General features: G+C 48.8%; 8 protein-coding genes across 9 annotated transcripts in view; 3 read left to right on the top strand and 5 right to left on the bottom strand.

Moving 5' to 3' along the window:
* The window catches only part of LOC112884121 (probable serine/threonine-protein kinase PBL28), a 2665-nt gene extending 1326 nt beyond the window's left edge, over positions 1-1339 (bottom strand). Inside the window, exons 1-5 of the mRNA XM_025949454.1 lie at positions 1258-1339; positions 874-897; positions 649-780; positions 188-529; positions 1-91 (exon numbers count right to left, since the gene is read on the bottom strand). The exon at positions 1-91 is cut by the window's left edge and continues 25 nt beyond it. Of these exons, the coding sequence (XP_025805239.1) occupies positions 1-91; positions 188-529; positions 649-780; positions 874-897; positions 1258-1339 (671 nt within the window). The remainder of the gene's footprint in view (positions 92-187; positions 530-648; positions 781-873; positions 898-1257) is intronic.
* Positions 1340-11015: 9676 nt separating this feature from the next.
* On the top strand, positions 11016-17318 carry LOC112885742 (plasma membrane ATPase 1). The gene is made up of 21 exons (XM_025951377.1): positions 11016-11411; positions 11891-12010; positions 12125-12223; positions 12341-12478; positions 12580-12714; positions 12807-12986; positions 13077-13283; positions 13410-13529; positions 13607-13726; positions 13814-13936; positions 14066-14170; positions 14296-14440; positions 14660-14824; positions 14908-15146; positions 15229-15261; positions 15506-15587; positions 15678-15838; positions 15979-16164; positions 16246-16428; positions 16519-16697; positions 16947-17318. The coding sequence occupies exons 1-21, from the start codon at positions 11358-11360 to the stop codon at positions 17041-17043; spliced, it is 2871 nt and encodes a 956-aa protein (XP_025807162.1). The 5' UTR covers positions 11016-11357; the 3' UTR covers positions 17044-17318.
* A 597-nt stretch (positions 17319-17915) lies between these two features.
* LOC112885744 (uncharacterized protein YtfP) lies at positions 17916-23462 on the top strand. The gene is made up of 15 exons (XM_025951380.1): positions 17916-18168; positions 18246-18437; positions 18535-18648; positions 18772-18859; positions 18953-19098; positions 19190-19291; positions 19603-19674; positions 19764-19863; positions 21264-21346; positions 22262-22339; positions 22417-22515; positions 22620-22670; positions 22742-22798; positions 22877-22918; positions 23063-23462. The coding sequence occupies exons 1-15, from the start codon at positions 17935-17937 to the stop codon at positions 23189-23191; spliced, it is 1587 nt and encodes a 528-aa protein (XP_025807165.1). The 5' UTR covers positions 17916-17934; the 3' UTR covers positions 23192-23462.
* A 99-nt stretch (positions 23463-23561) lies between these two features.
* On the bottom strand, positions 23562-29008 carry LOC112885743 (pentatricopeptide repeat-containing protein At1g18900-like). Of its 2 annotated transcripts, none has more exons than XM_025951379.1 (3): positions 28519-29008; positions 27377-27473; positions 23562-26404 (listed from the first exon to the last, which is right to left on the bottom strand). In XM_025951379.1, the coding sequence occupies exon 3, from the start codon at positions 26399-26401 to the stop codon at positions 23822-23824; it is 2580 nt and encodes an 859-aa protein (XP_025807164.1). In that variant the 5' UTR covers positions 26402-26404; positions 27377-27473; positions 28519-29008; the 3' UTR covers positions 23562-23821. The 2 variants fall into 2 exon arrangements, with proteins under 2 accessions (XP_025807164.1, XP_025807163.1); XM_025951378.1 differs by having other exon boundaries at positions 28514-29007.
* Positions 29009-29809: 801 nt separating this feature from the next.
* LOC112886480 (1,4-dihydroxy-2-naphthoyl-CoA thioesterase 1-like) lies at positions 29810-31269 on the bottom strand. Its single transcript, XM_025952388.1, has 2 exons — positions 30669-31269; positions 29810-30188 (listed from the first exon to the last, which is right to left on the bottom strand). Exons 1-2 carry the CDS (start codon positions 31011-31013, stop codon positions 30024-30026), a joined length of 510 nt encoding a protein of 169 aa, XP_025808173.1. The 5' UTR covers positions 31014-31269; the 3' UTR covers positions 29810-30023.
* A 2626-nt stretch (positions 31270-33895) lies between these two features.
* On the top strand, positions 33896-36528 carry LOC112884998 (protein NUCLEAR FUSION DEFECTIVE 4). The gene is made up of 2 exons (XM_025950660.1): positions 33896-34421; positions 35245-36528. The coding sequence occupies exons 1-2, from the start codon at positions 33969-33971 to the stop codon at positions 36394-36396; spliced, it is 1605 nt and encodes a 534-aa protein (XP_025806445.1). The 5' UTR covers positions 33896-33968; the 3' UTR covers positions 36397-36528.
* Positions 36529-36728: 200 nt separating this feature from the next.
* LOC112884999 (AAA-ATPase ASD, mitochondrial-like) lies at positions 36729-38834 on the bottom strand. Its single transcript, XM_025950662.1, has one exon. The coding sequence runs from the start codon at positions 38577-38579 to the stop codon at positions 36987-36989; it is 1593 nt and encodes a 530-aa protein (XP_025806447.1). The 5' UTR covers positions 38580-38834; the 3' UTR covers positions 36729-36986.
* A 2104-nt stretch (positions 38835-40938) lies between these two features.
* On the bottom strand, positions 40939-42730 carry LOC112884117 (AAA-ATPase ASD, mitochondrial-like). The gene has a single exon (XM_025949448.1). It carries the CDS (start codon positions 42717-42719, stop codon positions 41127-41129), a length of 1593 nt encoding a protein of 530 aa, XP_025805233.1. The 5' UTR covers positions 42720-42730; the 3' UTR covers positions 40939-41126.
* Positions 42731-68753: the final 26023 nt, after the last annotated feature.

Genomic DNA, 68753 nt, shown 5'->3' on the forward strand with positions numbered 1-68753 from the left:
CCATCAGGGTGTGTGTGAAGGAACCTCAGGACGGATGCACAATCCCTAAGGATCTTCACCCTTGCTTCCCATGGTAGAACAGAGTCACTTCCTGCCAATCAAGAAAAGAACGTTAGTAGTTGTAGTAAGCTCAGAATTAATAAACCGAGCTACTAGATAATCTCAAAGCTGAATCTATCGCTCTTACTCAGTAGGTTCTGGGCCAAGTTCCCATTGGCACAGTACTCATACACCAGGTACTGATCTCCCTCCTGATCACAGTACCCAAAGAGGCACACCAGGTTGGGATGCCTCACCTTGGACAGCTGCTCCACCTCCCTCACGAAGGATCCCGACATCGCGGTCTTGTGGATGTGCTTGATCGCGACAAGCTGACCGCTTGGTAACACGCCCTGGTACACCTGGCCTGCGCTACCAGAGCCAAGGTAGATCCTGCTGTTCGCATAATTGATCGCTCTCTCAATCTCCTCCTTGGTGAACCTGTACAAGCCCGACCACCTACTGGTCACCTCCACATGCACCCTGTTGCCTTGTGGTAGGGTTGATCAATCAAACAAACCATGAATAATCATTAAATGCAGTAAGTTTTTCGTTCAGGTGATGGAATTAGATATATATGTTCACATGTGGAGGATTATATCTATCTACCTTGAGATGATGATTTCAGTGACTCTGCAGTAGCCTCATTGGCTTTGGTCTTGTTCCTTAGGTATTTGGTGATCGCAATGGCGAAGCCAACCACCAGTAATGCGAAAACTATCAGGACAGCAAATGTGCTACCTGAAATTTGCAAAAAAACACACTACAGTTAAAGACTTTATTAAGCATGAGTTGAGGTGCGCTTTGTGGACTCGACAGAAGGCTTGGGCTTACGTTTTACCATGATGTACTCGCCGTCTGCAATTGTCAAAAGATACCTCATTAATTAGATATACCATTAATTGTTGTACTTTCATTCATACATGCAATCAACAGTTAATTTATTTGTGGCCTAATTATCCGTTCCAGTTCAGTTGGATGAAATGGCCTGGCCATTATAACTCAAAATAAATTTTAAGTTTTGCGAGTGCAACTATCCAAGTCAAATCACAGACACACACTCACATACAAACAGTTATAGCTCAATATATATCAGAATGGTATGTCTATTTCAGACCTGAAAACTGACAGGGACGAAACAGCCTACGATAAAACTAGGCATGCAGTCTTGTTAATATCCAAATCCAAATATATATTTTTTGACTGAACCGCGCAAACCTGACACAAAATCATGATCCGCCTTGCAGCCTGCAGGGACAGCCACCAGAACCAGAATCAGACGAGATAATGCTTTCCCCATGCTTCACTATTATTGTCTTTTCAGTGCCAAATTGCACTGATAAACAGAGGGGATCCAACCTTAGCTTATATTGTCTCTCCTCCTTAGTAAACGTCGCGGATATTCGTCACTGCCATTTGGAACACCAGTATATATTTAAATGTGTTCCCGAATTCTTATGCGACCGTATTGGCATATGCGGATTATTGAATGTTGGTTGGTTGTGGAGGAGGGGAATTATTCTAGTATAACCACTCTATGTCTCTTTCTCGATCTGACATTGTTTGCATCATTTCTTTCATTTGTTATGAGAGCTTAAGAGATTGTAGCTTTTGTGTTCTTTTAACTGATCGAGGTAACTTTTATGATCGAGAGCTGGATGTGCAAGAAGTTATGATTGAGTTCTGTTAAGCTAGCTATAAACTTAGGTGAAAGCATTTCAGCGTAGTGCCATATGTTGCTGTCCTCTGCAGTAATGATATGGAAGAAACAGTTTATTGTACAGACTGCATCCCCCAGTTCCCACACCGAACATCTATGATCTCTGGAGCTTGTCGTCATTGCGAGTTGTCCTCCTTCAGCACACGAGTTGATTCGGTCGATGAGGGAGAGCTGGATCTCACTGCCTTTTCCGAAAGATTGATTTCACTGTCAGAATCAGGTATAGGGGAAAGATCCACAAAGACAGTTGGGTATGGCGATGCAGGCTCCATGGGTATTCCAGCAAAGAATTTCTCTGTGGTGATGTCCATGCTGACGTGGTGCAGTAGTTTCCTTTTCCTTCAAAAAAACATGTAGTAGTTTTTTTTTCCCGAAAATGTGCAGTAGTTTTTGATGATATTTTTGCGGGAAAATGTTAACATACCTTCCAAAGTTTATTATTGTGCTTAGATGATTTCAGTGACCTGTGGTCAGGAGAGTTTGATGAATTCAATGCTACTCGCGACAATGAGGACGATGGCTAGGCAGGCTAGCTACTGAACAAACCAAACAAGGATATTATTTTATTTACCTATTAAAAACAGCAAGCCTAGAAGATGCTATTGTGTAACATATTAACTCAATATTTATTCTAGTGCTTAGATGATTTCAATGATCTGTGATCAGGAGCGTTTGATGATTCCAATGCTACTTAAATAATGAAGACGATGACGAAGACGATGGCTAGCTAATGAACAGACCAAACAAGTGTCTTATTTCATTTACCTATTAAAAAAGCATACAAATTAGATGCTCTTTTGTAGTAATACATGTTTACTCATTCTTTACATACTAATAGTAAAGTGCACGTGCCCCAGGCACTTTTTTTTAAAAAAAATCTTGTAAATAAGAACTTCATATTCATAGAAAATCTAATAGACAAGAATTTTATATTTGTAGCAAAAATGAGTCCATCAAATGAGCATAACACAAATTAAAGTTATTGAAATAAGAATTGCATTGTTGGATCTTGTTTCGAGGAGAGAAAAACACTCCCCCGAGGAGCTTTCTAGGAGCTACGGGTCGTATGTGGTACTGAGTTGCGTAGGCGTGCTAGTGCCAATATATATATTTGTATACAAAAGTAAAGTAAATGTGCAAGTACGGGAAATATCTTTTTATTCATTTACTATAGATTTATAGATTTACAGAGTACAATTTTTCATAAGAAGCAATGAATTGCGTCGAATAGCATCAGAGGATTGTACGGCTTCTGGATCCTGTGGCCTCTAAAGGCCTTTGGTTAATTACACCTCCGATCAAGCTATGTCCAATCCAAGTGAAGTAAGAGTCATCACCAAATATGCATAAGCACAAAGAATAAAAATGTAATGAAGTGCTAGAGCCTTGTCTCCTCGTCGGTCTCTAGCAAAAGGTATTCAGCCTCGTCGTGCGGATCCCATAATGAAGTTCTGAAAATGTTTGGCCTCGTCGGTCACAACAAAGTAATTCGGCCTCGTCGGTCATGGAAACAGAATCCTAGCTTCGTCAGTTAGGGAGGAAATAAGATTTCAAATGGTTCACCGGCCTTGACGGTGCAGAAAGGTGGGTATTGCTGGTAGTATATTTGTGCTCATGTTGTACTTAGGAGATTTCTCCTTAATGTAAACTTCTAAGATCATCGGCTGGACGTATAGTATGCGTGTAAGTTTTCTTCCTTAGTGATATGCTTGTACGCATTTGCACTTTAGCTTTGCCGTAACTGCAGTACTTAGCCTATTTCAGAGGGGATTATTAGGGGCAACACGCGTGACCGCGATGTGATTCATCGCAGAAGCATGCCTGCCCTCATCTTCTTCCTCCCGGCCCCCCTGCCTCTCCTCATCTTCTTCTTTCCGCCTCCCCAATCCCCTCATACACAGCCCCCGGCCGGCGGCTACCGCCACCACCGCCGCTCACCACCCACCAGCCTTCTTCTTTACCCCCGCCACTGGCCCCCGCCCACCGGGGGTTAAGCCTCGGCCGGCCGGCGGCGCTCCCGCGCCATCTCGCCTCCGCCGCCGGTTGAACCGCCACCACCGCCAGACCGCCCCCACCCCCAATCTTCCCCCTCTATAGCCGCCGGCCATGGAAGCCCCTCACCCCGGAAATCCGGAACCCTAACCCTAACCGCCGCCTCGACCACCACCCCAGCCGGTGGCGACCTCGTCGCCGGCTGCTCCCCCACCTCCCACCCCTCGCCGACGACCGCTCCCCCCAGAACCCTAATCCTGGCAGCCCAGACGGTGCGACGAGCGGCAGCGGTGGGCCGTAGCTAGGCCTTTTGCGACGGGTCACATTGCACCCGCGCGCGTGACCCATAACATTAGCGATTTCTGATGGTAAGGAACTGGTTAAACAGAATATAATATGGGCCGTTGAAAGGAATCGGTGCTCGTAGCCTAAGAGGGGAGGGGTGAATTAGGCAATTCTAAAATCTTAACCTATGGCTCAAACTAGTTTGCACAAAATATAATCTAGAACATGCTATCTAGATGTGTAACTATGGTTCATCTAGTATAAAAACCTCATTCAAACAAGTTTTGCAACCTATAACTAATTCTAACAAGATACTATACTAAGAAGGTAAATGCACGCAAGTTGCAAGTATGAAATGTGAAAACATAAAGAAAGGGATGAGAGGAAGCAAACTCTTGACGCGATGATTTATCTCGTAGTATCGTTAGGCAGTAAGACACCCCTAATCCACGTTGTTGAAACACTCACTAAGAGTATTCCTCCCCGGTGCCACCTCTAATCCATGTTGTCGAAACACTCTATAAGAGTATTGCTTGCCGGTCACCAAGTCTTTTCCGGGACTCTTCTTGACTTGCCATAAAGGTTTGGCCACTAAGTCTCACGCCAAGTCCTTTGGTCACCTTGATGCTGCCTTCACTATAAAGGTTCCTACGAAGGAGGAGTCTCCTCATCCCCCGCATAAAACCGTCATCGCCGCTCCACACCAAGCCGGAGCGTCGAAGACTTGACAACGAGCCATAAAGACTCCAAGGGACCGGCACACCGAGGTACAAGCTTGAGGTTCACTCAAGAACCATCACAAGATCACAACACCTTGCTCTCACACTCTTTCTGGAGCTAGCCTAGCACTACACCTCACAAAGCTTGTGCTAAACCTAAGGATTTGATCAATGAGCTCTTTGTTTGGCTTGGAGAACTCAGCAGAGTCTCTATAGCTTCTTATGAACTCCAACAACTTTAAATGACCCGAGGTGAGGTCTTATATAGGCTAGAGATCCACTCATAGCCGTTACAATGCTTTTTCATGTAACCTGAAAAGCTTAAAGCATCGATTAAACCGGTCGTCATTATCGGTTTAACTGGTCACTCACAGCCTGCCTGCTAGCCGTTGAACTCCAACTACCATCTTCTGCAGATGTTATTGCACCAATGCCTTGCACCGATAGGTGTTGGTTCTACCGATGCTAAAGACCTTCAGGCTTCTCCAACTCCAAACGCTTCTGTATTGGTAAACTACCAATGCATCGACGTCTTCTTTTGCACTGTCGGTTTAACCGGTGCCTCTATCATTTCTTCACTTGATTGCCATGTCATCTCCTCATTGCACCGACGCCTTCCTTCTTATAGCGTTGGTTCAACCGGTGCTACTGACTTGCCCACAGTAGCAATTCTCCAATGCACCGCTCAGCTCATTCTTGATGCAGTCGGTTCAACCGACACATGTATTCATGCTGAGCATTTTCACTACAATTTGGACATCTTGACAGTGATTTGGACACCTTCTATGGATTGAACTTCATCCATGGGACCTAGAAATCCTGCAAATCTTGAGCTCACAAGCTTGTTAGTCCCATTAATTATGTTGTTACACAATCATCAAAATTACAATTATAGCTTAATAGGACCATGTTTCTTGCAGCCGTAGTGAACTGATGAAGGCCACATAATAACTTTTCTATCACTCTTTACACATTGCATGGGCCTGTAGCATGAATATTAATAATTAACTTGCATTTCTTCTCTCCAGCATGTTGCTCACCTACGTGACAGGCTCATTTCACTCTCATGCTGGTAAGCAAACAAAGGGCCCGTGCCATCACTGGTGGTGGTGGATCTCTGGCCACCGGCCGCCGCGCGCAAAGAACAACACACTCGTTGTGGGCTGCCGTACGCGTTGTCGCCGTCGCGCTCGCTGGGATGCGCCCGATCGACTGCCATCAGCATGCATGCTTCGTTGTCAATGAGATTGCTTGCCATTGAACATGCATCAGCGGAGTGACAATCGTCGGGCCGCTGGCTGCCGGCCTTGCCATGTACCGCCGTGCATATTTTCAAGGCATTCGATCTTGCTGCCTGCTGGGCCACCGTTCTCGACTGTCAGAGATCTCACCGCACTGCTGCTGCGTACTGGGCATGCATCCGCCGCCATGCATGCCGCTACTAGACCTTACTGCCAACCAGCCCCGGCGAGGAAGACGCGCTTGCCGTAATGCTGGATCAGCGAGATGGAAATAAAGGACGGGTTGCCACCGGAGCTAGCTATCGCCGTGTGTACCGCCGATCGAGTTCAATTCATCCATCGCCTGGCAACTGCGCAGCTGAACCATGTGCTGGCCAAAGGCACGAGCACCATCTCCACATGCATGCATCTGTATGCCACACTGCCACAGCCATGCAAAAGAGTAAGCCTGAATAATCAATAAGACACGTAAAGACGAACGAAACTCACCATGCATGAGAGGAAGCAGTAGTCATCATGATGTGTTGATGGCGTTGAGATCTGGCCTCGACGACGGCGGCGTGCATGTGCAACGGCGCGCTGCTGTAGGGATGCATGCCTGCCTGCCGCCAATGGATCACCTGCTCCATCACTCGCCGAGTCGCGTGCTCCGACGAGCTGATGCGCCGTGCGCTCGTGGTGGAGTGAGCGGAGGTATGTGAATGGCAGCAGGGTCCGGCGGCGTGGTGAAGAAGTGATGTGTCCGTTGTGATTGGGGGTGAGCTAGGCCGGCGGTGGGAAAGAGGGGCGCTGATGGATGCCCAGCGCCACCGCCGGTCAGTTGGCGATCAAGTACTTAACACAAGCGACGCTTCCGACTTTCCGTTCCTCGCTGTGCGGCCGCCGCACCGTGTACAAATTTGAAACTTGATCTTATCGGTAATTAAGCATTAAATATAGATATATATATGCATCCCCTTGTCGTCATCTGGGCTCCGATCCGTAATTGTTTCCTTTGGCCCATGGACTCATCCTGATTATGATATGGTACGTGTACAAAACACAGTCAAACAGCTAATACTGTGCCATGGCACGTCAAGTTCTCGTCATACAGATCTAAAATATATGCAATTTCCAACACGACAACATGAAGGTAATAATAATTAGACGGATTATTTTAGCAGCCTCTGGCACCTTTTTGGACCTGCAGATCTGATTCCATTTCTTGTGTCATTTCTACAAATGTTCCATCTGTGAGGTGCATTCTCAGTGTCCATCATGTTCATTAACCAGGAAATCAGATGCTGCCTACTGTTGTGTAAGTTGATTTAAAATACCTAAGTCCACCTAAACCTATTCTTTCCACCGGTTTAAGTTAATTTTCACCAAATGTTGACATTACATCCTATCCTGAACAGCACCTGAAGAGAAGCAACCATGAAACTTTTCAGGACAAAAATCATCTAACCTGTCAGTTCTATTTCTTCCTCCATTCACCTGCAACCTCTGCCTTGTCTTGTTGAGTATTCCGTGGCCGTAATCTGCTGTAAAGACGTTCCCTTGCTCCTCCTCCTCTCGCTCGAATCTTGGCAGCACTTCTGTCACTGCGCAGCGACGAATGTCTCCTTCCGCTTCTGTGTAGCTGCATTGCCCGCCGGCCATGGAATAACTACACTAAACCCTACGTTTCTTCAAACCGCTGCTGCAAGCATCATCTTCTTCATCTGCGCCGCTCCTCTCACGAGCGAGCCACCTTTGCACACGAGGCTTCACCGTCGTCTTCCACTTCAAAAGCACCTGCCTGCTTGGGGTCGCTGATATTGTCGGTGTCTTCGGATCCCTCAACTACATCAACAATATTAGCAGGACCATCTTCTTGGAACAACACGAAATAAAATCTCTGTTTCATTATTTCGCAAAATCTTAGGAAGTAGACTAAGTGTGATCAGCACCTACATGTTCGTGCAGCAACTTTTCGATGGCGATAATTTCTTTAGCGAAGGTGATCTGCCCGTTAACAGATTATGGATTCAGATAGTTGCTCGAAAGAAAAAAAGATTGATCGATGCGGTAAGAAAAAGGAAGGATACATGCATGGAAGGTTGAGTTGAGCGCGAGATTAGGAACATGAAAATGATATATGTATTATATATATATATATAAGTTGGCTCTAAATGAGAGGAAAAAGAAAAGTATGAGATGAAGTAGGCCTTCTTGTGAGTAAAACAACATGCATAAAGCGATGAGCAGGCCAAGATAGATTGGTGCTGCCTAAAGTGCGTGACTGTGATTGCAGCACCTAAAGCAAGGCTTTCTCTGAAAATTATATAACCATGTTGCTTTGGCTTTCTGAAAAGAAGAAGAGGGAAAGGTTGAAAGGTTTTCTTTTTCTTAAACAAAAAGCCAGGCCTGAACTGGACCAAGTTTACTTTGTTCTCTTCTCTATCTTCTCCCCGTTATTTATTTATTTGGAGACCATGGATGCAGTTTAATGATGTGCGCCTATATGTGCTGAATGCTGTGCTGTGACCAGCAACTCAGCTCATTTTATATTATTTCTTTTAAGCAAAACCATCATAGTTTATGAATTGTTTTACTTGTCTGGTTGCAAATGATTAATAATGGACCCATTCTAGTTTTTCTGTATGTTTGTGGTGAACAACTTTGGATTGGAATATCCCTTTTAATCCATCCATCCATCTATCTATCGATCTATCTCTATATAAAGTACAATACCGGTCTCGCTCTCCAAATTAAGGGCTGAAAAGAATGTCAAAATTGACAACTTGTTACTACATACTCGTCATCATAACCGGGTTCATTATATTTCTTAAGCGGCAGAATAATTAAGATCCAAATGACGCCGTCAGTATAATGCATATGATTTTCAACTCGATTACTTACATCATTATTTGTTGGCAAATAAATCAATGACACACCGAATCAGTATGCAGTTGTTTTCAGCTAGCTAGCTGTCAATAGATCTCCCCTAATAGCTTGCTTGCGTCGGCGGCCAATCAATCAGATCTCCACTCATATCTTAATTGTTTGTGGCCTACATGTTCTACTGCATACCGAATCTTCTTCGTTAATTTCTTTCCTTGTGCACTTAGCTTATATAGTCTACAACAACTTATTACTCACACCATATTGACCGGCTACATAACCAATAATGATAGACTCATCACGTACGTAGATGTCATCTGTCACCTACCACCTGTCCACCTCTACTGTACATCTATACAGCATGAAAGGGCAGTCTTCCAGGGGCCGGGCCAAATAAAAGCAGCTGTCGATTTTTATCCGACCACTAACACTTTGACCTAGCTAATCTTTTTTTCATATACACTTAAATAAAATAAACCACATGCCCTTGCCTCTCTAGCTCGATGCCCTTGCTTGTCAAGCCAGCTTCACAAGAAACACTCATCTTCTCATCATCAGATCTAAAGATGCCATGCGTTTTGCACCATCCTCCTTCGGCAGCTAGCTACTGCCCTTTCATTCCCCTTAGCTTTTTAAAAGGAAAATGGCCACAATGCAATGCATTCTGGCTTGCATTGGCCTCTGAGATTATTTGGCAATAGCACCTTCATTGTAATGCCTTCTCTTTAATTTGTTTCTGACAGGCACAGGTCACAAGGGCAAGGAAATCTTAAAAAGAACAAGAATAACGGCTCATCATCGACCGTTGACGAGCTGGCTGCTCAGTCGTCAAATCGGTTTGTTGCCCGCACAAGTCTTCTCCGATCCGGTACAAGAAATCTCACATCATCAGAAATTAAAATAAAAAAAAGTCCATTATAAATTGGTGAATAAGTAGGTGGGTGACATTGATCGATCGATTGCATGCGTTGTTAGAAAGATTATTGATCGATTCAGAAATAACTAAAGTTGTTCGAAAGAAAAAAAGATTGATCGATGCTTGCTGTAAGAAAAAAAGGAAGGATACACACCTCAAAAAAAAAACAAAAAAAAGAGGCAGGAGCCACCAGCATCAGCAGGCAGCAGCCGTCCAACAGAGTACGGTCCGTAAGCCATGCATGCTCGCCTGTTTTGTGTTTGCTGACAAGGGTCAAATCTTGCTTGCAGACGACCGCCACCACCCTACCCGTTTTACTACTACTCATCATCTCTACCTAACTTCCCCCTTTAAAATTGTTGATTTGGTACACAAATAAACTAGATCATGTATGTGCAGGTGCTCAGACGTCTTAAGTAAAGCTGTGCCGGGTTTTAGTTTAATGTTAGCTCATTATGCACATGGTGTGTGGTTGTTTGATTGATAGATAGCTGTATTATGTAACAAGCAACCTAACACGTACGTCAGAGGTTAATTGCAACAGTGCAATGCAAGCTTTCATATGCACAAACGCATAAAAGCACAAGACGAGTGACATCCAAGAGATGAAAGTGACATACGGTCTAGTAGAACAAAATACCTGTTTCCGTTCAAACCAAACCAAATTAAATCAAAGGGTGTTTTCACGGCCATTGGAAAGGTAGAACACATTTTTATTTGAAAGACCAAAAGGTAGAACACATGATTGCAAACGGTGGCAATGCTGTCGTCATTTTACACGCAACTGCATGCCAAGCAGGATGTTTGATCCGAGTGACTAAATTTTACTCCCGTCACATCGCATGTTTAAACACGGAAACTAAATATGAGCTAACTATAAACTAATTGAATAAATGAAGACTAATTCATATGTTTACTGTAGCACAATATTACCATGATGGATTCGTCTCGCGAATTAGCCTCCAATTATGCCATTAGTTTTGTAATTAATTTTTATTTAATACTTATAATTGGTGTCGAGATTGGACTAAAATTTAATCCTCTGATTCCAAACAAGCTTTCCCTGTCACCAAACCACAAGTTTCGCAAGACCCCACACGACACATCTGTATATCAGTTCAAAAGAAGAAGTCGCATGATGAAGAGTGTCCACCATCCAGAGCCCAAGCAAGCATAAAATAGAAATTTCATTTCTGTGTTTGTTTCCATGCTTTCCTTTTATCCGTTTGTTTTTGTGTTGCTCCGCAGAACAGAAGATCTTGTCTCCTCTCCTCTGCTCTTGGGGGCGTGCGTGTCCCATCCATCCCATGTGTGTTGTTGTGGACTCCCACTCCTCTCCTTGCTGTCACCCTTGCCTGACCCTTCTTCTTCTTCGCCAGTTCTTCACCGCCCCCACCGGTACCACCTCATCCCATCCCGCCCACGCAGTTTCACCCACCCCAATCCATCCATCTAGGCAGAGGTGAAAAGCCACATTCATCTATCCAGCAAGCTTTCCTGTTTCCTGCATATAAATCTGGAGGGGAACAGCACGAACAGGAGAGAAGGGAAGGAGATCCGTGAGGAGGGAAGCCGCCTCCATGGCTGAGAAGGAGGGCAACCTCGAGGCCGTCCTCAAGGAGGCTGTCGACCTGGTATGGCTCTCCTCTCTCCCCTTTTTGGAGAAAATTTCTCTCTGGCTTGTTGCACGGGCGACGTCTTGGGAAATTAAAGCCTGCGCCTTTCTGTTCTTTCTCGGCTCCTTTTCCTAGATTGCTGTTCATGGTCTACGAAAATCGCATCTTTTAGCAAAGGCCTTGATAACCTGTATGCTGCCTTGGGGGTCCTTGTTCTGTGGATTCCCGAATTATAGGTGACATTTTGGCATAGGGATTTTTCTATTTCTCTGCCTATTTCTCAAATCTATTCGGAATTTCACTTCTTCTTTTGGGTCCAAGGATTACGTCGTAGAGACATTGACATACTTCTGCTCCTGTCTGATTCTGGGCACACCTGTAACTTGTTACATGTAGTAGTAGGTCTCATGGCGACAATTCAGTGAGGGTGCTGCTCAGCTGAGTTGTCGAGGTAAGGAATTGCGTCACTCAACTGGTGCTGCTTATCCTTTCTGCAGGAGAACTGCCCCCTCGAGGAGGTGTTCGAGAATCTGAGATGCAGCCGCGAGGGTCTCTCCACCCAGCAGGCGCAGCAGCGCCTTGAAATCTTTGGCCCCAACAAGCTCGAGGAGAAGGAGGTCTGATTTCATTCACGTCACTCCTTACCCTTTTTTCTCGACACGCGGGTTGCGTCGAATTGTCAGCCTCACACATGTAACGATTGCTTAAAGCTGGGATTTTGATGGTCGCAGGAGAGCAAAGTTCTCAAGTTTTTGGGATTCATGTGGAATCCACTCTCCTGGGTCATGGAGGCTGCAGCAATCATGGCCATTGCTCTTGCCAACGGAGGGGTAAGACAGTGAAACCTGTGAACAGACTTCAAATTCCATTTTCAAGTTCTTTCCCTCCTGTTTTCTTTTAGTTGGTGTATCTTACTAATTTTAGTTTTCTTGTGATTATGTCATCAGGGGAAACCACCGGATTGGCAGGACTTTGTTGGTATCATAACTCTGCTTGTCATCAACTCAACAATTAGTTTCATCGAGGAAAACAATGCTGGTAATGCTGCGGCTGCCCTCATGGCTCGTCTTGCACCTAAAGCCAAGGTCCGTTACCACCCATTCTATGCTGTTTCCGTCTATGTTTTGCATGAAGATTGTGTCTACCGAGCCCTTCCAAAGGTCTGAACCGACTTATTTTTCATCAGGTTCTTCGTGATGGCCGATGGACTGAGGAAGAGGCAGCCATTCTTGTACCAGGAGACATTGTCAGTATTAAACTAGGAGACATTATACCTGCAGATGCACGCCTCCTTGAGGGGGATCCTTTGAAGATCGATCAGGTTCTTCGCATTGCCACCACTTTCTTAAACCACCTAGCCTTTGATGATCCATAGTGATCTTTTTCCTCATAACTTCTCTTGCGTGAAATTAGTCTGCCCTTACTGGAGAATCACTCCCGGTCACCAAAGGTCCTGGTGACGGCGTCTATTCTGGTTCGACGGTCAAGCAAGGTGAAATTGAAGCTGTTGTGATTGCCACTGGTGTTCACACTTTCTTCGGAAAGGCTGCACACCTTGTTGACTCCACGAACCAAGTTGGCCATTTCCAGAAGGCAAGATAGACAGCTCTGTCTCATATGCATGTATTCTGGACCGAATTGTCAATGTATGCCATTGCTTATATTGTTACTTGATTGGTGCAGGTCTTGACGTCTATTGGGAACTTCTGTATATGCTCAATTGCTGTGGGAATGTTTGTTGAGATCATTGTCATGTATCCTATCCAGCACAGGGCGTACCGCCCTGGGATCGACAATCTCCTTGTCCTTCTCATTGGAGGCATCCCCATAGCCATGCCAACAGTCTTATCTGTAACTATGGCTATTGGGTCGCACCGTTTGTCTCAACAGGTTTGTTAATGGATCATCACATCTGTTGTAGATCTATTTTTCTATGGATGATCATATCATCACATTTCTCCTTTTTCTTTATCTCTGTTGGTATAATATTTAATTAGTTTAATAATGTTTATCCAGGGAGCTATCACAAAGAGAATGACTGCAATCGAGGAGATGGCTGGCATGGATGTTCTTTGCAGTGATAAAACTGGAACATTGACCCTGAACAAGCTTACTGTGGACAAGAACCTTGTTGAGGTGAGACAAGAACAACCATTTAGCATTCTCTTAGCTATCTCATGTATGGTTTAAATAACTTTAAGTTTGTAATCCAGGTTTTTGAAAGAGGCATTACTCAGGATCAAGTGATTCTCATGGCTGCTAGAGCATCTCGTACAGAAAACCAAGATGCTATTGATACTGCTATAGTTGGGATGCTAGCTGATCCGAAAGAGGTATGCTGCATTGTTAAAGGCTTTAAGCAGAGACTGATGATTACATTCCTTATATGATGAGCTGACTCTGTCTATGTTTTCGTGAAGGCACGTGCTGGCATCCAAGAAGTTCACTTCCTGCCATTCAATCCTACTGACAAAAGAACAGCATTGACATACATCGACAGTGATGGCAAAATGTTCCGTGTTAGTAAGGGTGCACCTGAGCAGGTACCACATGAATCGAGCATTAACTAATTATGCCATGATATCTCAGCATTTCCTTATGAAAGCATTTCATTCAGATCTGTATATCATTGCATATAACATCATGCCATATACTCAATGAATGAACTGCAGATTCTCCATCTGGCTCACAACAAGTCAGAGATAGAGAGGAGGGTTCATGCTGTGATTGATAAATTTGCAGAGCGTGGACTTAGATCACTTGCTGTCGCATATCAGGTGAGAAGACAATGCAGCTTATATCTTGGCTTGCTATCCACTTTGTATTTCTTGGATGTAACTTAAAGATTTACCAGTTTTATGCATATGTTGTCTTAGTGGTGAGCTGTTCTGTTCTTACGTAGGAAGTACCTGAGGGGAGGAAAGAAAGTCCTGGTGGCCCATGGCACTTTGTTGGTCTCATGCCACTTTTTGACCCTCCAAGACATGACAGCGCTGAAACAATTCGAAGGGCACTCAACCTTGGAGTTAATGTCAAGATGATCACAGGTATACAACCAGCTGAACAGTATAAAAAAAAAATGGTTCACTTTCTATTTATACAACTTCATATTTCTGAGTGAATGTGCTTTTGATGTAATCCTACTCGTCAACAGAACATATTTTGATAGAAGTACATTATGGCCTGGTGGGGGCTTCATCACACTGACATGACTGTTCTCGGTTTCTCTTGATCCCCAGTGTTTTGATTTGTTTTCTGATTTTCAGGTGATCAGCTGGCAATTGGAAAGGAAACAGGCCGTCGCCTTGGAATGGGTACAAATATGTATCCTTCTTCTGCTTTGTTAGGACAGAACAAGGATGAGTCTATTGCTGCTTTACCAGTTGATGATCTCATCGAGAAAGCTGATGGTTTTGCTGGTGTATTCCCTGGTATGGCTTTTAAGGAATAAATATTGTTGGGAGGAGGCATACATGTTTGATTCTGGATTAATTGAATAACTGTTTATCTCCAGAACACAAGTATGAAATTGTGAAACGTCTGCAAGCACGGAAGCATATCTGTGGAATGACTGGTGATGGAGTAAATGATGCTCCAGCCTTAAAGAAAGCTGATATTGGTATTGCTGTTGCTGACGCAACTGATGCAGCCAGGAGTGCTTCAGATATTGTCCTCACAGAACCTGGACTTAGTGTTATCATTAGTGCTGTGCTCACCAGTCGCGCAATTTTCCAGCGTATGAAGAATTACACGGTATGCTAGAAGTGGAAGTACGCTCTCAATTATGCTATGTTTTTCCTTGTGCTATTTGACTAATGCATTTTTATTATGGCAGATCTATGCTGTGTCGATAACCATCCGTATCGTGGTAAGTTTTCCTTGTCTGTCAGTAGTCAGTACTTCCGAGCTGAAACTTTTAGATCATTGCATGCTGATTCAGGGATTCTGTTTGGAATTAAATTTCTACTGAATTCAACAGAATCAGAACTGTTTGTGATATTCCCATGCATTCCTTGTATAATATATTCATCTAGCATTGAAATCATATGCATGGATCCTGCAATATTGCTTGAAGGTTTAACTACCATTTTCCTTTTTCTTACACTTGACAGCTTGGATTTATGCTCCTTGCCCTCATTTGGAAATTTGATTTCCCACCATTCATGGTCCTAATCATAGCAATTCTAAATGATGGTACTTTCCTCCCTCTCTGTCTTTGAAAGAAGTTGAAGTAGAAACCAGGAAAGGTTCTAATGCTGTTTGACCATTCGGCGTGATGAATAGGTACCATAATGACTATATCAAAGGATCGTGTAAAACCATCCCCACTACCTGACAGCTGGAAGCTGGCTGAAATTTTCACAACTGGAGTTGTCCTTGGTGGATATCAGGCAATGATGACTGTTATCTTCTTTTGGGCTGCATACAAGACAGACTTTTTCCCAGTAAGGATTTTGGTCATGAGTTAACTGCATTTGGATTTCAGTGAATCTATGTTTTTTTTAAACACTAGGATTGGCTAGAGAACTTCTATACTTTGCAGGGCCTTTACTTATTTTTGCTTACTGCTATTAAAATATTTCAGAGAATATTTCATGTTGAAAGCCTTGAGAAGACTGCTCAAGATGATTTCCAGAAGCTTGCCTCTGCTGTTTACCTGCAAGTCAGCACCATCAGCCAAGCTCTCATCTTCGTGACAAGGTCCCGGAGCTGGTCATTTATTGAGCGACCAGGGTTTCTACTGGTCTTTGCATTCTTGGTTGCGCAGCTGGTGAGCTCTTACTCCCTTTCCTTTTGAACTACGTCGGGAGTTGTAACTTGCATCAAGCTAAAATCTCACGTTTGATTGCAGATTGCTACGCTGATTGCTGTGTACGCTGACTGGGCATTCACTTCAATCAAAGGCATTGGGTGGGGCTGGGCTGGTATTGTGTGGCTTTACAACATCATCTTCTACTTCCCGCTCGATATCATCAAGTTCCTAATCCGATATGCTCTTAGTGGGAAAGCATGGGATCTGGTCATTGAGCAAAGGGTAATCAACTAATAATATGCATTGCGCCAGGTGTGTATTGGAGTGTTGGGTATCGTGAGTGTGTGGTTAACGTGCATCATCTTCCTGTAGATTGCGTTCACAAGGAAGAAGGACTTTGGCAAGGAGGAGAGGGAGCTGAAGTGGGCACATGCACAGAGGACCCTCCATGGGCTGCAGGCACCGGATGCCAAGATGTTCCCAGAGAAGGCTGGTTACAATGAGCTGAACCAGATGGCTGAAGAGGCGAAGAGGAGGGCTGAGATTGCAAGGTAGGACCACAAATGACTTTGTTGCTCAATACCAGCAATAGTTAGTGTTTTCTTATGTATACTAATCTTTAGGCCCACCCGTGTCCTTTTTTCCCCATGAATGCATTATTATTACTACTGATAGATCCATTTGTGGGGATGAAAAGTGCCTTTTGTGGTACACTAGTGGTAGGCAATAGTTAGAGGAACCTAAAGGTTGCTTGATCATTATGTGAAGTTGATTGATGGGGTTGTGGATGATTGCTGCAGACTGCGGGAGCTTCACACACTCAAGGGACATGTGGAGTCTGTTGTGAAGCTGAAGGGGCTCGACATTGAGACCATCCAGCAGTCCTACACGGTTTGATATTGCCTGTCCAGAAGAAGGGATTTTTTTTATCTTTCTTTTTCTTTTTGGCCACCGAAGTGTGAATTTGACGGTGGCTGGCCTCTCTTCGTTTTATTTAACTGAACTGGAGTCACATCACCCGACAAGTACTTGAAATGAGACGGAATCACTTGACCTCTGTAATCTGTCGTCATTTCGCATGGTTTACTAGTAACTTTTTGTCGCCTATCCTATCCTATCCTACATAAATGCTTGAAGGGAAATCAGGAAATGGGATGCATGTGTTAGTATTTGGAAAGAGAGATTCTGTGTACTCCTATATATCTTCTTCTTTGTCTCTTGCATGGGATGATAGATGGATGATTGGGTGTGAGGGCAAGGTCTCATCGATCAGATCACTAACTCCTACGATTGGCTAGCTTAGCTGTGTGTGGCATGTGATGTGTGGGCTTCAGCTTCAATGAATGAACGAAATGCATGCATGGAGCTGGAACTACTTGGGGGGGGGGTCAGCATTGAGATGCTTCCTTGCTGGAACATTGTGGTTCCAGATCTGCCGATCTGTGCTCTATCTGTGGTTAGGTTCATATGTTGCCTGCTGCCAAAGATGCCAGATGGTTGGAGCTGCTGCAAAGATTTGCTGTGTGACGGCTAATAATCCTTCCTTTCTTTGCTGTGTGACGGCTGGAAGCACACATCAAAGACTAGAGCATCTGGATAGTTTTGAAGGAGTATAAAGATGATACAATTCCATTTTATATAGGAGCATTACCCAGATATTGTCCTATTTTTTTTTTGAGTCGCAGATATTGTCTAGTAGGTATGTAAATCGTGAAGCAGCTCCGGCCCAACTCGGCCCAGGGAGAGAAAGCGGTCAGATCGGCCCATAACACTGAACCGGCCTAGTTCATGAGGCCGAGCTCCGACCTCCTCCAGCCAGCTTCCAGCGGAGGGGCAGATAGCAAGCTGTTCGGCGAAATGCCGCCGTGGCCGCCGCCGTGTCTCCAGCCCACCCTCGCCACCGCTCGCCGCACCACCGCCTTCTCCTTCTCCCTGAGCAGGAGGAGCAACATCTCCTCCTCCTCCTCTTCAACCCCCGCCTTCGTCTGCGCAACCCCGGGCGACCACGCCCACGAGCAGCAGGTAAATCAATCTTGCAGCTGCCTGTCGGCTGCCGCCCACCCCCCACGCCTCACGCCATGCGATGCCGATGTGTCTAGGGGGACAACGAGGAGCAGTCGTTGGTCGTGGTGGGCGGCGGCGCCGCGGGGGTCTATGCCTCCATAAGGGCCAAGACCCTGGCGCCCCGCCTCAACGTCGTCGTCATCGAGAAAGGGAGGTTCTTGTCCAAGGTCAAGGTCTCCGGCGGTGGCCGCTGCAACGTGACCAATGGCCATCATCTTGAGCCCATGGTATATGCAATCCAGCCTCGTGCTTAGTATCGCTCTATCGGTCTGTCCTTATTCATTTATAAGCTTGCTTGCCTGCTTGGCAAATGACAATGTTCAGGGACTGGCCAGAAATTATCCTAGGGGGAACAAGGAGCTCAGAGGATCGTTCTTTGCCGCTCATGGCCCGCAGGATACCATGCGTTGGTTCACAGACCATGGTGTGGAGCTTAAGGTAGCTAGCAAGCTTTGTTGACATCACATCTGCCTCACCATCTGTTTCTGTGTGTATGTATGTGCATTCCTCTGAAGCAAGCTATTAATGCTGCTCCCTTCCCCTTGCTAATTTCCATGTCAGACGGAAGATGATGGAAGAGTCTTTCCTCTCACTGACAATTCAGCTTCAGTAGTAGACTGCCTGCTGAACGAAGCTAGGAGACTTGGAGGTACCTTTTGCTAATTGGCTTTGATGTTAACTTTGCTGTTAATTTTCCCACATGACAGTCACTCCCTGACCAATTCAAAACCAAATGGTTAAGTTTCTCTGCAGGCTGGCAAAGCTGTGTCTAGTGCATCTGTCACTCAGCATGGGAAGTTTGTCCTCAAGGTTGAGAAGCGTACTGCTGATCTTGTTGATTACATCAATGCTAACTATGTCTTGGTTGCTACAGGTAGCAGCCAGCAGGTCTGGGAGTTCCTGTTTACACCCATCTTTGCATCTTGTCAAAATATCATAGGGCACAAAGTTGCATCCTTACCCATTTTATCACCTGTAGGGCTATTCAATTGCTGCACAACTCGGCCACTCCATTATTTCACCAGTGCCCAGCTTATTCACATTTAAGGTTGCAGACAAGAGATTGGCTGATCTTGCTGGGGTATGCATCCACAAATGCTATTTCCATTTCCATTTCCATTTCCATTTCCATTTCCATGCTAAGAATTACTCTCCAGTAATAAAAGAGCGGTGTTTCTCGAATGAAAGGGTGATATTTCAGAATTCGTGCAGGCAAAATTGCATAAGTTTCCTCTGTGTATTTACCTTTTTTTTCATACTTTATTCTACCAAGGAACATGATTAAGCATCAAGACTTGTGCCTTATAACAGGAAACCTGATTACACAGTTGCTTTTTGTTTCTCGAGTTAACAGCAGTACTGAACTGCAATATCTTTTCTTCTGCTATGTAGGTTACATTTCCAGTAGTCAAAGCAAAATTGAAGCTAGATGGCCTGCAAAAAAATGTTCCGGAATTAAGTCAGGTGAACATGCCATTTCTTTTCAGCTATGGGTTGATGAGATAGGCAGTCAACTTGTCATGTGCATTTGCTTACACTAGGTGCCTTGACAGACTGGGCCTATGTTAGTTACGCATTGGGGGCTTAGTGGTCCGGTTGTTCTGCGTTTGTCTGCATGGGGAGCACGTGAACTGCATCAGTGCAACTACCAAGGTATGATGCAATGAAAGTTCGCAGAAAACGCAGTAGATTGACAACTGGGTGATGGTACTGTCGTGATATTTCTAATTTTAATCCCTGATCATTGTTGTATTGTAAATCGATGGTCAGGGATTAGTTTACTCAGTACATCCAGAAGATGCAGATCACTTCCTTGTACTCTTCCCTTATTACATTTACTACATTAATGAAATGGTTGACTTTTTAGATTATCATTTAGGGAATAATGCATGTTAGCATATTTCTTAATGGCAAAATAGGCACTTTGGTCCCTCAACTTTGATCTGAGGGTCAACTTCGTCCCTCAACTTTTAAATTGGCCAATATAGTCCCTTAACTTTCATTTTGGGGTCAAACTCGTCCTTGTGCAAATATTATATCCATAATAACATGAGATAAATACAAAAAGTCTATTTTACCCTTGGCTCATTCTCCCCCTCCTCATTTTCCAATATTTGTATCATGTTCGCTCAACTTTCCACAATATTTTATATGATGGTACAATTATGCAACAAGTAGGTCTAATTTTACTCTCTATGCGTCCGCAATACATTGCGATGCATGGGTAAATATTTTATATGATGGTATAAGTAGGTCTAATTTTACTCTCTATGCGTCGGCAATAAAATGCGATGCATGGGTAAGTAAACTTCTATGTTCCAAATTAAACACTTGTGATGTTCAGCTTGTAAATGCATAGATGCCACCACACTGTGTGACTTGCATTGGTTAAATATTTTTTTAGTAAAAAATAAACTGTTGCAGAATTTAAAGGGGAAGGAGCCAAGGGTAAAGAGGACTTTTTGCATAAATATCATATTATTATGGAGTATAATTATGTTATTATAGAGTACAATATCAACATAAGGACGAGTTTGACCTAAAAACGAAAGTTGAGGGACTATATTGGCCAATTTGAAAGTTGAGGGATGAAGTTGATCCTCAGATCAAAGTTGAGGGACCAATACGCCTATTTTGCCTTTCTTAATTATGCAACTATATTTGAATTTCATATTAGAAATTTTATAAGGTGTTAAGAATTCGGACATCGATAGACTATAGTACTGTGTAATATCAAATTTATTATTGTTTAGAATGTTTGTTCTTTTCCTAATAAGTTCAGATGGCTAGCACTTAATGGCACCCTGTCGAGTAAACAACATATGTTGCATATCCCGTTTTCCTTGTTGTTCTGTTATCCAAGCTTTACTGCTTTTTTGAAATGATCCAAGCTTTACTGCTTTGCCTCTTCAACTAATGCTCATTTTTAGTTTTTTTTCCTGTCTATCTTCAAACACATGAAAATTGAGGACAGGAAAGCTTATGGTTGACTTTCTGTACAGTCAATAGCATCCATTTTCCTTGTTGAATTCTATACATTTCTTTCAACACAGGAAAGCTTATGGTTGACTTTGTACCTGACATCCATATTGAGGACGTGAAGGGCATCCTGTTCCGCTACAAAGATCAGCATGCGGTCCATTTCTTCCCTTACATTATTGCATTTACGTATGATTAAGTTAGTGCCTTAGATCTTCATATCAGGACCAGCATTTGTTACTGGCGCACTACTATTGATTTTGTCTTTGCTGTAATAAGTTGAAAAAAAGTTATCTTTCGCAAATTCCTGCAATAGTTTGAATCTTACAAATTCTTTATATTTCAACTCTTCTTTGGCTTGCTTTGGCATTATTACCAATACTGATAATAATTGTAGCTTCCTGGTCACTGTCACATTGGAGTATTTTGATTAAAAGTTGATCTTCTAATTCATTAGAGAAACATTCCTCCCATGAACATTCTGACAGTTCTAATTTTTATTTCGACAAAGGGATCATCCCGGATTTCATTACTTGAGAATGAAATCACAAAAGTCTGTTGCGAACCGAGCATTCACTCCTAACCCGTCCACCACCTGGGGATACCCCCCCCCCCCCCCCAACCACCACCACCACCACCCGGTCATCAACTGCAAAGGGTTGACTCTCCAGGGGGGCAAAAGAACAAACTGTTTTCCAAACAATACAAGAAACAGACAGTAGGAGCTACAAAAATTATGCAGAATAACAAGCTTTGACACAGCATGATACACGACTGATCTCCCGTGGTCTTTGACTCCACATGATTCCTCTAACTGTAGAAGAACCACTCCTGTGTCTTCTGGGGCTTCACGCGGGTGGAACTGCTTGCCGTCGTCTTGAGGGCCTTCGCTCCCGCTTGCAACTGCACCCTGTCATCCTCGTTTTGTAATTCTGCCCCGAAAGATAAAAATGAGCATGCTAGGCACACAATCTCTGCAGGAGATAAAATGACCAGTTCTATTAAGAATTAACAATAAAGTTGAACTAAAAAGTGTTTTTTTATACTAACTAAGAAGTGTTGGTCCCTGCAGAAGCACAAAGTAAATAACACCTTTCCCATGGAGTTTGGGCTAGTGAAGAGATTTTGGAGATTCCTGCTAGAACAGGAGGTCATAATATTACTGAAATAACCCTTTACTCATCCCTTTAATCAGATATTTCATCAGGTAAAGTCTTTTCTTTGCAGAGTTTAAATGGTGATATGCACTGGGCCTCGATGCCAAATAATCATCTAAATGCAATAGCTGTTCGGTTAAAACAATGGATGTTTGAGGTTGTTGGGAAGGTGTGCAATATCCTTATATGCCAACTGAAATTTCCCAGTCTAAAATACGACAGCAACAATGTTTTTGCCAAGACTAACTGCCAATTATCTGTCATCACACGTAGGGCCAATTTAAAGATGAATTTGTGACTGCCGGAGGTGTTCCAATTTCAGAGGTTCAGTCTTAACTGCAGTTTTCTTGAACATGAATCACACATAGACCTGACTTGTTTCCCTTTTGTTATAGATATCACTTGGCACAATGGAAAGCAAGAAACAACCAAATCTGTTCTTTGCTGGAGAGGTAAATATCGATCATGAACTCACAATATTCAGGACTAGCAATAATACAATTTACCTTATGAAGGTGATTTTGCTGCAGGTACTTAATGTCGACGGGGTCACTGGCGGTTTCAATTTTCAGGTAAGCTGTACAAATTTCCTGAAGAGTTGTTTACCTCTGTTGAGAGAGCAAAAAGGTTCACAGTCTGGAGACTAACTTGAATGGAAACTTGAAATTTTTGGGTGAGAAGAAAAGTTTTGTAATGCATTAGTTTGTTTTCCACAGAATGCATGGACTGGTGGGTACATAGCTGGGACAAGCATAGCCACATTGGCATTGACAAGCAATCTCCAAGAGCCACAGTCGTTCTTCCAACTAGAAGGATCACAGAAGAAAATGTGGATTGAGCGATGAAAGAATCTTCTTAGATCATCTGCGGCTGTGGCGATGATTCAGGGATATCATTAATTTTGAGGATATCCAAGATAACCAAGATTAGTGAGTTACATTTGATAGCAGATGGTAACATTAGCCTAACATGGGGTCAATGTAGAGTCAATCTAGGCATACAGTGTGCAGTCTGGAAAGATAGTAGTTACAATCTAGTTGAACAAGCTGTGAATTATACTTGACTGACCAGAATGCACATCGAGCAACGTTCTTCTATCTCAACTGTCAACATTCAGTACTTAAGTTTTCGACCAAGATTCCTGTCAGCGGTGGCTGTCAACCTGTCAGGCTGTCACTTTAAGTTAAAAGAAAATTTGGAACATGGAACACCTGATGGAACAATTCTCACCGGCTAATCCAGACCAATTTAATTTCATGCTAAACGAACAATAACATATCTAAATGTTACCACAATCACAATAAATAGTTTCCAAGCATAGACTATTTGACTACAAGGCTACACCTGACCTGACTAACACATCCTATGGACCAAAACAAGCAGGTGCGCGAATCTTTATCCAGTCCAAGCTGATATTTCCAAAAAACCGCACCTGCTTAAATAGGTCCTTTATTTCTGGCTCAGCAATAACCTCACTACAACAAATGCATGCGCTCAACATAAGGATTGTGCAACCATTTGTTGAGCGGCTCTCCACAGCCAACGAAGCAGCCAGTGTTTCCGCGAGTGGTGAAGAATGGGAATTCGAAGAGGTTCAGAAGCTTCTGAACGGACTGTCTAACCAGCGAGGACCCAGTCACCCTGCTCCTCCTGCCCCAGCCGGTGACAATGTCAATCCTTTCAGGGGCAGTGCCCATTGTCAGAATCTGCCTGTGGAACCAGGCAAGCGTCCTGGACAGGGCAGTCACTGCGGTGCCCTCAGACATCAGGTGAAGGTTGATAAGCCAATAAGACGAGCTCTTCTCCCTCACAGAATCCGGGTACACGTTCTTCTGTGCAGCAACTTCCCATATAAGGCCTGCTTCCTCCTTGAGGCCGGACTTGTGCAAAAAGTCTATGACAGCATCCATTAGACCCCTTTTACTCTCTCTGTCCTCACTGTGCATCATGTCCAAGAAATAACCAGTGTGATCCCTGACGTTCTGGCCACCAGGTTCTGCATCAGGTAAATACAGCAAGAACATGTGAGCCGGGTGTCCAGTGATCGACATGAGCTGGCAGCATAAACCCATCTGTGCCTGAGCCTCAGTGCAGCAGCTGAGCAGCAAGGTGTAAGTCTGCAGAGATGGAACAAGTCCTTGGGCAAGCATGTTCTGAAGCACGATATAGGCATCTTGAAATCTGTTTATCTTCAGAAAAGCACTCAAGAGCGAATTGCAGGTTGGCACGTTAGGCTGCAAACCATCCTGAAGCATTGCTTGGTACCATCCTAGTGCTTTGTCGACGTTGCCAGCTTTGCCCCAGAGGTCAACCAAAAGACCATATACTGGCTCATCAGGAGCCCAATCACGCCTCATCTCAATGAACACAGCCTCAGCCTCATCCAGATGGCCACAATGGCCGAGAACTTCCATAACAATGCTGTATGTTATTTTGTCAGGACGAAACCCAGCAACTTGCATATCCTTGTACAGCTTAACAACATTTTCATAATTTCTTGCTTTGGCCTGGAGCGCAATCATGATGTTGTAAGTAACAAGGTTCGGTGTGCAGCCATTTTCGATCATCTCACAAAAAAGTTTATAAGCAGCTGCCAATTGACCACCTTTTCCCAGGCAATTAACCATGGCACTGTAGGTGAATGTATCTGGTGAGAGGCCTACCTCTTGCATCCTGCCATATAAATCCATTGCAACATCCAGGTATCCAGCCTTAGCATGGATATCAATCAATGTACAATATGTAACCCGATCAGGCTCATAACCAGCCTCTTGCATTTCCTCAAATACTTTAACAGCCTCCCTTAGATAATTAGCACGACCATATGCGTGTATTATTCTGTTGTATGTTACCACAGTCGGTTTGCAGTGAGCTCTGCTCATCTCCTCAAGAAGCTTCCTCATTATACCAAATTGCCTGGCTTGTCCAAGGATGCCTATCATAGTTGTGTAGGTATGGCCATCATGCTTGAACCCTGGTTGCCGCTTTAACCATTGAAAGAAACCCAGAGCAATAGTGTGGTCATGCAGAAGCTTGAGTACTTGATTAGCCTGGAATGCATCTATCTTGCAATGAAGACTATCCAGGACATGTTCTGTCATTGGACCCCATTTCATCTGCTGCAGTGTGTGGTAGTACTGTTCAACTGCCCTCAGTGATTTCAATGATCTTAAGTTAGATTGGGGTCCTCCGCCATGAGCTTTTATTGTTCCAGTAGGACTCTGAAATTTATTGCCAGAACCACTAAAGCCATTCAGACCTGATGGGTTCCGAGTTTGAACTTCATCCCGCCTGGCTTCTGAATTGAAATTATTAGAGTGATAATTTGCATACTGCTGACCAGGACGTCCTTGATCCCTTATTTGCGACGGTGAACCAGAAGCAACAACAGAGGGCCCAGAAAAACTTTGCTTTGGCCTTGCACAGCCAGCTCTTGGGGCTCCCTTCTCAAAATCATTACCCATGGAAGGGTTATAAGGCAGCTTTGCCTCAGGAAAGCTATGCTGATTATGTGCTCTGTTATTAGAAGAATGGTTATCAGATAAAGTCTGATAAGAATAATTAGCACCCATATCTGGAGCCTGATCAGTGCTTCCATTAATAGATGCGGGCCTGAAATTAACCAGCTCAGAATATACACCAGCTCCTGCAATTCCAGACTGAGAAATGCTTCGGGCTGTCTGCTTAGATGGTTGTACATAATCACTTCCTAGAATCTTATGATGATTACGAGGACCATTGCTTCTGTCACTAGATGCAGGCTCCTTTCCTGGAGGTGAGGTGGAGGGAATGGCATGAACAGCCGGAGTTGGGTGGCCAGTAGACTGACCAATTGATCCAACAACATGTTGTACAGGAGGCTGAGTCTTCACAGAAGCTCTGTGCGTTGAACGAGACTTCTGCTTGATACTGCTTGCAGCCTGCCTCTTTGGAGCATAATCCTCATCCTCAGGGCAAGAGCATGAAGCTCCATCTGTGCTACCGCACCTTGATCCATTAAGGTAGAAGGATCTCGCACACTGAGTTAGGGTGCCGAGTTGCTTTGTCCTCAACATGAACTGCAAATTTAGTTCACAATATGTAAGAACTCTTAAAGCTATGAACAGGTACGAGGTTGCACTTCTGAATTAAAAAATTGATAAGAAAATCATATAAAATGATTCAAAATAATACTCCTTTGAGTTATGGTTAACTATTTGTATTTTGACATAACCTAAAGCGCAATGACTCATCAACCAGGTCAAAAGAACAGAGCTATTGGCAATAGAGAAGATAAATATCTGAGCAAAAGTAAACCAAAACCAAAATCAAATAGCATATCGCAAGCTGCGGAGCAAGGATTTCTATTTACAAATATCCCAGAATCAGACTGTGCAAGATGAATGAAAATAAGGAGTACCATGTGTGTCTCCATCCCGATATATCAAATCTATCTAAAATTGTGACTAACAATATTAGGTTCGAGATTTGTATGCCAGCAATGTTAAGATAATTTTAAAACATGGAAATTGCAAGTTTCTTTTTTGCAGTTGGACAAGGATAAAAGTACAGAAAATATAAAATGGCCATGGTAATTCATTATTCTTCCATTTTGAAGATTAAGAACCTAGTAACATTTAGAAATGCAAGTGGGTGACAATCTAACTGCCTAAAGTAATATGAGTATTCATAATATTGATACCGAAGTTTATTTTGTTGAATCTTAGCAAGCATAACATATAACTGGTAAATAAAGCATTGCTAAGCACAACAAAAGGAATGGTACATACAAGGCCTATAATGCTAGCTACTTCTTGTACTCATTTTTTGCAACCATTTGTCTTTGATTTGAACAAATAGAGAGAGAAAAAATTTGTGAAGGATATAAAGCAAGTGGATATGGTGACAACTCATATAAGGCAACAAATGGTGACTCCAATGCGGCAGAACGTTTTTTTTTTTTGGTGTCACCGTCTATGTTCAGAATTAGTAGCAAAAGAAGAAATGGCGAGAAACAGGGGGAGGGGTTGGGCATGAAGAGAGGGGCATACTGGTTAATAAATGAAACCACAAATTCCAGCAACGTCAATGTAGAGTCGTAGGCTTCTAACTGCCACTTAAATTCATGTGCCCCCCTCAACGGTAGACCTGCAAGAAAAAGGCAATGCAAATCAAGATACAAGGTTTAGGAAGTACTGCTAGCAGTATATCAAACCAGTAGCACAAAGTCAGATAGCCTACTATGCTCTAAAATTCTAGCCTAGATTCTGAAAGCAAGTCCTAAGGTGGTACAGTTAAGGACAGCACCACAGTTTAAAAAGGTTCTCTCTATAAGCCAGAATCCATTTGCAAAACTCAGCACATAAAGGTCATGCTGAACAAGGCTCAAATAAGCAGATAATAAATAATTCGAAGACAAGTTGAATGTTAGCTCAAGCAAGGACATAAATTTGTTCAGCAAGAAAATGGGGGCTCCAGTCTATAAGCCTCAGCAGTACATATTTGCCAGATATAACACAACCAATAGGCCAGTTATTAGTTCTACAAAGACCGTACAGTATGCAGGTTTCTGGTTGGAGGGGCTAAGAATAAGTCCAAAATGGGAAGTTCTATTTTTGGCCTTAATTTCAGCTTTTATGCCCAATAGTGACACTGAAGTGGCATGCAGGCAAAAGCAAGTCCTCAATGTATGGAAGTGCCCTTGATGCGAAGCAGGAGCATACAACAAAAGTAGTTTTTTGTTGCATGTATAAGAGGTGAAGGTTGTCGCTCTACCAGCGCCAAGCCTTGACATGATACATAAAGGTCTTATATGTTTGAGTGAATTTTGGTTCGTTGATGATGCAAAGTGTCAAGATTAAGTCAGAAAACAAGGTTGTATCATGTAATGTATTGCAGGTGGAATGGAAAGCAGGAGCGGGCCTCACGTGGGGCGTGCGGGTCGAGCCCCAAAAATCTTGGAAAAACAAGCGTACTGGATGGAATTCGCATCCCAGCACTGTGGCGGAGCGAACGGACTCGCAAGAAACGGACCCTTCCTTTCCCCCCTTGGGTCCTGACTTGTGAGAGGGGAAAGAAAGATTTGATTTTTCGAGTGTTGACCTCGGTAGCAGTCGCAGTCGCAGCCGCAGCAGGATCCTAGCGAACTAAGCCCTAATAAGGGAGGAAGAAAGAGAGAATTCCTTTACCTTACCGAGGGATGGTGCCTCTCGGAGAATGAGCCGCCCTTGGAGAGGAGAGGAGCTGGATCTCCACGCCACCGCTGCGCCTGGCTAGCAGAAGGGAGGTGGAGAAAGGGTGGAGGAGGAGAGGAAGCCCATGGAGGCGGGCGTGTTTTCTTGCAGCGGTGAACTTCTTGGGCCGCCGGCGGCGCAGAGGGAGGAAGAAGGGAGGACCAGATCACCAACAGAGCAGGAGGAGGAGGAGGAGGATTCCTTTCCTTGTTGTGTTTGTTTGGCTTGTTATAGAGAGGTCCCTCCCGGGATGCGATGCGCCCTTTTGGATCCCTCCCTGTTTCCTTGCCTTTGCCAGTGCTGTGTAGTGCTGGTTGTGGATCCCTATTTTGGCACAAGGCGAGGGTGTTTCTGCATGCTCCTTCCTTCAACTTCCTACCCAAGTCAACTTAGCAGCAGCCCAAGGATGGACGGATGGATGGCAAGTCAGACCTGTTCCAAGGAAGGAAAGGATCACATCTGCTGCGTCAGTTGACAGGAGGGAGGATCTGCAATTCAGCATGATGCCTGCTGGGCTCTGGCCGGCCGAGCAAGTACTGCATATTCATCGATTGGTTGGTTCCTTCCTTCCTTATAAACTTTGTATTTTGCCCAACGAAATTGGCCATTTAGGGATCAAATCAAATCAAATGAAAATGAAACAAAGTGTGTGTTGTGTTGTTTAGGTCGTGGCCATCACGGGAAACATGTACTGCTACCATGTAGTATATACGCTGGCGACGTGGTTCCCGTGGCTTGTTTAATTTCGATCCCGATCGGCTCGGGTCTGGTGAGAGCAACTCCATCAGACTCTCTAAACAGCTCAGAGAGAGAAAAAAGATGCACTCCAACGGACCACCCACCCTCTAATTCAAGTGAGGCATCCCAATCCCCTCCTCCACCCTCCATTTCTAGAGGATCTCTAGAAAACCTTCCATTTCTAGAGGAGGATCTCTAGGAAATTCTCTATTATAGATTAGAATTGAAAGATTATTGCTGGAGTTAAAACAAATTTGGAAACCCATATAAAATATAAAATAGAGGTAGCCTCCATTTATTTAGCAATTTAGAGGGTCCGATTTAGGATTTATTGCTGGAGTTAGTTCCGAAGCAAATTGATCGAGCAAGTAGCTTGTGCTGCTGCACCTGCACTTGAGTTTCACATGCACATGGCTGCCATGCCACCCACGCGCAGGAATTCACAAGAACAGTTAGCTGCACCTGGACAGTAGTAGAATTATTATTGGAGCAGGTCGATCGAGAAGGAAGGCATTATAAAGTATTTTTTTATAAGAGATTATAAAGTTAGTTAATGCAGGCAGAGCAAAGCAAACATATGTAAGCTTATTATTAGCTACGTACTCCACTTAGCAATATAGCATCCATGCATCTACTATATATCTATCGTCCAGCGGCAGATCGATAGATGCATGATGGATATCATCATCTATCATAGCGATCGTAGAAACGCATGCACATGATCGATCTACAATCTGCTGGTGGCGGCGTACTTCTTGAGCGCGTCGCCGGCGTTCTTGAGTCTCTCCGGCACGGGCAGGTTGCAGAGCAGCGTCACCCTCGACTCCGAGATCTGAGGACCCTTCTTCCCCGGCGCCGACGGGTCCTCCTTCCACAGCTTCACCTCCCACACCTGCAGTCGTGTATTCTTCTTCATTATTATATTTTGATTTAACAATTCTATCTTGTCGGCAGATCGAATCACCAAGTAAATCCAGACGGCAAAACCAAAATATGGGACCTTTTTGAACTAGTACATTATATTTTTTGACGAGTTAAATGCATGACTAATACATAAATACTTGGCACTAATTGTTTATTTGGGTATAGTATCGTATCGTTCTTGCACCCAAACTGTCAAATTCGTGTACCAACCGTCGTGCATGTAACTCTTTTTTTACTAGGGGATTCTTTTTTTTATGGCAGCTTATTTACCAGCTGCTTATTATTAATAATAGGATTGATATAATTAAGGTTGTGGTTGCTTGCTGTCTGTACGTGCTCCATCTACCACTACTAATACTGATCGTAGATTAATAGGATTCTTAATAATAGGATTGATTAAGGTTGTGGATGAGGAGGAGTGATAATGAGATAAGGCCTGCCACCTAACCTGTGTTGAGCGTCCGACGTAGACTGGTGCGGCGCGGGCCAGTACGACGTCCCCCACGGCGGCGCTGCGGAAGTGGTTGATGCTGAGGCTGACTCCGGCGACGCGGCGGTAGTCCGATGCCATGTGTGCGCCCATGCTTGCCAGGCCCTCGGCGACGAGGGCGGAGACGCCGCCGTGGAGCACCTTGAAGGGCTGGCAGCACCTGGCGGTGACGGGGAGGCGGCCCGTCAGCTGCGACGGCGACACCTCCTCGATCTCGAAGCCGATCGAGTGGAGCACAGGGTCGAGCTCAGCCGTCTTAGTGCTGCTGCTGCTGGTGCTCTGCCGCCGGCGAGTATTATCCATATATGGAATGGATCGAGTGATGACTGATGGGGCGGGCAGCAGCAGCAGAGGAGGCGGAGCGATGGGATTGCGTGAGGACGGAGATCGAGCAGGAGGGGGGAGGAGGGAGCAAAATACTCGACTCTTTTCTATCTATCTATCTATCTATCTATCTATCGATCCGTAAGAATAATAAAGCTTCAGCAAGCAGCAGCAGCTAATAAATTAATAGCCAGTATCCAATAGGAACAGGTGGTGTGGTGTGGTGTTATTGGACGGACAGGGCAGGGCAGGGCAGGACAATGGTGGTCGCATCGTGTCTCCAAATTCTCCATTTTTATATATACATATGATATACCATACGCCACACGAAGCATCACCAGCACCAGTAGGATGAAAACGGGACCATTTCCGTTTTCGTATTTTACTACCCCGAACGGGAGCGGAAGTGGAAGAGCTGGAAACGGAAAACTTAGCGAAATACATTATTCTTTAATTATTGTTCACCTCGCATGAATACACTCTTTTACGCCGCAAGCTATTTTTTAAGAAAATATTATTAGAGTTTCATGTTAATCGTATGTATTGATGTTAAGGAACAAGAGAGGATATATGATATGCATATTAAATTTTCTTCAGATTTTATAAATACGAAATTAATACAGAATCCCGCAAACACGGATGGGATGCAACTCTTCCTATATTTTCTGCTTGGCAGCTGGCAGCGATAGTGGGGGCGGCCAAGTCCACCCACCTCATCATTCCATTAATCACAGCCGCAGTATCATCCTAGCATTTATATTTATTTATATATCCAACCACCTCTTCAGTCCTTCCTTGTTGCCTTTGAATTGCTGGATATTTATAGGAAGGACTGGCTATGTATCCAGCATCAATTCTCTCACACACGCAGATTAGTGGGCGTCTGCCTGGCAGCTGGTCCTTTAAGTTTAAGAAAGAACAAGACATCATACGTGTTGATAAATTCAAAAAATAGATTACAAAATGAAAGGGAAACCAGTACATGCAGATTGTCTACTGCGCTGGCGGTGCTGGCAGCTAGAGACAGACACGTGGACGTTGATGCGCGGCAGCCAGCCAGCCAGGAATTTCCTGACAGTCATTATAAAAATTTTCAATTCCCTACGTACGATCGAGAAAATTGTGGCACCTATCTAGCTATCCATCCAACTTTATCCGGACTCCGATGTCCCTGCCGTTTGGGAAAAAATTTGCTTTTTTTTCCATTAGAACCCAAACACCATGTGTCAAAAAGGAAAAAGCAACACCAAATAGCAAAAAGCAAATAGCAAAAATTTTACCCTTTTGCTCTTTTGCTGGTTGGATCCAAACATTAAGAGAATAAGGGTCTGTTTGGATCCTTCAGCAAAAGGGCAAATAGCAAAAAATTTGCTCTTTTTTTCTATTTGGACCCAAGCAGCCTATGGTAAAAAGGAAACAGTAAAAACAGATAGTAAAAGAAAATAACAAAAAAATTTACTTTTTTTTTCATTTGGACCCAAACACCCTATGGCAAAAAGGAGAAAAGAGGTTTAAATGAACTTTTACCAAAATTTTTACCATTTGGATCCAAACACCCATAATGGTAAAACTTTTGCCGCTAGCAAATGCCAAAATTTTTTACCCTTTTAACACCTTTTGCACTTCCGATCCAAGAGAGTGTCCGTTTCTTCTCCAACAGCAAGCCGCCCCTTCTCTCCTCTCCCCTCCCCGCTTCTTTCCCTGCAAGACAAGCACCAGCGATCCCCTCCTTTCTCAAATCAGACAGCCGCACCAGCCATCTCCTCTGCCTTTTCTCCCTTCTGCTATTCACGCAAGAAGCCAGCACCATCGCCTCCTTTTTCCACTCCGAGCCAACGATGAGAGCACCACCCGTTTCCCCTCTGCTCCTCTTGCTCGAGCAGAGCAACACGACGCCGGCGGCCACGAGCCGGACGAGAAGAAGCACACCCTCAACGCTGATCCGGAGCTGTACAGGATCTGCTCGGCACGCACGCACATCCATACGGTAGCCGGGGAAGCACATCTTGCCATCCCTCCGCGTTGGGCGGCGACGTGCGGTTGTGCCGAGGCAGGCGAGGCCCCAAACGCAGCTGCGCCGGCACGTGCGCGGCATCACGGAGGTGCGGTGTGGAAGGCCGTGGACGACGCCGCTGCCGAGGCTGTGCGACGGCGTACGTCCCCCATCCCGCACCACCACGGAGCGCAGGCGGCGCGGCTCCACAGCGGGGCGGGGGGAGGCTGGGTGACAGGGTCGGGGGCGACGCGAGGTGGGGAAGGTGCAGGTCAGCAGATGACGTCATGTTAGGAGGGAGAGAGAGAGCCGCCGCAGGTCCGGCTGGGCTCGAGGATGGGGAAGAAGAGGCCGTCGCCATAGGACCAGCTGAGTGGAACTCTGAGGCCGAGTAGATCTCGAGCAAGAAGTTGTCCTTGTTGTCGGAGGGGACAAACTTCGCCCAGCGCAACGCCTTGGACCGGCCTGGCGACGGGAAGAAAAGGGGGGTTGTACAACTGAAAACTAATGGGCAAAATATACCCCTTCCGTCCTAAAATATAAAGGATTTCAGTCTGTTCCAAGTTAAACTGTTATCAAATTTATAGAAAATAGTAATACTATTTTGAATGTCAAATAAAAATAATTAGATCCATTATGAAATATAATTTCATAATTTACTTATTAGATGTGTTAGGTGTTAATATTTTTCTCATCAAATTTAGACTATTTTAATTTAGGATAAAACAAAATATCTTATATTTTAGAGCATAGATAAAATTAGGTTGATCGCTGGATAGAAGCTGTAACATAATTAATTTTTTTTAGTGACACGTAAGAATGAAGAACTTTTATAGTGGCTGGGAATCCCCTCAATCCAACCCCAACAAAGGCGGAAGGGGAAAAAAAAAGAACAAACAAACGAATCCTCCTCCGAATTCCTCCGATTCCGACCGCCGCCGATGGCCGCGCCGCCCCCACGGGCGCGGACGCGCTGGTCCGCGCTGGCCGCCAGCGCGCTCATCCAGTGCTGCGCGGGGAGCTCCTACTGCTTCGGCGTCTACTCCCCGGCGCTCAAGGCCTCCCAGCGCTACGACCAGTCCGCGCTCGACGCCGTCGCCTTCTTCAAGGACGTCGGCGCCAACGCAGGCGTCCTCTCGGGCTTCCTCGCCGCGTGGGCGCCCGCGGGAAGGCGCCGCCCGTGGCTCGTCCTCCTCGCGGGAGCCGTCCTCTGCGCCGCCGGGTACCTCCCCATGTGGCTCGCCGTCGCCGGGGTCGCGCCCGCGCCGCTCCCGCTCATGTGCCTCTACATGCTGCTCGCCGCGCAGGCGCAGACCTTCTTCAACACCGCCGATGTCGTATCCGCCGTCGAGAACTTCCCCGATCGCCGGGGCACAGTCATCGGCATCATGAAGGCAGGTCATTTATGATTTATTCCTCTGGTCTCCTCTACTGTTCTTTGCTCTGCTGTCTGCTGTCTGCTGTGCTCCGCTCAGTCGTCCCCAACGGAAGGCGATGTTTCAATCCACACAACTGGAGTTCATCCACTCTGAATGTTAGTATCACAACTACCTAAATAGCTTCAGGGATGCACTAATCTTTGAAAGTGGCACTCCCAAAATTTTACTGTTCCCCCGTGGGGGCTGCATATAGGTTTCACTCAATTCAGACACCAGTCACACAGCTCTCTTTGAGCACGTCATGCTGTAAAGGCAAACGACATATGCATGTGACCATGATAGTACAATATCAATGACATTGCCTTGGACCCATCAATGGGACCCTGTGTTTGCTCCTCTGTACTCCTGAAACTGACGGGATCATCTCAGAGATTCTATCATTGTCTAGAGTTGCTGAACCTTCTTTGCAATATAATCATCATAGACCTCTAAATTGGGCTCTTCTCATTTTATCTAATGTTATTGTCAAGCGTGTCCACTGAATTTTGTTTTGACTATGTAGCATATAGGTCACCAAGCCTAGCCTTCATCAGTGCGTTAATTCTCAGAGGTTCACTGTTATGGCACATTTGTTTCTTAAAATTGTGGTGCAGCATAATATCTATCGGAATTGATGATTTGACTCAACCACTCAAGTGCATCATACTCTGCTCTGTTTACTCCCACAGTCCCACAACAGAAAATTCCTATTGATCCAAGCCCTTCCATACTGATGATGCTGGCAGTGTTTTCTCTCTCCCCAACTTACCTGAATTCAACTTTTGTACTTTTGCAACAGGGTTTTCTAGGCCTAAGTGGGGCAATACTTGTCCAAATATACCGCACTCTCCATATTGATCCTACCAGGTTCATACTGATGCTGGCAATTTTGCCCACAGCCATCACATTGATGCTCATGTATTTTGTCGACGTCCACAGCGCACATGAACGGTACAACAAGAAGTTCCTAGATGCTTTCTCTCTCATCGCTGTTACTGTTGCCACATACTTAATGATCATCATAATCTGTGATCAAGTGTTCACGATAAGTTCAGCTGTGCAGAGTGTTAGTTTTGTGATACTCCTGCTGCTAGTCTTATCTCCAGTAGCCGTTGCTCTAAAGGCTCAGAAGCCAGAATCAATGCAGCATGAGGAATCAACTTCAGAACAAAGAGTCGGATTGCTCCGGGAAGAGGTGGCAGAGGTATCTGACAGTGCCGGCTCAAGTACTGCACTCGGGGGATCTAACCTAGACCTGTCTGCAGGCAAAGAAAACCTGAATGTGCTACAGGCCATGGGCAAACTGAACTTCTGGCTGCTCTTCCTTGCAATGGCTTGCGGGATGGGATCAGGTCTAGCCACGGTGAACAATATCAGCCAGATCGGCGGCTCCCTTGGCTACACGAGCAAGGAGACCAGCACACTGGTGTCGCTCTGGAGCATCTGGAACTTCTCAGGGAGGTTTGGCGCAGGCTTCATATCCGACCATTTCCTTCGCCTGCGAGGAGTTGGCAGGCCATTCTTCATAGGCGCCACGCTATTGATCATGAGTGTGGGTCATGCCATCATCTCCTCCGGCCTTCCTTCATCGCTCTACATCGGCTCCGTGCTCGTTGGCCTGTGCTATGGGTGCCAGTGGGCCCTGATGCCAAGCATAACGTCTGAGATCTTCGGGCTGAACCACTTCGGCACCATCTTCAACATGGTGGCCGTTGCAAGCCCCGTTGGGTCTTACATCCTCTCGGTCCGGGTTGCGGGTTACATATATGACATGGAGTCGCCACCTGATGAGCATGCCTGCCAAGGTAAGCACTGCTTTGCGCTATCTTTTATGATCATGGCCTGTGTGTGCTTGTTTGGATCTGCCGTTGCATTCGTGCTGTTCATCAGAACGAGGAAGTTCTATAGGCAGGTGGTATTCGCAAGGCTGCAGTCTTTCCTTGAGAAATGAGATGTACACTGCACATGTTGCAACAACCTAAACTGTATCCACAGTTTTTGCAAGTGATGTATAGCATGCCATCGTTTGTATAGCCTGAACATATTTTTTTTTTCATTTCAAGAAAAGGACATTTGGAGAACATGGTCTTTTGAGCTGGCTGAATGGGATCGATATAGTCATCTTTCCTTGTTTTCTTTTTACAAGCTGGCCTGGGTCGCTCGCAGTCCCAGCTGAATGATAGCGAATGGCGAGCAGAAAATGATATACTGCCTGCTACTTGCTTGCCATTAGAAATGTAAAGGTACCTCGAACAGAAAATGACAGCACTGCAGAAAACAAAGTTAGAGGAGACGGATTTTCACTAGATTGATTATCACTGGAAAGGAAATTTCATACAGCACATAACAAAACGCTGAGGATTGAGAGGGTTGGCGTCAGTCAGAATCAGAACACAGGGAAGAGAAGAAGATTCACCACTTGCTAGTCTCCTGTATTGATTTGCTTGCACATGTGTTGGGTACGAGAGGTCATTGTTGCATAATTCACTTCAGCCTTGCTTCTCCATCACGTACCAATAAACAAGCTCATTATTACCTTAATTAGTTGTCACTTGCCACCTGCTCCGATCCTTTGATCTCTCCGTTGCTCATCTTTCCTTCCGTGGACTCCGACGTTGTGTCCCTGTTCCCTTGGCCTTTCTTCGCCTCTGCCTCCTTCTCCTTGGCTTCCTTGGCCTCCGCCTCCGCCTTCTCCTTAGCCTCCGCTTCCTCCTTGGCCTTTGCCGCCGCAGCCTCCTCCTTGGCCTTCTTCAGAGCCTCCACTAGACCCGCCAGGCACGCGTTGTTGTCCCTCTTCTTCTTCTTGGACATGGGCATCAGGTTCTCGGCCACGTCCGCCGGCGACATGTCGGTCTCCTCGAGCAGCCGCCGGATCTCGCCGAACAGCTCGTGCTCGGTGATGTCCAGGTAGTTGCTGGCGAGCACCTTGAAGGCCTCGAAGCTGCAGTAGGACATCTCGATGTGCTTGTCCATCCTGCCTCGCCGGATCAGCGCCGGGTCCAGCTTGTCCTTGTGGTTGGTGGTGAAGATGATGATGCGCTCGCCGCCGCACGCCGACCAGAGGCCGTCGATGAAGTTTAGCAGCCCCGAGAGCGTGACCTTGGTGCCGTCGTCCTTGTCGGGCTCCACCGGCAGCATGGGCTTGCCGTCGGCCTCGTCCTCGGACTTCTTCTTCTGCGCCTTCTTGTCCTTGCGCTTGCCGGTGAGGTCGACGGAGCAATCGATGTCCTCGATGACGATGATGGACTTGCCGGTGGTCTCGATGAAGAGCTTGCGCAGCTCGGTGTTGTTCTTCACCGCCGTGAGCTCGAGGTCGTAGACGTCGTAGTCGAGGAAGTTGGCCATGGAGGCGATCATGGTGGACTTGCCGGTGCCCGGGGGCCCGTGCAGCAGGTACCCGCGCTTCCACGCCTTGCCGACCTTGGCGTAGTAGTCCTTGGCCTCCCGGAACGCCTCGAGGTCGTCGACGATGGCCTCCTTGTCGTCCGGGTCCATGGCGAGCGTGTCGAACGTGGCCGGGTGCTCGAAGGGAACGTGGCTCCAGACGCCATTGCCGCTACGGTAGGGGTTCCAGCTGCTGCTGGGGTTGTTGGTGAAGAGGCGGCGCTGGCGGTTCCGGACGGTGACGGCGCGGCCCTCCTCGAGGACGTAGGGCAGGTAGGAGCCGACGACGAGGTCGCGGTGGCGCCTGTGGAAGACGACCTGGTAGAAGCGGCGCTCGTCCTGGCCGGGGTAGAAGCTGATGACCTGGGACCTGGGGAGCTTCTTGGCGGCGTACCACCAGATCGTGGCGCCCTTGAAGGTGTCGGTAACCTCGTCGTTGTCGTCGACGGAGACCTGGAGGTTCTTGCTGTCCTTGCCGAGCTCGGCCTTGAGGCGGCGCGCGCGGCGGGCGCAGGCGTCCGAGAGGTAGGCCTCGACGGCGAGGAACAAGTCGCTGCGGCTGAAGCGCTCGGCGCCGTACTCGGAGATGGTGATGTGGAGGTAGGGGCTGAAGAAGGAGGCGAGCTTGTTGGCCCAGGTGGAGAGGCGGTGGCGGAAGGCGACGGGGAGGTGGTTCTGCACCATGGACCAGAGGAAGAGGAAGCTCGCCAGCGCCGACCCGAAGCCGGTCCACTTGTCCATCCCCGCCATGGTTGGCTGCTTCAATTCCTAGCTAGCTATATCCTATAGATAGCAATGAGCAAATGATAGGATGCTATTCGATTCGATCAGCTTCTTGAGCACTCACTCGCTACTACTGTTTCATCTCTCTCAGATGAAGCCTGCCTGCTGCCTGCTGTGAGTTCGTTTATATAGATAGATAGACATCGTAGTTGACTTGGAGTCAGCAGCTACCATCGCGGTCGGAGATGGGTCCGGAGCAGGTGAGATGAAGCTGCCGACGGCCATTGTCGGATGGGAGCAAATCAACGGCAGAATATATAATTTGCATGCTTTCAGAAGGAATTCAAATCGAAACCTGCCGCCCAAGTACGTCATCGATGGACTTCTCGGATGGTTGCATGGCTCCTTTTCACTACTTTCCATCCGAATCAGGTGGGTTTGAAAAATTATGGACCACTAGTGATTATTAGTTATGGTGTCAGTAAAGTTTGATCCATGCACCTTTTAGTCCTTTTTGTTTGAGTTACCTAATGGATCAAAGTTTAGTCCTAGTCTATGGTAGCATCCTCGTAAGTTGAGAGTTGGAGATTCGTATGGCCAACCCTCACAAATTTGTTACCCTAAGACTGGTAGAGGATGCCTAGCTAGGCACGTGATCACCAGATCTGATCACGGGGCAGCAGGATGGTCCGTTCAAACGAATCAAGACCGCATGCAGGCTGCCATGAGTGATCGATCGGTGAGTCGTGCATGATCGAAGATAGACGACGGTCGATGGTCATCCAGGTCCAGCAGCTAGCTAAGGGTGGTCAGCAGTGCAAGTTCACCACCGTCGACCGAGATGGCGATCGACACGAGGTTTAGCTTCTTGACGCCATGGCGGTCGGAGCTTCTAGAGTCAACCGCTGTTTGTTATTGTCGTCTTGTGTTGGAAGGATCGTCGTGAGACGCTACTGATGGAGATCGACGAGCTAGCGAGATGGACGATGGATTGCATCAAGAAGTAACAGATCTAGGACGGGAATCAGCAGGATGGCAACTAAAGCAGGTAGCAAATGAAGAATTTGCTTGCTTTCAAAATTAAATTAAGCCGCCCAATTATATAATTCAGGCGTGCGTGCGTCATTGATACACGATAGATAGATCTTCAACTACACCTACCTTGCATATATAATATAGGAGATCATCAAATAATATAATTGCCTCGTGCGTGCTGCATATATATCTTATGTTCTGCACGTAAATATATATGCTTATTGGATACGTATAGTTGCTCATGCGTTAATTTGCAGTGGTCTATATGATCGAATCGTGAACGAAGGGCTAGTCCGGTAGTCCGGCTCGCATACGGGATGTATCAAGGTTCACATATCGATGGTAGAAATTAGACCAAATTAAAAATTAAGGTGGAAATTTTATCTGCTTTAAAAATAGGTAAAGATATCAAAGTTTATTAATTTTGTATGATCTAATACGACAATCTATATATGCATACGTCATGATACAAATTAAATGAAATAATGTCTAGCAGAGGTCGTTGTAATGGACCACAAATAAGCAAAGCCTGACGCCATGGTTAAGACATCATGCTGCCTGCGTCATGCATGCGATTCATGCATTGATGCTGCCGGGCCGGTTGGCCCATGCCTCGTTCGTGCATACCGCATCTGGCCCGCTCAGCCCACTGCTATATTCAAGTCAGTCTGCTAAGCAACTCTTTGGCTACGCCCAACAAAGCAAGCAAGGAGTTTGCGCCTCTGTTGCTCTAATTTTTTTTAGAAAAAAACACACACACAAAAGAGTTCATCTCAAGGTTGAAAGCCCCAGGTTGAAAAAGCTAGGAGCTAGATCGGTTGGATCTTGTTGATCGAATAGACTCAAAATGGAAGCATTCATAACAATTGCCATTAGTAAATACAACCCATTGATTATCCTCGCAAAAAATACAACCCGTTATATATATATATATATATATATATATATATATATATATATATATATATTGTGACGGCAACGCTATTCCACACCTTGGGTGTACCTTTTATTTTACGCCCAGCTGTCAAATTGTTGTCCAAATTGACTGCTCCATCCGTTCCAAATTATTAGTCGTTTTGGGTTTTTTAGATACATAGTTTTGGACGGAAGGAGTAGAAATTATTGAACTGAGTTATTACTAAATCACATTTGATAAATAAATGGGTATCATTAATCATGCGTTTGTAGTATTACTAAAACTTTATTCAGTAATTAGTTAGGTGTAGCTACACCTAGGTTGCAGCACGTGGGTATTTTGTGGGCAATAATTATATGCATAGCAAATGAACCTTTGGATTAATCATCTTATTTTACATTTGACACAGTACCATCCTCCCATCTTCCTTCATTATATTGGTCAAATATGCACAACTTTTTATTGCAGTTTTGAAGCTGCTTAACAGCAGGTGAGTACATCTATAGAGCTAATGGAGATATACAGTACATGCCAAGGTGGCAAGTGAGTGACAGTATCAATGCCCATGTACTTACATGTGGAATTAAAATTCGGCTTCATAACTATTTACTACTTATTTTTATTTATCCTTTTTTTTTGGCTTCCTTCTTCTTCGTCGTCTTTTCCTCCTCATCGTCGGAATCGGAATCGTGACCACTGCTCGTAATACTGCTGTTGTCGTCGTCCTCGTCTTCATCGGTTCCCTCCTCGTCCTTGTCCTCATCTTTGTTCAGCGCCAGTGGTTTGGCGGCCAATGCCGCCTCCCTGCTGGCCTCCTTGAGCGCCTTGACAAGCTTCCCAAGGCAGGCATCCACGTCCTTCTTCTTCGACCTGGGCATCAAGTTCTCCGCCACGTCCGCCGGAGTCACGTTCACCTCCTCCAGCAGCCGCCGGATCTCGCCGAACAGCTCGTGCTCGGCCACGCCCAGGTAGTTGTTGGCAAGAACCTTGAAGCCCTCGAAGCAGCAGTAGGACATCTCGATGTGCATGTCCATCCTGCCCCGCCGGATCAGCGCCGGGTCCAGCTTCTCCTTGTGGTTGGTGGTGAAGATGATGATGCGCTCGCCGCCGCACGCCGACCACAGCCCGTCGATGAAGTTGAGCAGGCCCGAGAGCGTGACCTTGCCGTCCTTGTCCTCCTCGTCGTTGTCCCACGGCATCTTCTTCTTCTTCTTCTTGTCATTCTTGTTGCTTTTCTTGCGCTTGCCGGTGAGGTCGATGGAGCAGTCGATGTCCTCGATGACGATGATGGATTTGCCCGTGGTCTCGATGAAGAGCCTCCTGAGCTCCGTGTTGCTCTTCACCGCGGTGAGCTCGAGGTCGTAGACGTCGTAGTCGAGGAAGTTGGCCATGGCGGCGATCATGGTGGACTTGCCGGTGCCCGGGGGCCCGAACAGCAGGTAGCCGCGCTTCCAGGCCTTGCCCACCGACGCGTAGTATTCCTTGCCGTCGCGGAACATCTCGAGGTCGTCGACGATCTCCTGCTTTCTAGCCGGGTCCATGGCGAGCGTGGCGAAGGTGGAGGGGTGCTCCAGCTTTACGTGGCTCCAGACGCGGGGCCCGTCCTCGCCGCCGCCCCAGTCGCCGCTGGTGTTGTTGGTGAAGAGGCGTCGCTGGCGGTTCCTGACGGTGACGGCGCGGCCCTCGGCGAGGACGTGCGGCAGGTAGGCGGCCTCGACGAGCGCGCGGTGGCGGCGGTGGAAGGTGAGGCGGTATGCGCGGCGCTCCTCCTCGCGCGGGTTCCAGGCGATGACGTTGGTGCGGCGGAGCGTCTTGGTCTTGCGCCAGCAGAGCCTGGCGCCGCGGAAGTCGTCAACGACCTCGACGTGGTCGTCGACGGCGAGGCTGACGCGGTCGCTGCCGTCGGGGAGGTCGGCGCGGAGCCTGGCGGCGCGGCCGGCGCAGGTGGCGCTGAGGTAGGCCTCGGCGGCTCGGTAGGCCTCGCTGCGGGCGAAGGAGTCGGCGGCGTGCTCGTCGATGGTGATGGTGACGTAGGGGGAGACGGCGGCGAGGACGCGGCGCGCCAGGGCGGCGAGGTGGTCCTCGAGCTGGAAGGGTAGGTGGTCCTGCACCATGGACCACAGGAAGAGCAGGCTGGCAACCGTGGACCACACCCCGGCCCAGCCGTAGCCGAAGCCGGAGTCGTAGGCGGGGACATCGGCGTCGCCGCCGACCATCTCCAGCCCCATTATCATCACAGATGTGGGTGAGGTGAGATTGATCGATGCAAAATCATCACGATGAACAAGGTATATATAGATATAATTTGGTGGGGGGAAACGCGTCAAAATTCTTAGGCAAAAAGAAAATGTTAAATTTGGTCTCCGGCCGTATAACATCGATCGATCAGTGGTCCTTGGTAAACGAAAGAAGGAAGGAACATTCTCTAGCACATACATACTACTGCACGACTACTCGTAGAAAGAAATTCCGCACGTGTTCACACTGTATATACACACGTACGTACATATTATTCTAAATAGGTGGGTCAACATGATGATGATGATGATTATTATTGTTGTCGTTGATTTTAATTGTTTGAGTTAGTTGAGCCCCGCTTAAGCTCAACCTCTGTCGGGGATTAAACTTAAACGACTGAAACAATAAATTCAAGAAAATGCGAGCATCCATGCCGAGTCGGGGACTTGAACCCGGGTGAGCTGGTTCTACCGCGGGATAAATCCAAGAAAATGCGAGCTTCCATGCCGAGTCGGGGACTTAAATCCAGGTGAGCTGGTTCGACCACAATGAACCTTACCAGCTGAGCTACGCTTAGGGACTAAACTTAACTAACATATTTATCAACACGGCTATATTCTTTCATGTGGCAAATAGCAGGTTTATTGATGGCAATACACATGTTGTGATGATTTGATTAATCTTAAAATCTGTCAGTCCTAGGACAAGCGTGTGTGCAATTAGTTATCTGCGTGATACCCAGATAGAGAGAATTATTTAGGCTCTAGTCCATACATACGTGTGGGCTCACGGCGAGTCAAAGAAAGCGCGTATGTAGCTAGGTACGTGTTTCTTATGAATTAAGGAACAGAGATGTAGGTTGGTATTAAGGAATGAACAGATATAGTGATCGAGAAGCGGCTCGGTCGGTGATGAAGTTTCAATTCCTTGGTCGTCAAATAAAGTCCGTGCAGTGACCGGGGTGGCAGTATTATACTATGCAAACTTGAAAGGCTGGCCGTGGCTGATTTGGTTGAAGAGAAGAATTAGACTTTGTGTGCGTAAGCATGAGCGTCAGAGCATGTCATGCCGGGCCAATCACTCAACGCCCATTCACGCACAGATGCGACGGCGTTGTTTCCCGAGGTACTGGTGGTTAACAGCGGCCGCGAATTTAATTGTACGCAGTTAATTCGCGTTGGTCCCAACTGATGGGCTCAAATAAGACTATCAATAGTGAAAATCTCATATTTTAAAATAAGACTATCATCTGTGAATGGAGGGAGTATATATGTACACACCTCCTACATTTTATATAGATCATGCCTGTGCTTAGCTTCTAGAGAGTCAAAAAGAATATATATATGCCGTATATCCCATGATTTATATAAAATGTAGGAGGTGTGTACATAATATATAAACAAAAGTTCTTCTAAAGGCACTCATTTTTTATCAACATGAAAACCGTGCATCATAATCTTAATTATATACAATCTATGCAACAAAATAATAAGAGGAACTAATATTTACACCTAGCTAGAGTGTGTGCTCTAAGCCTCTAAGACATATTAACTTGCGTGCTAATTAGTGGTTTCAAAAATTCTCAAAAGAGAAAAGAAAGTTCAATTTCAAGTTAGGCATATATACATGATGATGATTGGGTTTGGGCGCTATGACCTATGAGGCTGGGATGCCATGCTAGCTAATCAAAGATTTTAGGCCCATGGGCGAAAACAAGAGTTGTTACCACATAGTTATAACATACCGGGTTTTTTCGGAATATTATAATTGTGCAAAAATGTGAGTTTTCAAAAACTTTTTCATGCATGTGCTAATAGCTAGGATCTCATATAAGTTTGGGCTCTTCCTATCCCTAATTCCTAGTAATATTGAACAAATTTGGGATAAGGATAGTAAATGATATGTGAATTTAATTCGGTTCTTATTTGAATTTGTTTGAGTTGGATTTATTTTGTGATGTTTGAAATTGGGTGGAATTTAAATTGAAGTGTGACCTTCAATTTAAATTCAAATGCTAACTACCCTAATCCGAAACCAGCCCGACCCGTTAACCTACCCGGCCTGTTAAACCCACCCACCGCCCTCAGCCTGCTAACGGCCCGCTAGTCACCTGGCCCAGCCCAGCACTGCCTCACGGCACACCTCTCTCCTTTCCCTTCACCAGGGTCACTGACAAGCGGGACCCGCTTGTCAGGTTTCCCTTCCACCTCCAGCCGCGCCTCCTTCTCTCCCTCGCCCGCGACGCTCTCTCCCTCGCTCCGCGACAAGGCGACACAACGGCCGCGCATACGACCGCTCGCGTTAGCCGCCACGACCGCCTGTGAACCAAACCGTAGCACACCGTGCTTCCCGATAGTGCCACGCATTCCTGCCTCCGCATGCGTTCCATCGCCGCTCTCGACGTCCGGACCCGCGCCGCAAACCCTAGCGCGGCCCTATAAAAACCCCTCTGCCGCCGCCGCAAACCCTGCCACGTCAGGGTTCTTTCCCCTTGTCTGCCGCCACGAACCGAGAGGAGAGGGTCGAGAAGGAGAAGAAGAGGAGAAGAAGGAGGAAGAGGAGAAGTTGAGGAGGAGGAGCACGAAGAGGAGGAGGACGCCGCCGCCGGAGCTCCACCACCAAGCCAGCGCCCGTACGCCTACGATGACGTAGCCGCACGGCATTGCACAGCTTCTCCCCGCCTGTGTCGACTCACCACCGCACCAAGACCTTTGCCCCCCGAGCCCGACCGGTGATCTTAGCTGACGCTCCGTCTCACTTGTGCTGCCGGCGCCACCGATAACCCCTCTGGTAGCCAGCCTAGGACCCCTACCCCCGTTTCTGTAGGAGCCCATAGTCGTTGCCCTCATTCCCCTACTGCAGCTCGATGCCACCGTGGTCTGGTTCGCCAGAATTCCTCGAGCATTGAGGCCGTGCCGCGTCTTTGGCTACGCCACGGACTCGCGTGTCAGACCCGAGGCTACAGGACTGTGTACATAACGTAGTTTAAATAGGACTAGGAGATAAAGCCTGTCTTATCTTTTATTTATGTTGTTCTCTACTCGTATGAGTAAGAGATAAAGCTAGTCGGTATATAAGGAAACTACTCGAGTTGTATTCGGGTACGATTCCTTGGCTAGTATTAGACTAGAATTCATGTAACCCTGACCTCCCGGATATATAAGGGGGGGTAGGGACCCATTCAAAACACAACATCAACACCCAAGCCAATACAAACCACCATACAGGACGTAGGGTATTACGCACCTCGCGGCCCGAACCTATCTAAGTCTTGTGTTCCTTGCACCTTCGAGTTTCTGATCTCGGCGTCTCCTCACCTAAACTTACCACCTCGGGTATACTGTCAGACCTGGGGCCACCGGGCTGGGCACGTTACGAAGTTTAAGAGATTAATCCCGTCTTGTCTCTTATTTGTTTTGTTTATCTCTTGTTTATCCCGTTTAAATAGGAGATAGAGCTAACCAACACAGAGAGGATCTACTCGAGATCAGTTTGGGTGTGATCCCTCGGAGGGGGTTGGTTAGCATCTTTGTAACCCTGGCCTCTCGGATATATAAGGGAGGTCAGGGACCCCCCTAAAAATAGAAGATCATTAGGTCATTCAATACAGAAGGCAATACAAGCCATACAGGACGTAGGGTGTTACGCTCCGTGCGGCCCGAACCTGTCTAAGTCTTGTGTTCCTTGCACCTTCGAGTTCCTGATCTCGGCGTCTCCTCACCCAAAACTTACCACCTTGGGTGTATCCCACGGTGGGCAGCCGGTTAAACACCGACAGCTGGCGCGCCAGATAGGGGTGCACGTCGAAGATCCACCGGCGAGCTCGATGGCATCGTTCGGATTCATCAGATCAGTTCCCTCTCAGGGTACGACGTTCGTTTTTGGTTCATGGGTCTGCATCGCAGATGGTGCGGGCAGTTTCCGGCGATTCCTCGTCGACATGAAGCCAAAAACCTCCGCTGCGGATCTCCGCAGCAACCTCGACAAGTTCGTCGACGGGCCCGACAACTTGCCGCTCCACGCTTCCGCAGTACAGATCGAGTTGGAGTCCGATCTAGCTTCGACTTCTTCTGGTATTGTGTCAACTCCCCCTGGTTTGGATTCGTTCCAATCTAAGGACCAGCACAGCCGATGTCAACTCGGTTTGTGCGATTTGGCCACTAACCTTCAGGAGGCCCACGACTCTGGGTCCTTCTCCATGTCTGAGAAGGACCTGGACTTGTTACTTCAGACCGGAAAGCTTGAGGCCACCGCGTGTCGGGGGGCTTCGGGTTGTTCCGGTACCGGTGATCTGGTGGTCACCCCCCTGCCGGAGGGGCACGTGGTGTACTGGAGAGGCATGACGCCCCCCAAACTACTCGAGGCAGAGGGCCGACTCGTGGCCCACCTCGAGCCCTTGCCTTTTCAAGAAGGCAGGCCGTTGGCCACCGAGGCTGAGGGGTCGACCGAACTAGTCGACGGAAGTTCTCATGAGCTTTCATCCCGTCAGGTGCTGATGGCCGAAGAAGGCGAGGACGATGGGGATTTTCCCATCGACAACTTTGAAGCGGTCTCCGAGGATGAGATCACAGCCAACGTCTGCGACGAAAACGACGCCGATCGTGAAGCGCGGAGGGCCAGAAACAGGGCCCGCACAATCCGGTGGAGGAGGGCCAACGAGCGTAGGAGATCTATGCATCGTGAGCTCGATCCTGAGTTCGCCGCCGTCAGCGAACGGGGGTTTCGGACTCCGGTGGCCAACATCGCCAGGGTTACGGCTATCCTCGAGCGCAGCCATGACCCGGAGGTACGTCAAGCACTCTTGTACGCGCAGAGGGCTTGGATCCAGTTGGATCAACACAACCCGGCGCTTACTATCAGGGAGGAGCGTGTGGGTGAAAGTCGAAGTCAGAACCACAGCCGAGCGGCTGGCGGCTGTCCTCGACGTCAACCCAGCAACGACAACGCTCGCGGGAGCCAGACCCCTGGCGGGAGGCAGCAGCCACCGCAAGGGGGTCAGCCACGACAAGCCCATCATCGACTCCCTCCGGAGGATCTGCGTCAACACATCAATGAAGGCCGCGATGCGCGCACCGTGATTTCTTCCAGGCGCAAGACCCGTGAAGAAGTCGAGAATGAAGGTACTGATTGTAGCGATCGATTTCCTGCTTTTTCCGCCCGTTTCAGCAGCTACAAGTACCCGGAGGGCTTCAAGCCGATCGGCATCACCAAGTACGATGGCAAGCAGGCTCCCCAGCAGTGGCTTCGTTGCTACTCTATGGCCATTGACGTCGCAGGGGGCTCAAATATCACCAAAGTCGTCTACTTCCCGATGGCTTTGGACCCTGCGCCGCTCACTTGGCTGGAGAGTCTCGGCAGCAACACAATCGACTCCTGGGAACGCCTTAAGAAAGTTTTCATCGACAATTTCCAGGGAGCGATCGCTCTTGCGGGAACTCGACATGATCTTGCCCAGTGCAAGCAAGAACGCAACGAGCTCCTGCGATCCTACACGCGTCGCTTCTTCGACGTCCGCGCCACTATCGCGAACATCTCGGAAGAAGACATCATCGACTGCTTCTACAACGGCATCACCGACCCTAGCATCTATAGGGATTTCGGGCGGAACAGGCCAAAGACTGTTGCGGGCCTTCGTGACATGATGCACGATTGGTCCGAACAAGAGGAGAAGATGCGGGAGCGGTTCCCGCGGCGTCAAGATAATAATTTGCGGCGCTCAAACGACAACCGCAACGACACAAGCCAGCGGGACTTTTCGGGTTCACTCCGAAAACGAAAGCCAGATAACGTTATCGCGGCTATCGATCGTCCTTCGCGGGGCAAGAAGTCGACAACGCAGGAGGAGTTCGAGAAGCTCCTGCAGAAGAAGTGTCCATGGCATCCGGGCGCTAGCCACGCCGCCATTGATTGCTACCACCTTCGGAGGACGTTCAGTAACACCGGTGGTGGAAAGAAGAATAAGAAGCCTGCCGACAAAGAACCCGAGGATGATGATCACGACGACCAGGGGCGTAATCCGAAGTTTCAGGATGCCTCGAAGGTCGTCAACGTTATCTTCGGCGGCGATGAGGATTTCGGTTCCAGGAGGGACCAGAAGCTGCTTCTTCGTGAGATCTTGTCCGTCGAGCCGGCGGTACCACGGCCGCTCCGTTGGTCGGAGGTCCCCATCTCGTTCTCTCGCGACGATCAATGGACGAGCTTTTCGGAGCCCGGTAAGTTCCCATTGGTTCTGGATCCCGTGGTGGCGGAGGTCAAGCTCACCAAGGTCCTCATCGATGGCGGAAGCGGGCTCAATCTCATCTTCGTCAGTACTTTGAAAAAGATGGGCCTGGATTTCAAGGATATGCTGGTGCCCAGCAAGTCTCCCTTCTACGGGATCATCCCAGGTAATGCGGCGCACCCGCTTGGCACGGTGGTCCTCCCAGTCACCTTTGGCACGCGGGAGAATTATCGTACCGAGTTTATCAAGTTTGAGGTGGCTACTTTTGATTCCTCTTACCATGCAATATTGGGTCGTCCGGCACTAGCTAAGTTCATGGCAGTGCCGCACTATGTTTATCTGCTTCTTAAGATGCCAGGACTCGGTGGAGTGCTCACCCTCCGTGGCGACTTGAAGAAGTCATATGACTGCAACCAGGAGGCGATCCAATATGCCTCGACTACTCGTGTGCCAGATGCTTCGGGAGAAGTACTCGCGGCCGCGCAGCAGCTTTCCCAGTCTGGGCTGGAAATTCCCTCCAAGAAGGCTAGCAAGTCGAGCATTCAGTCGACTGATGGCGTGGCCCTCAAGTCGATCCAGCTCCAGGAGGGAGATCCGTCTAAGACCGCCGTCATTGGCGCGGGCTTAGGCGACAAATAGGAACTCGCGCTCGTCAGCTTTCTTCGGGCTAACCGAGACATATTCGCATGGAAACCTTCGGACATGCCAGGGGTGCCCAGGGAGTTGATCGAGCATGCTTTGAATGTAGACCCGAAGGCCACGCCCAAAAAGCAACGCCTCCGGAGGTTTGCCCACGACAAGCGTGAGGCCATCAAACGAGAGATCGCTAAACTTCTCGCGGCTGGATTCATTAAAGAAGTAATCCATCCAGAGTGGGTAGCGAATCCCGTTCTTGTAAAGAAAAAAAATAATGAATGGAGAATGTGTGTCGACTACACTGATCTCAACAAGCATTGCCCAAAAGATCATTTTGGGCTGCCGCGTATTGACCAAGTTGTCGACTCAACAGCCGGCTGCGTCCTTCTTTGTTTCCTTGATTGTTACTCAGGCTATCACCAGATCGCGCTTAAGGAGGAGGACCAAATCAAGACTGCCTTCATCACCCCGTACGGGACCTACGCTTACAAAACAATGTCCTTCGGGTTGAAGAATGCGGGAGCAACTTACCAACGCGCGATCCAGATGTGTTTCGCGGATCAGCTGCACCGGAACGTCGAGGCCTACGTGGACGACGTGGTCATCAAAACCAGGGAGTCCGATAACTTGATCACAGATCTGGAAGAAACTTTTAGCAGTCTACGCAGATATCGGTGGAAACTCAATCCCACCAAATGCGTTTTCGGAGTACCTTCAGGGAAACTGCTCGGGTTCATTGTTAGCAACCGGGGCATCGAAGCCAACCCTGTAAAGATCACGGCCATCACTGACATGGAGGCTCCGGCCACAGTCAAGGATGTGCAGAAGCTGACAGGTTGTATGGCGGCCTTGAACAGGTTCATCTCCCGACTCGGGGAGAGAGGACTATCTTTCTTCAAGCTCCTAAAATGCCAAGACAGATTCCAATGGACGGAGGAGGCCGAGCGGGCCCTACAAGACCTGAAAACTCATCTCCAGTCGCCTCCGATCCTCACCGCTCCGCTACCAGAAGAGGACCTACTACTCTACATTGCGGCAACAACCCATGTTGTCAGCAGCGCTATTGTAGTCGAGCGAGGCGAAGAAGGCCATGCATTTGGAGTGCAGAGGCCCGTCTACTTCGTCAGCGAGGTCCTCTCCGAATCAAAGGTACGGTACCCAGCAGTTCAAAAGCTCTTATATGCAATTTTAATCACATCAAGGAAGTTGCGCCATTACTTCGATGACTACAAGATCACTGTGGTTACGGATTTCCCGCTGGCGGATATTCTTCATAATCAAGATGCCACGGGGCGCATATCTAAGTGGGCAGTGGAACTGGGGGCTCTGTCAATTGACTTCAAGCCACGCACTGCAATCAAGTCACAGGCTCTAGTCGACTTCATGGCTGAATGGAGGGAGAATCAAGTCCCAACCCCAGTGGACAAGCCAGAGCACTGGACCATGTACTTTGATGGATCCCTCAAGCTCGACGGCGGGGGTGCTGGTGTTTTGCTTATCTCCCCACGAGGTGAGCAGTTGAAATACGTCCTCCAGATCCTGTGGGCGGTATCCAACAATGAAGCCGAGTATGAAGCCTTGCTTCACGGGCTTCGTTTGGCGATATCACTAGGGATCAAGCGACTACTTGTATATGGCGACTCTCTTCTTGTCGTTCAGCAGGTAAATAAGGAATGGGATTGCAACAAGGAGACGATGGAGGCATACGTTCAGGAAGTGCGCAAGCTGGAAAGCAAGTTCTCCGGCTTGGAGGTCCACCATGTGCTACGAGAACACAACGTTGGTGCAGATATCCTATCCAAACTGGGGTCAACACGCGCTCAAGTCCCACCGGGAGTCTTCGTCCAGGAGCTCGCTCAGCCATCCATCAAGCCTTCTCCGCCGGTAACCATCGACTCGGGTCCCCAACAACCCGACCGAGAGGTTCTGATGCTGGGGGAGGATTGGCGAGCGGCCTTTATCGACTTCATTCAAGACCAACGGCTACCAGCGGGAATCGACGCCAAGAGCGCAGAAGCGGCACGCATCTCGCGAAGGAGCAAGGGCTTCGCCCTGGTCAAAGGCAAGCTCTACAGGCGTGGCGCTCGGTCAGGAGTTCTCATGAAGTGCGTCACGAAGGAAGACGGTCACGACATACTGCGGGAGATTCACGAAGGCGTCTGCGGCAACCATGCGGCATCAAGAACGCTGGTTGGGAAAGCGTACAGGGCTGGTTTCTGGTGGCCCACCGCAGTCACCGACGCGGAGGATCTCGTGCGCAGGTGTCAAAATTGTCAATTCTTCGGCAAACAGACACATGTTCCGGCCCATAGCCTCATCACTATACCGCCATCTTGGTCGTTCGCTTGTTGGAGTCTCGACATGATCGGACCCTTCACGACGGCGCCAGGCGGTTTTACCCACGTGCTGGTGGCTATCGACAAGTTCACGAAGTGGATCGAGTACAAGCCAATCGCCAAGCTCACGTCAGATCGGGTTGTTGATTTCATCTCAGATATCTTGTACCATTTTGGTTTCCCCAACACCATCATCACGGACTTGGGGTCAAATTTCACGGCCAACCAGTTCTGGGAATTCTGCGAGAATGCCTGCATCGAAGTTAAGTATGTCTCAGTCGCTCACCCGCGGGCCAATGGACAAGTCGAGCGGGCGAACGGCTTGATAATCGACGGCCTCAAGAAGCGGCTATATGACGAGAACAGCAAGAAGGGAGGAAAATGGGTACACGAGCTGCCGCATGTAGTCTGGGGGCTTCGGACTCAGCCGTCCAAAGCCACAGGCCAAACACCTTTTTTCCTCGTATATGGATCGGAAGCCATTCTACCAGCCGATATCATGTGGAAGTCCCCGAGGGTCGAAATGTACAATGAAGGTGAGGCGGACGAGGCGCGGCAGTTAGAGCTCGACTCTGTAGAGGAAGCTCGTTGCACCGCTCTTGTCCAGTCAGCCCGGTACCTACAGGGGATCCGCCGATACCATGATCGCAACGTCAAGGAGCGGTCATTCAGTGTTGGCGACTTGGTCTTGCGTCGTATCCAGGACGAATCTGGCCTACACAAGCTCAACTCAAGGTGGGAGGGCCCGTTCGTCGTCAAGCAGGTCACACGGCCAGGGTCGTATCGACTACAGGGCCCCGAAGGCCAGGACATCCCAAATTCCTGGAACGTCCAACACCTGCGTAAGTTCTACCCGTAAGCAAATGCCCGGTGATATCCGAATTCCCCGGAGGCTTGAAGATCTCCTTTCCTCGATTCATATTGGAGGCTTCGAGCCACAATATTCGGGTCGAACACTCCTTCTCCGGCGACAACAGCCACGGCCACGGGCGAAACTCTCGTGTAAGCTGACTCGTCGTGAATAAAGTTACGACTACATTCACAACTTATCGACTTCATTTTTTGTCGAACCATCCGCTCCGGCTAAAATTCCTCGATATATCGAGTTCCGCCACGACCTTAGGTGGTCGCACGCGACTGAAGTCGCACCTTGTCCAACTCAGTTGATCCGCTCGACTGGCTAAAAAACAGCGCGTTGGAAAGGCTCGCATAAAGAGCCACCTCGACTACATCATGAGTGGCTGCACTCAGAACAGTCGTGTTTTTGCCAAAAGAATGGCCAAAACGCGGCAATGACCGCACCTGCTCCTAACAAGCTCGATCCGTCCGCCCGGGTCTCACCCAGCTTACGGAGCACGCTCATAAGCACGAGCGTTTTCGACTACAATCAGAGTCACCGCACTCGAGCTAGTCCTAACTTTTCGCCCTACGCACGGCACCCCCGCGACGATGCTCGCGTTCTTCCCTAACAGGCCTAGACCCGCTCGATCGAGTTGTGGCTACTTTGTTAGACGAATTCTAGCTGCCCTTCGGGTCGTTGCACCCAAGGACGCGTCTCTACTTGAGTCTCGTAAGCCTGGATCCCAATTCAGCTAAGACATGCAAATACGTAGAGATGTCAAGGGAAACATTTACATAAGAGAATGATTAAGTGTCTCATACACCCTAATCCTGCAGTACATTATGTACAATCTGTTCTGCTACAGGTTGGGCCTCTTGCAGGTACTCCTCGAACCGCTCGTCCGAGCAGTCCGCCGCCATCCCTTGCGCGAAGATGCTCAGCTGCGCGGTCGGCACGAAGGACTTGACGTACGCAAGGGCGTTGCTTACGCAAGCGACTGGAGCTTCGGATAAGAACTTGAGCATCTTTTTCGGGGCTTCACGGAGCCGTCCCAGCAGGGGCCGCGGGCCGGCCTCGCCTTCTTCGGGCGGGTCCACCATGTCCACCAGTTCCTGGGCGGCTCCCTGGAGGTCCTCCAGCTCCTTGCGCCGCTGCTCGTCCCTCTCGCCCAGCGTTTTGACTTGCTGAAGGCAGTCGACGAGCTGCCGTTCAGTGTCGTCGACCACCTTCTGCAGCCTTTCGACTTCATCTGTACGACGATAGAGCATATTCTTCACGTCAGTAAGCAGCTCCTCTTTGTGTTTTATTACTTTCCTAAGCTCTGTGGTGAAGATGTTTCAGCAAGCAAGTGAAATCACTAAGGAAAAATACTCGAGGGAAGCGGGGGCCTACCTTGGTGCGCCTTCTTTTCCGCCTTGAGCTGCTCCTGGTACTCTGCTTGTTGCTCCTTGACCCGTTGGTGGAGCTCGGAGTTGGCCGCTTCAAGGTTCTTCAGATCATTCTTGAGCAGCCAGGTCTCTCGAGTCCTTTCCTGCTTCAGCATGTCCAGCTCGCGCTGCAGATAGCAGTTCTTCGTCTTCTCCTCGGAGATGCGCTTGTGCAGGGCACCTAACTCCCGCGCGTCGCTCACAACCGCGCAGAGTTTCTCTGACTTCTTCTGGGATTTGGTAATCACATGCTGCGCCAAAGGAGGAGAATGAGTACTAAACAACTCACCAATGCACACACCTGGAACTTTACGCGAGTACTACCATGGAGAAGTTGTATAACTCCTTGAAGGTGCTCTTGAAGGTCTCCAGGTTTTCGGCAGTTAGCAGAAGATCATCCACCAGATCGGTGGTGATGATGTTCTGGTACCCTGGCCCGGTCCTCAGCACCTCACGGGGACTATCCGAGGGCCCGGCGGCATCCCCGGACGGCGGCGGCTGGACACCTGCAAGCATACGACGTAGTCACCATATTGCCCTCGGACCCTGGCACCAAGCCGCGGGCGGGTAAGCGCGTACCTGCACCACTGGTAGGAGCGGCACCAGGGGCCACGACTTGTTCCCCGCCACTGGGCCCGGCTCCCTCTTGCCTGGTCCCGGGAGGCGGCGAGTCGGGGAGCCCTGCATCCGCCCCCGGGGCCACGACTTGTTCATCGCCACCGGGCCCGGCTCCTCCTTGCTGGGACTCGGGAGGCGGCAAGTCGGGGAGCCCCGCATCCGCTTCAGGGGCCGCCTCTGCGAGTACAGGTCCCCCAGGCGCCGAGGGCTCGGGGGCTGCTGCAGCTGAGGCAGGCGCCGCAGCCCTGCCCGGTTCCAGCTGGAGTTGCACCGCACTTGCAGCCCTGGCGACATCGACAACATGGTTATTCGCGCAGGCGCGGCCAAGCTTTTCAAGCGATCGAAGCAAAACTCACAGTGTCGACTTCTTCTTGGCAGCCTTCTTCACCCGCAAGGCCCGACGGGGGACGCCCGCCGCGGACGGAGGGGTCTGATCGGCCGATGGAGGGGTCCCCGACACGGCGATGGTCACCGTCGTGGCGGCAGAAGGGCCCGCCTCCACCCCTTCGGGCTCCGTCCCGGGCGGCGGAGCAGGGAGGCTGCAAGGGGACGCTGTCAGTTCTCAGCACTATGGAAGCTTTGGAATTGGCCAACACAGAAATTCCGTACCTGGAGGACTCGACTTCTTGAGCCTTGCGTTTGCGCACCTGGCGCTGGCCCTTCGGCACCGGTGGCAGAACGTCGGTCAACTCCACGCTCTGATCGGAGGAGTTGTCTCCGTGCGGTTCCTCCACGGTCCCTTCACTCGCCTGCGAGCCCACGCACCCGGTGGACTCGCTGCTGCCTTGAACTGCAGCATGGCGAGCCGCCTTGGCGGCAACGGCGGCAACAGGGCGCGGGCCTCCCTCGGCTTCTTCCCCCGCTGGCGAGACCCCGCGTTCGGTGGCATCGTTGCGGCTCTGGATCGCAGCAAGGCGAGCTCTCTTGGCCGCCGTAACTGCAGAAGGAAGGAGGTGATACGCTCGGGGGAGGTCCGGCTGCGGCGGGTAGCTGCAGTACAGTTCCGAGTGTCCCTGCGGAAAGTCCCTCAGTTCAGTATCGGCGCAGTAGTCGATTTCTTCGGCAACAAGAAGTCGAGCACTTACCGGCGGGGGCGGATGTTGCGCGGAGTACAGGGTGGGCACGTACGGCACGGTGTTCACGTCCAGCAGCACCCGCTGAACCCGCTGGAGCACGACTTCATCTGGCACCTCTTCTGTGCACATGCGAGAAGGGTCAGCAGGGCCGGTGTACTCGAAGCCCAGGCAACATCTCTGTTGGATGGGTTGGACGCGGCGCTTGTAAAAAGAGAACATGACGGAGGCGCCGGTCACCCCCTCCTTCTTCAGTGCGTCGATGGCCTCCAGCAGCTCCTTGACTTGGATCATTTCCATACTGGAGGGTTCAAGATTCCATTCCCCCCTCACCACGGGCGGTTTGCTCGACTTCGTCGGCAGGGGGGGCGCATGATTCTCGATGTAGAACCAGAGGGATTTCCACCCAGGAAGGTTGGAGGGGAATTTATATGCAAGGTATTTTTCGCCGGCCTGCTGTCGCAGTTGGATGCCGGCGCCCCCTACCACAGCGAGTTTTTTCGTGGTCGGTTGGGGTTTCAGGCGGAAAAGGAAGCGGAATAGATCCCAGTGGGGTTCAATTCCGAGAAATGCTTCACAAAAGTGGATAAAAATGGAGATGTGGCAGATGGAATTCGGGTTGAGGTGATGGAGCTCAAGCCCGTAGTAGTAAAGAAGGCCGCGGAAGAAAGAACAAGTGGGGAGGGCCAATCCCCGTTCGGCAAAATGGTAGAATGTGACGATTTCGTCGACATTCTCCATGGGGAACGGTTCACGGAAAGAGGGGCGCCAGTTGACGAGATTTTTCTCTTGCAGCAACCCCTCGGAAACAAGTTTTTTCAGATTGTTGAGGGAGCACTTACTGTGTGTCCACTCCGCGGTTGTTGGTTCCGCATCCTTCTTCACTCCCTCGATCTCCGACTTCTTGGACGTCATCTCCGATGCGCCGGCCACGAGATGCTTGGGGGCTGCGGGGAGAGGGGCGGGGAGGTCGGGGTGGGAGCTCTTCTTGGGGGAAGGCGGCGGCGCTTGGTTTGGATTGGGGAATTTGGTGGTTCTCGATGGAATGCAGATTGAAAGCGTGGTTTTTTGAAGCGTCCCCCCATCAGGGAAGACTTAAAAGTGTTGATTTCTCAGTCCCAGGAGGCTGATAACACTTTTATTACATCAGATGGTACATCACCGTACAACTCTACGCGGTAATGGGCAGTGAAGCGCCACTATCGCGAGGATTACAACCAGTACCCACACAACTACACTAGCTACGAACAAAGGGTCATCAGAGTCTTGCGCCATGCGGAATCCAACGGTGGCCTCAACCACAGGCAAGACTGGGTGCAGGACGAAACCCTACTCGTTGTCTTCGGGGATGTAGTCTGGGTCTTCCACTGTAAAAGTAAGAGAGGGGTGAGTACAAACGTACTCAGCAAGTCCAATCACACCCACGGAGGGGGTATAACAGTAATCATGTGCACGGGATAATCCAAGGATAGGTTATGGTTCATTTGTGAAAAACTCAACTGTATGCAAGGGTTCGTTTAAAAACGATTTCCAAAACGAGTTTTCTAATACCAAGGAGCACACGATTTTGATCCACACAGGATCCAAGTTTTAAACTGCTACCGGACTCCCCGTCCGCCGTAGCACACGGCACAACTGCCGGACACTTTCCAAACAACTCACGCCAGCCCATTCATTCCCAGAGAGAACCACTAGTTATGTGACCACACCATAACTTGCCCAATACCGTGGGCACGACTATTCGAATAGGTTTTAACTCTGCAGAGGTGTGCAACTTTACCCACAGGTGGGGTACCACAGCACGAACACCTTAGTGCCGGTGCAGATCCCATCAAAGCCATTACCCACCTTAGCTAGACCTGACTAGCCATCACGGGATCCATCAAGGGGTCATTCGACCTATCTCCGAGGTTTAACCGGGGCATAAGTCACACAGAGCTTATCCCGTCTCCTTGATCACCCGTTGCTCTCAGCTCTCCTGATGGCTATCAAGCTAACTAGTGGGATTTATGCTAAGCCGTTGCCCATACAACGGTCAAGTGGTTCGCACGACAAAAAGCTAGGTGAGATGTCACATCAACTCGGTCCTTAGGGGTGACAAGATGGATATCTCCCTTTCTCGCTCAACCACACAGGTACGAGCACACCAATCGGCAATTCACACGGAAATGCCATCCATCTCGTCTAACTCACTTTTCAAAACCACATTTTATCCCTTCCCACACACACGCACTTTCTTTATAAATCAGGCGGTCAAAGTATGGCTATTTCAAACAAGGGTGGCTATCCTACCAGGTTTCCAGCACACAAAACCATGCAATTTTATAAAACAGGCCATTGGGTTGTGTTTATAAAAACTAGGACAGAAACATGCATCAAAGGGCGGGATTGAACTTGCCATCGTCAAATCCTTGCGGGGAGTCCTGATCGAAGCACTGCCCTTCGGGTTCGGGGTCGCAGAACTGATCCTCAGTTGCTCGGTCGCAGTCGGGAACCTCGTCGTTCACTCCGTGTCCTACGACGCAAACAAACAGGCACACGATCAAGCGAAGGAACTAAAAGCTTTTATCGTTGAGCTTGAATCGGAAATAATTTAGTTACGGAGTTAGGGATAATATTTTTGGGTGATTTTTGTATGGCGTGCTTAGAACTATGCTAGAAAGGGCGTGGTAAAATTTTGGGTCGATCGGAGGTCGTTTCGCACATAAAATGACGAGGTAAAGGAAGGTCTATGGGTTAAACAGGGTTACCGGGGCTTATTCGTAAGTTTCCCTAAAAAGGGAAGGGCTTATTTGTAAATCCTAGAAATGTTAGGGGGCAGTGAAAAGTGTGAGGGGCCTATTCGGAAATAAAATTACATAGTGGGGGAACTTAGTTTGCAAGAAATAAAATAACAGGGGCTTTTCTGCATACAAGGGTGGAGGGGCTCTTAACTAAATGGAAAGAAAGGGGGGGGGGCTAAGGGCAAAATTGCCCCTTCTTCTTCCTCCCCTCACCCGTGGAACAGAGGAGGGAGTGGGAGCTCGGGCCGGCCCCAAATCCGGCGGCCTAGGGGCTCGGGCGGCTCGGGCACATGGGGGAAAAGGGAGAGGGGAGCGAGGGGTCCCGTTCCTACCCTCTCCTTGGGCGGGGGCGGCGCGTAGCGGCGGGCCGGCGTGGGGCAGGCGGCGGCGGCCGTGCGGCTCGGGTGGCGGCGGTCTGGGCGCGGGAGAGGAGGTAGGCAGGGGCGGCACAGCTTGTGGGGAGCGGGGGGCTGCGGCCGGGCCTATTTATAGGCGGCCGACGGTAGAGGGAGGGGTGGCCGGCGGAGCGGCTCCACGGGCGGCCATTAATGGCGCCCGTGGCTTGCGGCGGGGCACGGCCGTGCACAGCCGTGCACGTGGGGGGGCCGGGCGGCGGTGTGCGGGCACAGGGGAGGTACGGTGGGCGAGGCGGCACAGCGGCGGGGCGGGGCGGCGGCGTGTGCGTCACGGCGGCCGTGCGGCCGCGCGCGTGCGCCAGCGACGGGCGGCACGGCGGGCGGCGCGGCACGTGGTGCACGCGCGGGTACGGGGCCGGGGCAGCGCAGCGACGGGCGGCGCGGTGAACGTCGGGCGGCGCGGCTGCGTGCACGTGCGGGGCGGTGTGGCGCGGGTCAGGGGCGCGGCGCGTCGCGCAGACGGCGCGGCACGGCGTTCGTCTACGCGGGCACGCGGGCGGGCGCGTGCACGCGGCACGGCCGGGGTAGCGCGGGCGTGCGGCCGGCCGGCGCGCGGGCGCACGGCAGGAGAAAACAGGAAAAAAAAGAGAAGAGAGGAGGGGAAAAGAAAGAAGGAAAAAGGAAGAAAGGAAAAAGGAGAAGAGAAAGAAAGAAAAAAAATGTGAGAGAGGAAAGGAAAGGAGAGAGGGAAAGAAAAGGAGAGAGAGAGGGAGGAGGGGGCGTCGGCGCCGGTCGCGGCGGCGACCGCGGCCGGTCGGCCATGCGCACGCGGATTTCGCGTGCTGTACGAGGAGCGCCGGCGCTAATTGCGGCAGCGGTCGCGGCCGGTCGGCCACGCGTGCGGGATTCGCGCGCCGCGCGAGAAAGGTCTTGTGCCGGCGCAAATTGTGGGAAGCGGTCGCGCGTGATCGTCGTGACACGATGGCGAGGGTCGAGGCGGTGCGCGTGGGGGAAGCCGTGCGTTGTGTGGCACAGGGCGGGGGACGTAACGCGCACGTGTGCAAAGGGGGTCAGGGTGTTACGGTGAATCCGTTTTTAATCGGAACCTTTAACGCGTAGCTTAGGCTTGAAATTCTTAGGGCGTTACATTTTCCCTCCAGTTATCGCGGGGTTAAATAACCAGCGGAGTGGGGGAAAATTACTGTTCTGAAGGTCAAGCGCCGTTTCATGGACTAATCCGAAGATGAGGGGTCATTTGGTGATTTGACTAGATGTCATATTTGATTAATCATTTTTTCAGGGCTAATAAGCCCGGAAAAAGGGGTTTTTCGAATCTTTGGTCTAGTTACATCATTTGTACCGTCCCTTTGTTTTCCTCGTTAACGTGTCATTGTTTAGCCTGTATGCCACGATTTTTGGACCCTTATCTCCAAACTTTGTGGGATTTGGATTCAAGGCTCGGGGGCTGCGGGGTACGTGGCATCGACTACTTATTTTTCAAATTTCTTTGAAGGGTAAGGAAGACTACTGACACATGCTCTCAGCATATCTTCCATAATTTGATTTACCCTCTCGGTTTGACCGTCAGTCTGTGGATGATATGCGGAACTGAAATCTAACTTGGTGCCCATGGCTTGATGCAAGCTTTTCCAGAACCTAGAGGTAAATTGGGTCCCTCTATCTGAGACAATTCTGCTAGGCACTCCGTGTAACTTTACTATGTTTTCCACGTAAAGTTTTGCCAGCTTTTCTCCGCCATAAGTGGTCCTTACGGGTATGAAATGTGCCGATTTAGTGAGTCGATCCACAATTACCCATATGGAATCGTGTCCCTTCTGTGTTCGGGGCAGTCCTACTACAAAGTCCATCCCTATCTCATCCCACTTCCACACCGGAATAGGTAAGGGTTGCAATAATCCTGCCGGCTTTTGATGCTCGGCCTTTATCCTTTGACAAGTGTCACAATGAGCCACGAATCTTGCAATATCCGCCTTCATTCCGTTCCACCAATATTTTTGCTTTATGTCCATATACATTTTGGTGGATCCCGGGTGGATAGAGTAGGCCGAGTTGTGGGCTTCGTCCATGATCCATTTCTGGAAATCTCCATTCTGGGGTACGCAAATCCTATTCTCGTACCATAACGTTCCTTTATCGTCTACCCTGAAGCCCGGTGCTTTGTTTTCTCCAGTTTGTTTGCAAATTTTTACTAACTCTCGGTCCGAGCTTTGGGCTTCTCTAATCTTATCTTCTAATGTCGATTGGACGTTTAGCACCTGGCTGGAACCTCGAGGAACGATGTGCACATTTAATCGTGCCATTTCCTCGCATAGGTGGTCATCCTTGGGTCCATAGGGTTTCCGGCTTAAGGCGTCGGCTACAACATTTGCCTTTCCAGGGTGGTAATGGATCTCTAAATTGTAGTCCTTAACCAACTCCAACCATCTCCTCTGCCTTAGGTTTAAATCCGGTTGGGTGAAGATATATTTTAAACTCTTATGGTCGGTGTAAATCTCACACTTATTTCCAATCAAGTAATGTCTCCAAATCTTAAGGGCATGCACCACGGCTGCAAGTTCCAAATCATGGGTCGGATAGTTCTGCTCATGGGTCCGGAGTTGGCGGGAAGCATATGCAACAACTTTCCCGTCCTGCATCAGCACGCACCCTAACCCTTGTCAGGATGCGTCACAATAAATGACAAAGTCCCGATGGATGTCCGGTAGGGTCAGCACTGGGGCGGTTGTCAACCTTTGCTTCAGTTCTTGAAAACTTCTTTCACAATTTTCCGTCCAGGCGAACTTCCTCTCCTTCTTAAGAAGTTCCGTCATGGGCCGGGCTATCTTAGAGAATCCCTCAATAAACCTTCGATAGTATCCGGCTAATCCAAGGAAACTTCTGATTTCACTAACATTGGTCGGTTGCTGCCAATTGGACACGGCTTCGACCTTCTCTGGGTCCACTGCTACGCCTTCCGCGGTCAGAATGTGACCAAGGAAAGCTACTTTCTCCAGCCAGAATTCACACTTGCTAAATTTAGCATATAGTTTATGCTTCCTTAGCTTTCCCAACACTACCCGCAGATGTTGCTCGTGTTCCTGAACACTCTTGGAGTAGATAAGTATGTCGTCAATAAAAACTACGACAAACTTATCTAGCTCGTCCATGAATACCTTATTCATGAGGTTCATAAAATAGGCGGGGGCATTAGTTAGTCCGAAGGACATTACGGTGAACTCAAACTGCCCGTAGCGGGTGACAAAAGCTGTCTTAGGGATGTCACTTTCTCTAATTTTGAGCTGAAAGTATCCCGACCTTAAATCGATCTTGGAAAAGTACTTGGCTCCTTTTAGCTGATCGAAAAGGTCATCAATCCTGGGGAGGGGGTACTTGTTCTTAATGGTAACCTCATTCAGAGCTCGGTAATCTACACACAACCTCATACTTCCATCTTTCTTCTTGACAAACAGCACTGGGGCTCCCCACGGCGACGAGCTTGGTCTAATGAATCCAATTCGTTGCAGTTCTTCCAGTTGTTTCTTTAATTCTGTTAACTCAGAGGCCGCCATCCTATAGGGTCTCTTGGCTATAGGGGATGTTCCGGGGATAAGGTCTATGACGAACTCTATATCCCTATCTGGCGGCATACCGGGAAGCTCTTCGGGGAACACATCTGGGTATTCGTTTACTACCGGGACTCCTTCTAAGGGCTTGGCTTCCATGCTAAATACCATTGGGTCGTACTTGCTATCCCGGGTACGGCAGATTACTTGTACTCCTTCGTGGTTTGTTAGGTGTACCACCTTGTCGGGACAACCTATGAGACCATTGTGTCGGCTTAACCAGTCCATCCCAAGGATCACGTCTATCCCTCCAGGCTTAAGTACTACTAAATCTGCTAGAAAGTCTACCCCACTTAAATTGATCCTTACCCGGGGACACCCTAACTGACAATTGATGTCGCCTCCAGGCGTCCGGGTTAATAGGGGTGTTTTTAGTAGTACTGTAGGTATTTTGTGTTTCTCCACATAGCTCGAGGATATAAACGAGTGTGATGCTCCAGAATCAAATAATACTGTCGCCAGAGCTGAGTTGACTAAGTACTCACCGAGCACTACGCCCTGAGCTTCTTGAGCCTCCTGCGCGTCGATGTGGTTGACGCGGGCTCGTCCAAATGATTGCTGCTTCACCTGCTGGCTGCCGTCGTTGTTGCGGACGGGCACTCGGTTGGCACCGGTCAGGGCCGGTCTGGGTCCATCCACCGTGTTGGAGAAGGCTGATGTGGCCGGCTTGTTCTTGGCATAAGGGCAATTGGCAATATAATGCCCTATCTCACGGCAGTTGAAGCAGGCCCTAACATTGTTGTTGTCGGGGGTGACCTGGCTTGTATTGCTCTGCGGGGCCCTCGTGATATTCTGGCTCCTGGGCGGGGCCTGTGGTCCTGTCACTTGCGACTGAGTCCTATACTGCATCGGAGCCTGATATCTTGGTGCTGTGTAGTTGGAGTTCCTCGGCTTCTGGTAGCGGTCTTGTTGGCGGGCCTTGCTCTCCAGGAATTTCCGCTTGTTGTCCTTCCGCTCTTCGGCTTTGGCCCTTTCCGTGAGGATAGCTTTGTTCATCAGGGTGTTGAAGTCCGGATAGATCTGGGGAGTAAGCAAGGTCCGGAGCTCTGGGCTCAATCCTTTCTTGAACATGTCTTGCTTCTTATCGTCGTCGTTCACTTCTTCCGGCGCGTACCGGGCCAATTCTATGAATCGGTGGGTGTATTCTTCCACCGACATGCTTCCTTGTTGTAGTGCGCGGAATTCATCCGCCTTGCGCTTCATAGTGGCCGAAGGGATGTGGTAGCGGCGGAACTCCCTTACAAATTCTCCCCAGGTAATGGTAGAGGCATCTTCGGCTGCGGCACAATAGTTTTCCCACCAGGATAATGCACTTCCGGTGAGCTGGTGGGCTGCCAGAAGGACTTTATCCCGGTCCTGGCATTCGAATGGTTCGAGCTTCCTCTGAATTACTCGCAACCAGTCGTCAGCATCCAACGGGTTGCAGGATCCGGCGAAGGTAGGTGGCTTGGTCCTTAGGAAGGCCGTCAGCTTGTCGTTCATATTCTGCCCTCGCGGCTGCCGGTTAACGAGGGCATTCGCCAGAGTCTCCAGTATGAGGGTCTGGTTATGGATGATCTGCGCCAGGTCTCCGAGGGGTGGGGGTGGCGGTAGTTGTTCTCCTTCTTGACTTCCCCCTCGGTTCTGGCTTACTTCTTGTTCTCCTTGGGGAAGATCTTGTTCAACGGGGTGTGCTCCGACACTAGCAGCTATGGGGTTCCGGCCACGGGAGGCCCTCGCGACGTTCCGGGGAGTCACCTGTTGATCGGGTAAATCGGGGTTATGTTTATGTGATGTTTAAGTTGTTTAATTCGTATATATATATAAGGCAGAATCTACCTCCTGCCGGTACTCATATAAATAATCAGCACACAACAAACCAGCACACAGCAAACAACAAGCACAAACCATTTTATTACTGCAAAAGGGGGGTTACAACTTAGGGTAAGGCTAGGTATCGTACTACTCGTCTGGGATCAAGTACCACAACAAAAGTGGCTGGGGACACATTACTAGGGTGGCGCCGGTCATTTTACTCGCGGGGCAGGCCTTCTTCTGGGGCGGAGAGCGCGAGTGATCCTTGCTCGCCGTCCTCTGGGTTTCCACCGGCCAGGGGTTGCACTTCAGCATCCCTTTCGACTGCGGCAGCAGAGCTTTCAGGGTTCTCGGGTGGGGCTCGTGTGCTCCCAAAGAGCGATCCCCACCCTATGACGGGTGTCCCGAGTAAAACATGGTCTTCCCCTATCGCCGGGACGGGTGTTCCACTTTGGGTCCAATCTTGCATACGCCGGTCTCGGGCCTGCCTGAGGCTTTCTTGGGCGACAGCTTCGCTACTGACCGCGGCTGCGGCTCTTGCCTCGGCATGGGCGGCTCGGATCTGCTGTATCCTCACCGCGAGCTCTGCTTGCTCGGCTCGATGGGTCTGCTCCCTCAGAAGGTTGGCTTGCTCATCAAAGAGTTGGTCCAGGGCGGCTAGGTAAGTAGCCACTTGGTACAGGGGGCCTTCTTCGTGGCGACGTCGCTCCAGGTTTCTCATGCGTGCTTCCCAGACTGGGGTCCTGATAGCCGGCGGGAAAAACTTTGCTGGCGTGGGGGCGAGGTGTTCTTCGAAGATCCGGCACAAATAACGGAGCGCTTTCCTGACGGCCAAGGGGTAGGTATCTTGGTGTCTAAACCCTGTGGCGGTCGCCCGCCAAGGCTGGATGTCGGGGTAGCGGTTGCTCCTGGCGATGACCAGGATCACCCTGCAGCGGAGGGTACCATGGTGCTCGTACTCTCGGCTGTAGTACCTTGGGCGCTCCGTAACGCCAAGGTCCTCCAGGGTGTTGATCAAGAGGCTGGGGAATCCAGGTGCAGCTTGGCAATCGCCCTGGGTCCATCCTTCCTCAGCCATCTGAAACAGAAGTAGGGTAAACAACCTGGTACCGGTGCAAAAGCGAGTAGATGATATTGATTATTACAACAAAGGTGGTACAGTTTTCATGGATACGTGGTCACTAGGGTAGGGTTTTTGCTAGGGGTGCTAATCCTATCATAGGGATTCTTCCTCGGTACTGATAGAGCGCTTCTTTATTGGGAGGAACCGATCCATCTCGTTTTCGGTCTGAGTACCCTTATCCCAGTGGGTCTCCATGGGTTCTTCTTCTTCTTCTTCGATCCATCCACCTATCCCGTTGCGGTTCTCGTATTCTTGCATTTGGGCTTGGAGGGCGGCTAAGGAATACTCGGCGCTTGCGGCTCTTGTCCGTTGTTCCTCCAGCTCCTGGGTTAACTTTTCAACCCCATGGATTAGCTGCTTCAGTTGTGCTGCCTGTTCGCGGTAGAGTGCATCCAAGCCAGTGAGGTAGATGGACAGGTGGGAAACCGTATCTTCGAGATCCTCTTCTTCTCGTCCAAGGCCCCTCATTCGGGCAATCCAAGTGCATCCTCGTCCCTCAGCGGGTGGGAAAAACCCCATAGAAGTCCGCTGAAGGTGGTGCCTGTAGAGCACACGCAGCCGTCGCAGGGCTTTGCGGGCGGCCTTTCGATAGGTGTCGGGGAAGCGAAAGCCAGTGGTGGAGATGAACCAAGGGTCCACATCAGGGTAGCGGGTGCTTTTCTCCACAAAAACCATTATGTCGCACCGAAGGGTGCCTCCGGCGATGTACTCTCGGTAGGCATACTCCGGTGGTTCCATAACCCCGACGCGTTCCAGGCTGAGCAATAGCAACTTGGGGAGGCCGGGCTCTGCGTGGCAGACTCCGCTAGCCCATCCATTGCCAGCCATCTGGAACAAGGCAAAAACCAGTGGTGAGTGTTTGTGCAGAAAATTTCTGAATCGGGATAAGTTCTAGGGCCTGAAAAGGGGTCTCGCTCCTAGGGTCACGTCCTACGGCCAGCCTACGGCTCTGATACCACCTGAAGCGTCCCCCCATCAGGGAAGACTTAAAAGTGTTGATTTCTCAGTCCCAGGAGGCTGATAACACTTTTATTACATCAGATGGTACATCACCATACAACTCTACGCGGTAATGGGCAGTGAAGCGCCACTATCGCGAGGATTACAACCAGAACCCACACAACTACACTAGCTACGAACAAAGGGTCATCAGAGTCTTGCGCCATGCGGAATCCAACGGTGGCCTCAACCACAGGCAAGACTGGGTGCAGGACGAAACCCTACTCGTTGTCTTCGGGGATGTAGTCTGGGTCTTCCACTGTAAAAGTAAGAGAGGGGTGAGTACAAACGTACTCAGCAAGTCCAATCACACCCACGGAGGGGGTATAACAGTAATCATGTGCACGGGATAATCCAAGGATAGGTTATGGTTCATTTGTGAAAAACTCAACTGTATGCAAGGGTTCGTTTAAAAACGATTTCCAAAACGAGTTTTCTAATACCAAGGAGCACACGATTTTGATCCACACAGGATCCAAGTTTTAAACTGCTACCGGACTCCCCGTCCGCCGTAGCACACGGCACAACTGCCGGACACTTTCCAAACAACTCACGCCAGCCCATTCATTCCCAGAGAGAACCACTAGTTATGTGACCACACCATAACTTGCCCAATACCGTGGGCACGGCTATTCGAATAGGTTTTAACTCTGCAGAGGTGTGCAACTTTACCCACAGGTGGGGTACCACAGCACGAACACCTTAGTGCCGGTGCAGATCCCATCAAAGCCATTACCCACCTTAGCTAGACCTGACTAGCCATCACGGGATCCATCAAGGGGTCATTCGACCTATCTCCGAGGTTTAACCGGGGCATAAGTCACACAGAGCTTATCCCGTCTCCTTGATCACCCGTTGCTCTCAGCTCTCCTGATGGCTATCAAGCTAACTAGTGGGATTTATGCTAAGCCGTTGCCCATACAACGGTCAAGTGGTTCGCACGACAAAAAGCTAGGTGAGATGTCACATCAACTCGGTCCTTAGGGGTGACAAGATGGATATCTCCCTTCCTCGCTCAACCACACAGGTACGAGCACACCAATCGGCAATTCACACGGAAATGCCATCCATCTCGTCTAACTCACTTTTCAAAACCATATTTTATCCCTTCCCACACACACGCACTTTCTTTATAAATCAGGCGGTCAAAGTATGGCTATTTCAAACAAGGGTGGCTATCCTACCAGGTTTCCAGCACACAAAACCATGCAATTTTATAAAACAGGCCATTGGGTTGTGTTTATAAAAACTAGGACAGAAACATGCATCAAAGGGCGGGATTGAACTTGCCATCGTCAAATCCTTGCGGGGAGTCCTGATCGAAGCACTGCCCTTCGGGTTCGGGGTCGCAGAACTGATCCTCAGTTGCTCGGTCGCAGTCGGGAACCTCGTCGTTCACTCCGTGTCCTACGACGCAAACAAACAGGCACACGATCAAGCGAAGGAACTAAAAGCTTTTATCGTTGAGCTTGAATCGGAAATAATTTAGTTACGGAGTTAGGGATAATATTTTTGGGTGATTTTTGTATGGCGTGCTTAGAACTATGCTAGAAAGGGCGTGGTAAAATTTTGGGTCGATCGGAGGTCGTTTCGCACATAAAATGACGAGGTAAAGGAAGGTCTATGGGTTAAACAGGGTTACCGGGGCTTATTCGTAAGTTTCCCTAAAAAGGGAAGGGCTTATTTGTAAATCCTAGAAATGTTAGGGGGCAGTGAAAAGTGTGAGGGGCCTATTCGGAAATAAAATTACATAGTGGGGGAACTTAGTTTGCAAGAAATAAAATAACAGGGGCTTTTCTGCATACAAGGGTGGAGGGGCTCTTAACTAAATGGAAAGAAAGGGGGGGGGGGGGGCTAAGGGCAAAATTGCCCCTTCTTCTTCCTCCCCTCACCCGTGGAACAGAGGAGGGAGTGGGAGCTCGGGCCGGCCCCAAATCCGGCGGCCTAGGGGCTCGGGCGGCTCGGGCACATGGGGGAAAAGGGAGAGGGGAGCGAGGGGGTCCCGTTCCTACCCTCTCCTTGGGCGGGGGCGGCGCGTAGCGGCGGGCCGGCGTGGGGCAGGCGGCGGCGGCCGTGCGGCTCGGGTGGCGGCGGTCTGGGCGCGGGAGAGGAGGTAGGCAGGGGCGGCACAGCTTGTGGGGAGCGGGGGGCTGCGGCCGGGCCTATTTATAGGCGGCCGGCGG

This window comes from Panicum hallii, chromosome 3 (assembly GCF_002211085.1).
Source record: "Panicum hallii strain FIL2 chromosome 3, PHallii_v3.1, whole genome shotgun sequence".
NCBI lineage: Eukaryota > Viridiplantae > Streptophyta > Magnoliopsida > Poales > Poaceae > Panicum > Panicum hallii.

Excerpts from the sequence above, each read along its gene's own strand:
- LOC112884999 (XM_025950662.1), bottom strand. The coding sequence starts at position 38,579 with ATGGCGGGGATGGACAAGTGGACCGGCTTCGGGTCGGCGCTGGCGAGC.
- LOC112885744 (XM_025951380.1), top strand. The coding sequence starts at position 17,935 with ATGAGGCCGAGCTCCGACCTCCTCCAGCCAGCTTCCAGCGGAGGGGCA. Across the intron at positions 18,649-18,771 it reads ACCATGGTGTGGAGCTTAAG|ACGGAAGATGATGGAAGAGT; the intron begins GTAGCTAGCAAG and ends TTTCCATGTCAG. Across the intron at positions 22,340-22,416 it reads GATTCCTGCTAGAACAGGAG|AGTTTAAATGGTGATATGCA; the intron begins GTCATAATATTA and ends TTTTCTTTGCAG.
- LOC112885743 (XM_025951379.1), bottom strand. The coding sequence starts at position 26,401 with ATGTTGAGGACAAAGCAACTCGGCACCCTAACTCAGTGTGCGAGATCC.
- LOC112886480 (XM_025952388.1), bottom strand. The coding sequence starts at position 31,013 with ATGGATAATACTCGCCGGCGGCAGAGCACCAGCAGCAGCAGCACTAAG. Across the intron at positions 30,189-30,668 it reads ACGTCGGACGCTCAACACAG|GTGTGGGAGGTGAAGCTGTG; the intron begins GTTAGGTGGCAG and ends ACACGACTGCAG.
- LOC112884998 (XM_025950660.1), top strand. The coding sequence starts at position 33,969 with ATGGCCGCGCCGCCCCCACGGGCGCGGACGCGCTGGTCCGCGCTGGCC. Across the intron at positions 34,422-35,244 it reads CAGTCATCGGCATCATGAAG|GGTTTTCTAGGCCTAAGTGG; the intron begins GCAGGTCATTTA and ends CTTTTGCAACAG.
- LOC112885742 (XM_025951377.1), top strand. The coding sequence starts at position 11,358 with ATGGCTGAGAAGGAGGGCAACCTCGAGGCCGTCCTCAAGGAGGCTGTC. Across the intron at positions 13,530-13,606 it reads TGGACAAGAACCTTGTTGAG|GTTTTTGAAAGAGGCATTAC; the intron begins GTGAGACAAGAA and ends TTTGTAATCCAG. Across the intron at positions 15,147-15,228 it reads AGCGTATGAAGAATTACACG|ATCTATGCTGTGTCGATAAC; the intron begins GTATGCTAGAAG and ends TTATTATGGCAG.
- LOC112884117 (XM_025949448.1), bottom strand. The coding sequence starts at position 42,719 with ATGGTCGGCGGCGACGCCGATGTCCCCGCCTACGACTCCGGCTTCGGC.